We start from the raw sequence: 71424 nt of genomic DNA on the forward strand, positions 1-71424 counted from the left end.
ACTACAAAGTCTATCATCGACCTGCGACCTAGGCTGCCCTGGTACCAAGTGTACCAATGGGCATCCTTATGTTCGAACATGGTGTTCATTATGGCCAAACTGCGGCTTGCACAGAAGTCCAATAACGAAACACCACTCAAGTTCAGATCAGGCGGGCCATTCCTCCCAATCACACCCCTCCAGGTCAAGCTGTCATTGCCCACGTGAGCATTGAAGTCCCCCAGCAGGACAATGTAGTCCCCTGATGGAGCACTATCTAGCACTCGTCCCAGGGACTCCAAAAAGGGTGGGTATTCTGAACTGATATTTGGCCCATAAGCACAAACAACAGTCAGGACCCGTTCCCCGACCCGAAGGCGCAGGGAAGCTACCCTCTCGTCCCCCGGGGTAAACCCCAACACACAGGCAGAGTCTTGGGGCTAACAAAAAGCCAACCCCAGCCCTCCGCCTTTCACCCGGAGCAACTTCAGCAATCGGACCGCCAAGGCTCCTGCCACGGTCTGCCACCCGATCCACACTGCACCGGACCCTTCATGTTCCTCCTGCGGGTGGTGGGTCCACAGTTGGATGAGCCCATGTATCCGATTCGGGCTGGGCCCGGCCGGGCCCCATGGACGAAAGCCCGGCCACCAGGCGCGCGCTCACGGGCCCCAACCCCAGGCCTGGCTCCAGGGTGGGACCCTGGTAACCCTCTGGGCCAGGTACTCCGACTCTTTGTTTTTACGTCCATGAAAGATCCTCTGAACCGTTCTTTGTCTCACCCTTCACCTAAGACCCATTTGTCATGGGAGACCCTACCAGGGGCACAAAGTGCCCCAGACAACATAGCTCCTAGGATCATCAGGGCACTCAAATTCCTCCTCCACGATAAGGTGATGGTTCAAGGAGGAGATAATGCAAATGTTAAAGATGTAATTACTGACGCCATATTTCACATTAAATGTAAACGCCTCCTTTTCCTGCATCACTTTGTGCATGTTTACTTTTATACAATGAATCATGTGACACACCAAGATTATAGAGGTGGATTACCATATTTATTGCAGGATTATTTCAAGCTAAAGTAATTTTTCTTTCATTGTTTGTCTTGTTTTTGGCAACATTTTCTTTTGTATGAGTAGCTCTGAATAAGCTCTTGACTTTAGGTCATGATGGAGTAGGTAGTGGATGCATTAGCAATAATGGCCGAAACACACAGAGACACGAACCGGAGCAAACAAATTAGTGTAATAGCAAACAAACAAATGAAACCCCATAGCTTCACAATGCTATTGACAAATTATACACTTTTGTTTATTCATTAAAGTTTTTAGGAACTTCCGTAAGTTCCTGGATTTTCATTACAGATGTTTGGCTTTTGAATACTACTGCAACAAATGAACGTCAACAGCCACACTGGAGGGACTTTGTCTCCCAGCTGCCAGCCTTGGGGACTGCTGGAGGAGCTGGCCCAGTGAGCGTTCCTTCCCTGTGGAGCAGTGGGAGTGGTAAAAGAGACAAGTTTCACTGTTCTACTTAACACAATGGATCAAATCTCCAAAAGGAGAAATGGTTCTGGTTTCTTTCCTGTTTGGAGGGAAAACAAAAACATTCCCGGGAAATGCAGCCAGATGCCAGCAGTTGGGTGGGTTTGGTCGGGTCTGTCCTGGGATCAGCCTGTGCTTAGGGAGGGTCAACAGGGATGGCTGTTATCAGAGCGCTGGCAGACGCTTGTTCCGTTCCTGTTGATGAGTGGAAGTGGCATCCTGCATTTGCACATGAGGAAAACACAGGAGCGTGCACACATGAACACCCAGTGACACTTGCAAGCACACAAATACCACAGGCTTCCTCCTCCTCCTTCTTCTCAAACCCCTCCTCGTGCCCCTGAGCCTGACAGTCTGGACGTGGGAGATATGGGCACCGGCGAGAGGCCCAACACACACCGAGTGTGAGTTAGATCAGTGTGTGGCTGTGAAAGTGCATTTGTAGGTGACAAATGGCGATGTCAGAGCAGCGTGGGGCTGAGGGAGGTAAGTTTTCCTTGTCTGGCTCTGGAGAAAACTCTGTTTGCTGTTTAAATGTGCTTTATTATCTGAGTGAGGCAGATCAGGTCAGGCCTGTGAGTGTGAGCGTCTCCAGCTCCACCGTGCTTTAATCACCCCGCGTACGCGTGGATTTGTGGCTTCAGGTGTGACTGCGAAACTGTGTGTGTGTGTGTGTGTGTGTGCGCGTGCGTGCGTGCGCGTGTGTGTGTGCTTGCGCCTCTCTGCTCAGGGTGCTGGTTGAAGATAAGACCTGCCCTACGCCTGAGAGCAAAAGAGACAGTGTGTGTAAGCCCTTCAAGCCTTATCCCGACACCCCTCACACACACACACACACACACACACACACACACACACACACACACACACACACACACACACACACACACACACACACACACACACACACACACACACACACACACACAGTGGGGATTAACCCCGTCATGTACCATTTCAGTGTGTGAGCTTAGGACACACACACACACACACACACACACACACACACACACACACACACACACACACACACACACACACACACACAGGATTAACTCTTGTGAGTCCATTTCCGCGGGTGTTTCTTCGCCCCTCTCCGGTTGTGTCAGCACTGACTGCTCGAGTTGCCATGGTGACAGAGGCCAGCGAATGTAAGATAGGCAAATCCACATAAGTCACCCGCAACAGACACTTTAAGCTACTATTGACTACACCTCCCCTGGTGCTCGGCACACAAAGATGCTGCTGAAGGACCGACAGGAGACTTGTGAGCTGTGAAGAGCTGATGAAGCAAGCTTATACGGTCAGAACCGTGTAAACTCGGTCCGAGCCGCTGCTGCTGCTGGGGGGGTGATCATCCTCTCTTCATGTCTATCTTTCAGAGACGCTTTGCTTAACTTCAGTTTTCAGATATCAGAGTTTCCAAGGAGGCCCGCATTTGAGTTTCTGTGTTCATTTCTCCTTCGAGAGACTCCACTTAAGATCATATTTATGTTACATGGGATCCAGAAAAGAGACAATATATAATAATCTATAGTAAATCTCTCACGATTAGCTCTAAAATGTAAAATGTTTTCATCCATGCCTTAAGGCTATAGTTCATAATTATTCTATTCTGTAATAAAAATGCGCTTTTAGACCGTTGAAATGCAGCAGAGGCATAAAAGGACGAGGGAGGGAGGATTAAACCTGTCTCTCACAGATGAAGAAATCAGTGCAGATGTATTCTTGTGTGGATGAGACGATGTGCATCAGTGCTACGGTGCCCCTGAAGGGACATTTCATACTTCTGCAATAAACCAAGTTTTTAATTTTATTTTCTTCAGTGTCCTGTCGGGACCTCATAGATACATTTTTACAAATCAATTCACTTTTATTGTGTTTGCAACTTTTGACTTTTTATTTGTTAAGTAAATTTAATATTTCATGTTAAAAATTATTCTTTAAACAGTGTCCCCTCCAAAAGTGGCTAACAAGTAGCTAAAGTCCAAAGAAAAGGTTTGAGACTTCCAAACCAGAAAACGGTGTGCTCAATAACAACAATTCACACCAGAAAATCGTCCTGCTGGAAACAAAGCAGACGGAAATGAGGGAGTGATTAAGACTTTTGCACAACTCTGTGACATCATCTGATGCTGGAAGTTCAGCTGAAGCAAAAATGATATCATTAAACGAATAAGAAATCTTCACAAATAGTCACAGTCACTGAGGCGTTCCTCCAAAAACACGATCAAACTTCATCGTCTCTGCAGGAGTAGAGCTGTCAAACGTCACAGCAACATTCCGGTTTTCCTGCTAAAGCCGGTGAGACAGCGTGGCCACGGAGCAGCCTAAAACCCTCGGTGAAACATTTCAAACATGTCGGACGTAGAGAACAGATCACACTTCCTCCACTTTCATCTCGGAGAACCATCCAGTGTAGAATAGCTAAACAGTGTGTGTGGGTGAATGACCGTAATGTTGTAAAGCACCTTTACGGGACGACGGTGGCACAGGGGTTAAGTGCTCGCCCCGTAATCGGAAGGTTGCAGGTTCGAGTCCCGCCCAGCCTGTTTCTGTCATTGTGTCCTTGGGCAAGACACTTAACCCACCTTGCCTGCTGGTGGTGGTCGGAGGGACCAGTGGCGCCTGTGCTCGGCAGCCTCGCCTCTGTCAGTGTGCCCCAGGGCAGCTGTGGCTACATCGTAGCTCATCCCCACCAGTGTGTGAATGTGTGTGTGAATGTGTGAATGACTGATTGTGTTGTAAAGCACCTTGAGGGGTTCCATGACTCTAGAAGGCGCTATATCAAATACAGGCCATTTACCATTTACCTTGGGGGGTTCAAAGACTCAACTACAGGCCATTTCCCATAACTCAAGGGATGAACCACATGAATTACACGTATCAGGAAATGAGTTTAAATAGTCTCCTTTAGCACTTTTGACTGATTAATCCGTTAAGCAAAAGATCAAAATTAGACTTTCAGAAATGATTCGTTAACGGTTTTCTACAAGTGGAAAACGTAAAGTTGCTTTTTTTATTTTCTATGAAAATGATGCTTTAAGACTGTAAAGCTAATTACGGCCCAGGGGCCATTTGTGGCCCTCAGAGGGATTTTGAGCGGCCTCCAATTGTATTTCAAGATTAAAGCAACAATCTGGAGATTTGTGTTTGTTTTCGAAATTCATAAAAGTGGTAGCCCTACCCTGTTCTATGATATAATGTTAATGTTTTTTCCAAGCGTCCATCATGTAGGGTCCGTGCAACTTGATTGGAGCGCCTCTCAGCATTAGCCAATAGCGTTGGACATTGGCTTGAGTACAGATGTCGATCACAGAGCGTGCGTGCGCATTTGCAGATGTGCCAGACGGATGTAGAGTTGACAACATTTCTTATGGACAAGTAAGTCTTTCAAATATAGAAATATGAATAAACAGCATAACATGGGAGCAACAACGGTAAAACGATGTTTTTAGCCCAATATTTATGTCTGTGGGTTTTACAGGTGAGCGTGCATGAGTGAGAGGCGTTGCTTCCATCTGTAATGTCCAAAGTAGGGAGAGATGCTTGTAGCTGCTATAGCTAACAAGCTAGGTGTTGAACGCAAACGCGGTCATGGAACACTCCCTCCTCCCCTCCGGTACCTTCACTGGTTCTGTGTCCACCAGAACCGGAAACCCACACTGCCAGAGGAACCCAGATGGCTCTAAACACCAGTCACTTTTTTTCTAGGTCCAAACGTCTTCTGTTGTCCGTGAATTCAGATGGTGATTTTCTTTTTGGACTCTGGTAGTTTGTCCTAAAGCTGAAGCGGTAGCAGCTGGCTGTTTCTCCTCCTCTGATGTTACTGAGCGGAGAACCTCTCACACCAGTGGTGTTCTGGTGCTGAACACGTGAGTGTGTGATGAGTGGAGGACCCGGGGAAGTGCGGCGGCTCGTTGACATGACAACCGGATGGCCCAGTCGTTGGTTTGGGTCCCAGCCGTGTTATTGGTGGAGGTTTTTAGACAAATGAGAGAACCACTTTGTTTTTATTTATTTGTAATCCCACAAGAAGCTTGTTACGATACTATGTTAGAATGTTGTTAAGAGGCATGAAAATACGTTTTAAGATCATTTGGGTTCCAAACTGAAAACCAAATGATCTCCAGGTCAGGGACGAGGTCCTGCCCCAAGTGGAGGAGTTTTAAAGCCCCATTCCCACCTGTACCGGGTCGGCCCGGGCCGGGCAGCGTAGGCTGTTTACATATCTGGGTGGCCTGGAATTTTCCCGGGCCAACCAAGGCTCATTCTCGGCCCTCTTCCCGAGGGGTACTGCTTCAGGCTGACCTGGCCCAACACGCCCACTGTCCACCGATTGGTCAAGTCATGTGTTACCCTCCCCTTCAATAACATCTTCTGATTGGCCCTGCGGTGTTATTTGTAGTGATGTCACAGAATCGCGCCCAAACTCAAATCTCCAAACTCCAAACTCAATCTCCAGTTCACCAGCGTTGACATGATGGCTTCTCCCTGCTCCCAGACCTCATCTCCTAACCCCTGGAGCAATGAAGAGGTTAAAACCCTCCTCACTTTGCTCAGCGACGAGAGAATCCAGCGCGAACTGGACGGCACGGTGCGTAATGAAAAGATCTTTCAGGGGATTGCACTGGCGATGTTCACCCACGGCTTTGAACGCACCTCGAAGCAGTGCCGAGAAAAAATAAAAAAGCTCAAAGCTGAGTACAGGTCCGTCAAGGACCACAACAGCAGGAGTGGAGCAGACAGGTGAGATAAAAGTATCTCGGGGTCTTGTTCACGAGTGAGGGAAAGCTGGAGCGTGAGATCGATAGGCGGATTGGTGCTACATCTGCAGTGATGCGGGCGTTGTACCGGTCTGTCGTGGTGGAGAGAGAGCTGAGTCAGAAGGCGAAGCTTTCGATTTACCGGTCGATCTACGTTCCTACCCTCACCTATGGTCATGAGCTTTGGGTAGTGACCGAAAGAACGAGATCACTGATACAAGCGGCTGAAATTAGTTTTCTCCGCAGGGTGGCTGTGATCTCTCTTAGAGATAGGGTGAGAAGCTCGGTCATCCGGGAGGGGCTCGGAGTAGACCTGCTGCTCCTCCACATTGAGAGGAGCCAGTTGAGGTGGCTCGGGCATCTGGTCAGGATGCCTCCTGGACGTCTCCCTGGTGAGGTTTTCTGGACATGTCCAACTGGGAGAAGACCTAAAGGGACACACTGGAGGGACTATGTCTACCAGCTGGCCAGGGAATGCCTTGGGATTCCCCCGGAGGAGCTGGTCCAAGTGGCTGGAGAGAGGGAAAAGCAAACTTCTGATTTATAAGTGTTATCTCTCTGCTTAGGCTTCTTGGCACTTTCTGACATTAAAATTTCTACTAATATGCAAATTTTGAGAATTAAAAATGAAAAAATGACCCTAACAATCACATTTTTGTGGCCCACAAGGGCTATTAACTTGAAACATTTGGCCCTTGTCTAGAAAAGCGTGGGCACCCCTGCACTAAAGATTCCCAAATGCTGGAGTCGGGACCCCGCTGTGGGTCAAGAAACACAAGATCTGGGTCTTGAGATGAATTATTTTCACTATAAATACCTTCATAGCAACACAAGTTAAAGCTGATCATGTTTACTTCGTCTGTTTGGTAATTTAGCAACAATTCACCTAGTCAGCTTGCAGCCTGTTGTCGTTGTAATTTTGCGGTTTACAAGCTAAAATTTCTTTTTCAGTTGATCCATGAAGTTGCATCTAGTGTTGAAGCCTTTCTTCAGCAAAGGAAATGGATAAATGACAAATAAGTGCTAAATTACACAGGAACCGGACTACAACAAAAACAGTGAAAGTTTAGCTTTAATGTTTGTGTGCATGGAGAGGACTGGCTGGACTCTAGCCTACTTGTTCTTTTTAAAATCCAACTTTAGCCATATGGGTGTGATCTGAATATCTGATTATAAAATGAGGCGATCTAAGCAGATTTAGAGGGTCTATGGGATTCTCCTTCTGGCTTAATGCGTGCACACGATGAGGAACGGGATTTCCATCTTAATGGATTTGTTTTCCACCTCATAGACCGGTCAATGTGCAAAAGCCTGAAACACAATTAATTCTAAGCCCTCCCCTGTCTGGTTTATTCTGTGAAAGTTTAGAGGTGCTGAAATCTGCTTTTGCCTGATCAGGTTGCTGCATCAGCGGGGTGAATGACCCTCTGTGGTTTGAATATGACCCGGGTCCTTGGCTCTGTCCCAGTTCGGTTGTTTGCAAGCAAGCAGATGTGCACTAATTAGGCAAACATGGAAACCACTCTGCAGGCAGCAGGACCTTTGTTTCCACGCACATTTCCAGTCGGCTGCATTAGGCCAATTCTCATCTGTGTCAGTTATAAGGAGGAGATGGGACTCTGGCGGGAGGAGGAGGAAGGGAAAATGCTTAGCTGACAACCTTTATGTGCAGTTGTGCATTAGGAGGAGGAGAAGGGGGAGACGAGAGGGCGGCTGGCTGTGTTGGGCAGAGGAGAGAGGAGCAAATGCATTGCAGACGGAAAGGAGGAGGAGGGCCTACAGCTATTGTTCATGTCCTCCCGTGAACAAAGGGCTCATCGGGGTCCGTATGTAAACCCACAGCAGGCTTCAGCCCACTAACAAGGCCTCATGCGGGACAAAACATAAACCATCGACTCCCGCAATTTAGGCCTTATCCCGCTGCAGTCTTGCGGTTTGAGGAGCTTTTTAGTGTTGCTCCTGTTGGGAAGGACGCGTTGTGTGTACGTCGCGTCCAGCGGGCCTATCCGTTTTTACGCACGGAGCGTACACACGGTCTCACCACGGATCTGTAAACAGCTGTTTCTGGTCGGACTTCTCTGCAGGTAACGGCTCATTTTCACCCCAAACACAAAGTTTCGCCTCTCTTGTTGGCTTCGAGAGCCAGCAGGCGCGGCGCGTGCGGTGTCTCGTCCTCTTTAGGTGGTTTCTCGTTAAAAGGGATTTAATGCTAACATGCTACCAACTGACTACTGCCTCTAGTGTGCCCTGAAAAGGCCTTCGATGTAGTTTTTATTGTGGGTCGAAGACATTGCTGTTAATTATCTTGTTAGTCGTGTACTAAAACGAACGGCTGAATTGACTGAAAGTTTGTGTTTTGTTCCCATGTTTGTTCCTAAAGTCAGCCGCTTTCCGTAACCATGTAGCTTAGCTTGTGGCTAGGTGCTAGCATTAGGCTGCCTTTCTAATTGCCTTTGTCGGCTCAACAGTTACCTATGTTCGGCTGGTAAATTGTTTTAAAAGTGCTCCGAGTTTGAAACTACTTTTTGGAAGCTGTAAGAAGAAGAAGAAGGGGAATTGTGTGGAAGTGGAACCGGGTTTGGTTTGTTCCGGTGTCGTTTAGAGACACTTGTCCCTCCTGGCAACCATCATGGTGGCAGTTTGAGGTGACGAACGGAAAACAACGACAGCTCCTGCTTTCCTCATCAGCCCGAGCAGAAAGCTTCAGAACGAAGTGTGCTTCGGCACACAGCCATGTCTCCCGGACCCGTTCAGCCGTTAACGTTTAGTTTCTACAGCAGAGCTGCAACAAAAAGTGAGGAAATAGGAACCAAACATGTAGGTAAAGGTGCACCTGCTGGGCCCTTTCAGCCGTCGGTGTGAAAGGAAACGCGAGTTGACGAGTATTATGGGATGTCTTAAAAGTTTCCTTGGCATCGTGAAGTAAAAACAGTTTATTCAGGGTTGATTATTATGTACCAGAGAGGCTGGTGTCTGTGGGACAGCTGTGCTGATGTTCTTGTTGCAGAAAGTCAGATTTGCTGCTCTGTCACCCATCTGGGTAAAGTGTGTGTCCAGTGGGACGGGCTGGACTGATATCCCATTCAGAACCAGACAGCTGTAGAAGTGTCTGGTAAGGTAAAACTAGTTCAGTGGCAGGTATGTTTTCAAACGTTTGAGGAAAACATCCCGTTGAGTGCTTTTGTGCATCCATAGCACTTTCTAAGCCCTACCCAGGAGGCTGGCGTCCCCTGTGCCAGCAGGATGTGAACATGTACAGTATGTATATAATGCGTTGTTTGCTTGTGCGGGAGAGAGGAGCACGATTCCCAGTGGAGGAAGTGGAATCCAGCTGATGTGATTGTGACTGACTGTCATTAACCACTAACAGACGAGGAGAGGAGCTAATGGAGCTCTCAACAACTAATGGACACATAAGCATTGATTATTTATTTATTTATCAATCTTCTGCTGCTGCATTCAGCCTATAGCCTGGTGTTACCATCCAAACAGCTTGTTCCTGCTCAAAGGGAAGGCAGGGCCTCAAATGGATGTTTTATGGCTTTTTTGTCTGCAGAGAAGAGCTTGTTGTAAACCTCATCTTGTTTACCTTTAGGTCTGCAGCTTATTTCATGGGCTTTGTGGGCGGTGTCTCAAGATAAACGCAGTAGAGACCACCTGGGATGAAAGCGAAATGTGTTCAAGTCCTTTAGTTTTGGATAAGCTGCTGCTTGAGGATGTTTTTAAATGGGAATGAACCTGAAAGAGTTGTTGGAGGAACTTTGTTGTGTACGAAGGCTCAAAGTGAAGAGCGCCTAACATCACAATGCTGCAGTATTCACATCATCTGTATCTGTGTGAGGCATCATGTTTAATATGCAGTAACAAGACAGAGACATTAGGAGGCGGAGCCTCACCATGGGGCCGGCGGGGTCGTGACCTGCAGGCCGCCACGCCTGGATGGCCTTTATTGTAGAGTTGGGCAATTAGAGTAAAGCAGGGATTGGAGCCGTTAGTCAGAGAGGCATCAGTCTGTTCATGAGTAGTTGTAGCGTGCCTGCAGTCTGCTGGTATTTGATATTTACTGATTATTTTACAGAGGGTGGATTCGTGTTTTAGAAATAAACCTGGTCGTCTCTTTAAATACGTTCCCGGCTTCACCCGTGTTGTTGCTAACATGCAGATTTGTTTGTGAAATAATTCTGACTGAAATATCAGCCATGCTGTGTCTCACACCTCCCTTCTCCGTTTCTCCTCCTCTCTTCCAGGCTGTTCCTCCAAATCATTCAAGCTGTACTCTCCCAAGGAGCCCCCCAACGGTAGCACTTTCCCCCCTTTCCACCCCGGCACCATGCTGGACAGAGACGTGGGGTGAGTGTCATGTCTGCTAAATAGTCCAGATTGTGTCATATTCAAATCCTGGAGAAGCTGAACGTAACAATCCCGTTCCCGTCTTCTTTTCAGCCCTACTCCGATGTACCCGCCCTCGTACCTGGACCAAGGAATAGGGTAATGCTGTGCAGCTTTTCCTCTGGAGCATCTAGTATCTCCAATCATTCTGAGGTGTTTTTTTGTTTCTTTTTGTGATAAATCAGGAGGCACACGCCGTATGGCAACCAGACGGACTACAGAATATTTGAGCTCAACAAACGGCTACAGAGCTGGACAGAGGTCAGTTAGTCCACACCCTCGTGCACACAGACGACCACATACACGGACACACAAGTAGCCTAGTAATTAATGATGTGGTTGTTTTCCCCTCATCCCCCTGCAGGAGTGTGACAACATTTGGTGGGATGCGTTTACTACGGAGTTCTTTGAAGACGATGCCATGTTGACCATTACTTTCTGTCTGGAAGACGGACCCAAACGTTACAGTAAGAGCCGAGTGGAGTCGGTCCTGCTGCTGAATCAGAAACTAGAGATGAAACTCTGTCTCAGTTTCATCTCTGAAGTGAAATGACTGACCCAAGTGCCAACACCAGATTCTAGTTTTTGCTGTGTGACCGTTACTCAGCGTTGGTGCTCCTGAGGCAGTGTGAACGGATGAATGACTGATTGTGTTGTGAAGCGTCTTGGGTGGCGTTATAGATCCGTACAAGGTGCGGTACAAATGCAGGCCATTTACCGGAGTAGAGGTATGTGGGTGTAGGGTAGGGCTGGGCCATCCGTGAAATGTTTCCCACCACCAGTCGTCAGTCCTAGAGGCTGCATGACTTAATTTATTTTTAAAGTCGACCGTCAAGTTAGGAAAATCGAGTCGACTTTGACTAGTCATTGATGACGTTATACACCTGAAGTGGGGTGGTTCGCTGGAGTTTTTGACAATTGAAACTGCGCCCACATTTTCTAAGTTAAACATCTTCTAACAACGGTGGTTTCTGCATCCATACTGCTCCGCTTCAGCCCCCCCCCGCACAAACTCACTGATGCGCCTGCAGCCTCTCCGAGTTCCTGCTGCTCTAAACATTAAAATAATTATTTCATTTTCTGTTCCTCACTTCTGATACCTTTAATGGTGTCTGTTTGATGCAACCATCAGGTACAAAAACTAACTTGTTTTTATTTGACTATTTTTCTGTCCTGCCTGTTTATTATCTTCCTGCATCTCCTCTCAATCCTAAAGAGAAACTGCTACCTGGCTTCATATATATTCACCTTATGAGTTACCTTTGAACTGCAGTTCTAAAAGATCTACCGACCGCAAAAACAGCAGAGTGCGCGCCGGCCGCACTGGTGGTGCGTCACCGGAGGACAAAACGGGTGATGCGTTCTGCTCCGCAGCAGCGAAACGCATCAGGCACAAATAAAAGACAGAAAACATAAAAGGAAATGAGCCGACATGATCGATCGCGTGTTAAATTAGTTTTTGAGGTGGCGACACCTGATTAGATAATGTTACTGTGGCCGTGCTCAGGACGCAGATGTCTGGAGCGCGTCAACATTCAGAGCTTTGCCTGCGCAAGCTGGTTAAGGTTAGGACGGGGGTGAGGGGAAGGTCACATTGCAAGAGGGTAAAGGTTAGCCTAGTGAACTAGACCAAATTCTTGCTTTGCAAAGTTTAAATAATACATTTATTTAGTCTGGCTTGCCAGGCTAGGTAAAGGTCACAATTCGGTCAAATGTCCGTTTTACGGCGGGCGTGAGATACCGACGCTCTGGCACAGCGCGTCGCCTCCTGACGTGCAGGGGCTCGCCACCTGATGTCCTTTCCGAGGACTGAATCTTGTCGGTCATTATCACGTGACGGCGGCTAGTCGATGACGGGCATAAAAAGTCACTACAGAGCAGTGAAGTCGACTAGTTGATACAACCCCTAGTCAGTCCAGTCAACAACGAAGGGTGATTTATTCAAGCATGCGACTCTTTGAACAACGTCGTGATGCACGGACTGATTAGCAAACACAGAAGACCAGTCGCTGATGTTTTTATAGAAGTGCAGCACAAATGTTTGCTGGATGAGAAAACATGTTAAAGTGGTGAAAAGAAGCCTGGTGTTCGTGTCCGGTGGTGCGCACCATCTTGGTGTTCAAACCAAAGGTTTTTTTCTGAACAGGCTGCTGTTTTCCTTAGTTTAATCAGGAAATGAAATGAATCGCTGCTGCGTTTGGACGCGCTCTGAGGAGGGAGCCAGAGGTCACATGATCCCTTTATCCCCTCACTTTGTTTTTAAAATAATAATCATCCAGCGCCATTAAATTTCCATTAATATTTAGTCCACAGAAGCTGATCAGACTGCCCCAGTAACAGCAACGATTTCACTTAAAGTAGGAACATCTCGCCTGCTGCGGCCCAACGCCCGCTCCTTCTGCTCCGCGTGAACCTGAGCTGGTCGCCTGCAGCTTGCTGAGGAGGTCAGGAGGTTCTGGACTTTAAATGTTGTTCTGGATGAATCTGCACTCCGCTGACACTGAAATAACAGAAGTCTTCCTGACACTCTGAAATGTAGACGGGTTTCTGCTTTCCACATGACACTGCGCTCTCGTGTAACGTGTCGAGTGCATCACAGACGCTCACCGAGCTCCTCTTCAGCGCGCCGCCTGTGTGCACGGTCAGCAGCGGGAGGCAGGGAAACGGAGAAGATGCGCTGATGGAGATCTTTTATGATTGTTACCTCCGTGATGTTCTCTGTGCGTAACGTGGAAAATATCTGTCATTAACGGACTACCTCACGGGCACACAAGTAAACAAACAAATAAACAAATCTCCTCAGTAATAACAACCGTAACGGCTCAGCCCATCGGCCAACGCTTGTGTAAGGCTGCTCGGTTATGGCAAAGATGATAATCACGTTTAAAATTATAAATAAGAAAAAGAAACAAGATAATCCCAAAAATAACTCCTGATTGTTGGTACTAAAGAGCCAAAGCACTTATTGTTATGATCCAAAGGGTTTAGGCAGACGTTTAACTTACTTTAAGCCGGGCGAACACTGTGCAACTTTTTCACTTTTTTAAGCCAATTTTCCTCTCGTGCGAGAATCCACGACATCGGGGCGAGTTTTGCGCCGAGCGGTCGTGTAGTGTACAGGGGGTTACGAGAAGCGATTAACACCACGTGACCAGCTGCCGATCAGCAGTCGTGAGGTCGCACGGACTTGTGGCGTGTTTAAAATTTCGCTCGTCCCTCGTGAGGGTATCACACTGTTGAAGCGGCGCTGCAAGCAGCTGCGACCCAAAAAGTATCAGAACCGCTCACGGCGCATGCGCAATCCTGCATCAACGCCGCTCGCTATTTCCCTAATAACACATGCTGTTTGTTTTTGTTTCTACACGTTTTTTTAGTCACAAAGATTGTCAAGAAAGCGTGTTTGTCATGTTCATGTCAAATTAAACTGATCACAAAACACAGATTCACTTTCTTTATTTCATTTTCCTCATCCAACCCCCATAAATCCCTGTGTGTCCTCCTGCAGCACTCCCGAAGGACAACAGGCAAAACAAGACAAAAAAGTCTGACGCGTTGAGTAAAAACTGCTATTTTTAGCATATTTTTAGGGCCGACGTGTTGCTACCAGACGTACAGTGTGAGCAGTCAGGTCGCATGCGAGAACTGGGTCGTGCAGTGTGAGCACACGACTCGTGAGATCTGCTCTGCGAGGAAGTCGTACAGTTTGAGCTGAAGCTGAACGCTGCGAGTGAAAAAGTCGCACAGTGTACGCCCGGCTTTAGCCAGGGCAGACCCCAAAATACCTTAAATACTGACAGCAAATGAGTAGCAACGTGTCGCTCAGTGTGAGGAGAAATGAAACGGCCACAAAAACATTTTAAATGACAAAAACAAACTCTGCCAGTAAAATATGCTTTAACTGAACTATTAGAGCCAGTTGGACATATTTCCCCATTGCATTTTCCACCCTGTCATCCGTTAAATGTGTCCACTTCCAGGTGTCCGTTTTCACTCCTGCTCACCTTTCTAGAGCCCATCATTTAATGGAACGTCCCAGCCCTCTCCTCCGTTCACAGCGACCACCCCAGTCTCACGCAATCTGTGTGTGCGCGTGCGTGTGTGTGTGCACATGTGTGTGTGCAGTGCTCTACACGCACATATTTAGACGTGTCGTTAGCGACTCACACATCGCTACATCAGTACTTTCCAGTGTCCGGAGCACAGGCTGCGTGTTGTGCTAACCTGCTGGAATTATCGATGGCGTTATCTAGAAAGTGGCTGAGGGTTACCAGAAATGCTTCTCGGTAGTTTTTTTTTTTTATATATAAAAGTAGGTCTAAGAAGAGGGTCTGAACAGTTGTCAGAAATCGTTTGTAAAATCATCCAAATTCCCTCCAAGTACCGCAGGTTTCTGTCCAGAACTTCAGCAGCTTCGTCTCCTTCCAGTTTCAGCCTCCACTGATGTTTCCAGAGGCTTGTGTTCTGGGGTGGGGGTGTGAGTTCAGGTGTCGGTCAAAAACAGCTTTCCCAGGAATTAGACAGGTCCACCCTATCCCAAAGAAGGTTCTTACAGACGAGCTGCTGCGGTTGTTGTTTCAGATACAAGCTAAATCCTTTTAGGCACGTCTTCCCTACATGTAGAAGATATTTGAAATGAAGAAGAAGAAAACTTGCAACAGAGTATGGATCTGTTCTCAATGAGATGCTGTTAGTGGAAAATAAACGTAAACAGAATGTTTACAGATGATGATCTGAAGATGTTTCTGGTACTTTTACCATCATCCTGTGGTGGAAAGTCAGCACAAATGTTCAGTTAAAATGTTAAAAAGCTGCTTAAACCTTCGTTATTTTATAGTGGGCCTGTCTATTGGGCCATTCCCGTCTGTACCGGGTCGGCCCGGGCCGGGTAGCGTAGGTTGTTTACATATCTGGGTGGCCTGGTATTTTTCCGGGCCAACCAAGGCTCATTCTCAGCCCTCTTCTCGAGGGGGTCTGCTTCAGGCCAACCAGGGCCAACACACCCACTGCTGACAGCAAATTCACACCTTCCATTAGAGCAAGCCTCTGATTGGTGGGTAGAATCAGCCCACATGGGCTTAAGGCAAGGATGTGTGGAATCAACCGGGCCAGGCTGGGGCCGACTGGGGCTACCTGGCCCGGGCCGACCCGGTACAGATGGGAATGGCCCATAAATTTATAAAAGCAGTTGATGGTTTAAAGTAACTGTAACTAAAGTTACTCAGAGCCACAGTAGAAGGTCCAGCCTGAGTTAAGCTGTGGTAACTGAGAGGAACTTCTGCTGTTTGCTTGTTCCAGTTGAATTCAAATAGAATATATTAGACATCAGTTATATAATAACTTTATGTACATTTAACAGTCATGTTAGAGATAAAAGGCAGAACTAACTTAATCTGGTTGCGTTGAAGCTTCACGTCCCACAGTGAGGAGTTGGGATCTGCCCATCCTACTGAAGAACGATTACAGTAATCTGGAATATTTCCAGAGGTTTTTATGTTTGCTGTTCTGTGAATTAGTCTCATAATAATTCATTATTATATGATGATCCCTAATCATGATCAGTGCTGCCAGTTTATTATATTTAGCTCTCTTGAACAGTAGGACTGGTAGAAAACCGCTTGCATTTTGCAAAAACATCACATTAAATAAATTTTTTTAATTATTCTCAATAAAATAAAGTATGTAAAGGTCAGAGGTCACTGCAAACCCCTGTACAATAGATGCACATCTGCAGCACGTGAGGACCTTGATTGGGGGGGGTTAATTTAGTTGTCTCTTTTTTCACAGCCGCTTGAGTTCGCAGGTATGCGAAACAGATGCATGTAAACTAATACAATTATTTTTGTTATTCTATGTGTGCGGTTTGCGTTTTTGTACCACGTGGCTTTCCGTATTATTGCTACAGTCTCGCTGTCCCGGATGTGACGTAACCCGACATGAAGTGGAAAACGAAGCGATGCAGTATTTAAAAACAACATGAGTTGATTAGTTCTTTGCAATAAAGTCTTAGTTTTATTTTTAGAAAGTCTTAAAAAGTGTTGCATGTCATTTTGAGATCCGTGCATTTACCCTGAAAATATATATGCAGCTTGCAGGTTTTCTTGGTTTACCAGGGCGGTATTCCAGAAAGCAAGATTTTCCCAAACCCAGGTTTTCTTGTGAGATTCCCGGTGTAACCTCCCTTAAATATGGCCTGAAGCCCCTCCCAGTAACCATGGTAACACATGCTGGAGAACAAACCTGCTCATTGGCAGGCTAGCAGCTAGGCTAACAGATGCTTTGTAAATATGATTGGACGAGGTGAGTGACATCGCCTTTTTCTCGTGGGTGGCTGGCAGCTACGAGGTGGTGAATTATCACCACCGCTGGCCCACAGCTGTAGCAGCAGCTGCTCAGCAGAAACAAAGTCCTCCAGTCTCTAAACACCCAGACTCTGGAGCAGAACATGAAAACCAAATAAATGATGAAACTTTTCTAGAATGTGTGGGGAAACGGGAGCTGAAGCATCTTCCAGCGTTGCCATGGAAACATGTCAACTCTGCGCGTTCTAACTAAGCAGCTCTAGCTACACAGCTTTATTCAAGCAGCTCATGGTCTGTCTTAGCTCTGATATCTCTACAGTCCTCGTAGGCATGAATAATTATTGCTCCGTCTGGATGAAGAACCAGGCTCTGTCCTTTCATTCTCATTTATCTGGCATCGATTAACAGGGTCTGCCTGTGGACTAGGGCTGGGCAATAAATAAAAAAATTTTCGTTATCGAAATTCTGACTCATCGAATTTTTCCCGTGTCAATAATTTGAAAATAAAAAATGAATAGATGTGTGTAGGTCGGCAGCGTTCCTGTCCCTTTAAGCTGTACCACCTTGGGTCATGTGACTCAGTGTCATACATGAGACATCTAGTGGACAACTGTTGTTTCTGCGCATACCTGTAGTTATCGTCCACTTATTATCCAGGTGAAATCCTCAATATATCTTGATACTGATTTCAGGCCATATCGCCCGGCGCTACTATGGACGCACGTGAGCTGTGATTTCCCATCCTCGCTTGGGCTAGAGGGGATTGAATCCACCTGAGAATTGTTCGTGGAGCCAGCGAAACCTGGAGGGGAGGGGAGCGCCAGGCCAATCAGGGACTTATCTGGAGATCCTGATGTTCTAAACCCACTTTCTGGAACACCGCCCTGCAAGCTAAAATGTTGCTGCATACCTCTAAAGCACCTCCCCTGTTTGTTTGTTTACCTTTTTCAGCAATTGGCCGAACGCTAATTCCGAGATACTTCCGGAGTATATTTGAAGGCGGTGCCACTGAGCTCTACTACGTGCTGAAACACCCCAAGGAGTCCTTCCACAATAATTTTGTCTCCCTCGATTGTGATCAGTGCACCATGGTGACCCAGAACGGAAAGCCCATGTTCACACAGGTGTGTTTTTATCTATAAAGCATCCAGGTAAACTTTGCACTTAGGCAGCCATGTAACGATCTGCAAACACTGCTCCTGTGCTGACTCCGCCCTTCCTGTTGTAGGTGTGTGTAGAAGGACGCTTGTACTTGGAGTTCATGTTTGATGACATGATGCGGATAAAGACATGGCACTTCAGCATCAGACAACACCGTGAACTCATCCCACGCAGCATACTGGCCATGCATGTGAGTCGCTGCTCCAGATGTTTGTAGATGAGGGGCGTTGCCATGGTTTTCTTGTAATCTGACCGTCCGTTGGTGTTTCAGGCCCAAGACCCACAGATGCTGGACCAGCTTTCCAAAAACATAACAAGATGTGGCCTGTCGAACTCCACCCTCAACTACCTCCGAGTAAGTGAGACTGGAGCTGTCGTGTTGTCCGCTCGCCGACACAACGCTGCTTGTAAAACTGATCACTAGTATTCGATCAGGGTGGAAACACCTCAAACACTGAATCAGGTCTGAAAGGATTCCAATCCTCTATTGTTTGTTTTTTTTTTACGGATCTGAAGCTTCATTAAATGTGCGTACCACAGTCTGAAGACATTTTACTGGTGCAGTGTTGTGATCCAGGTGCTGTGGAGGAAAATGGGTAGACCAGCAAAGACTCGTAGATCTTGTAGGGGTGGCGCAGCATCACGCCTGAGCCTATGGAGGGAAACCCTGACAGTGTGGCGTTGCTTCACTACATTTACGCTGTGGGTCCATTTCTTACGCATCATGCTTCCAGAGCACGTCAAGCTCAGCAGTTCAGATCGGGATGTGGCTGACTTTAATGACTTTTGTGGGCCATTCCCATCTGTACCGGGTCGGGCCGGGTAGCATAGGTTGTTTACATATCTGGGTGGCCTGGTATTTTTCCGGGCCAACCAAGGCTCATTCTCAGCCCTCTTCTCGAGGGGGTCTGCTTCAGGCCGACCAGGGCCAACACACCCACTGCTGACAGCAAATTCACACCTTCCATTAGAGCAAGCCTCTGATTGGTGGGTAGAATCAGCCCACATGGGCTTAAGGCAAGGATGTGTGGAATCAACCGGGCCGACTGGGGCTACCCGACCCGGTACAGATGGGAATGGCCCATTACACTTCAGCATCGGCTCCACTCCGCCTGGACCGGGTTGGAGTGTTCTCATTTAGGTAGCCTTGAATTTTCCCACGAGCAACCAGACGTCTTTTCAGCCCTCCTCGAGGAGGTCTGCCTGGAGCTGAACAGGTCCAACTGCTGACTGATTGGCTGGCTCAAAATGAGGCCTAAAGCGGGAGCCTCCCATTGGTGGATAGAATCAGCCAGCGGGGCCTTGTCATTTTGGATGCTGTGGAGTTAAACACCTCTGACTGAAGCTGTGTTAAGCCTGATTTATGCTTCTTCGTCTGCGTCAGTGCGGAGACACGCAACGCCATTATCCGTCCTTGCGGGCCTGCTGGAGAGCTCTGCAAGGACGGACAGAGTCAAGCTCTCTTTTCTAAACATCCGTCCGTCGAGACGGACCACGCAAGTTTGTGATTGGTCAGGACGCCGCGGTCGTCTACAGCACCGCCATTGCGCCCTCAAAAACAAAGAGAGCCGAGGATAACTAGAGGCAGACACGGAGAAGCTTGAAGAATACCTCGTGAAAAAAACTCTAAAAACATGAACGTTTAATTCCCCCGTGACTGGAGGAGTGAAAAGATGCGCAGCAAGCGTTTTATTTGTGGATGGAAATGACAGAAAACATGGGTTTAGAGGTGGTGAGCGCATGAAGAGGTGGAGGAGGATGAGAGACACATTTGTCCGTGTTAAAAAGTCTCTTATATACAAAAAACACAATATAAACACACGATCTTGGACAGGATACATGACAGGATACCACAGAACAGCGCTACGCCCCCTACTGTCCTGGTGGGGAATAGCTTTGCAACACTCTCCAGGAGACGGAGAAGTATGAGGGCAAAACATCTCCGTCCGTGCGTGCATGTCCGTCCCTTTTGGAGCTGACTGAGAAGCATGAATCAGGCTTTAGTCTGTCCCTCACTGCTGTATGGAGGCACACACACACGCGCGCGCGCGCACACACACGTACACACGCACTCACACACACACTCGCAGCAAAGCAGGATGCAATATCAGAATCGGTCTCCAAAAGCAAGACTACTCGGGCTGCTTTTGTTCGTTAATGGAGACACTGCAAACTTCTCTGCTATTACTTTTATATCTGCTGATATAAAAGTAGTACATACAGGCAGATGTATAAAAGTAGTATATATCAGGCTGATATATATAAGTAGTACATATCAGGCTGATATATATAAGTAGTACATATCAGGCTGATATGTATAAGTAGTACATATCAGGCTGATATGTAAAAGTAGTACATATCAGGCTGATATGTGTATATATATATATATATATATATATATATATATATATATATATATATATATATAATATATCAGCCTGATATGTACTACTTATATATAAGTAGTACATATCAGGCAGATATGTATACGTAGTACATATCAGGCTGATATGTATAAGTAGTACATATCAGGCAGTTATGTATACGTAGTACATATCAGGCTGATATGTATAAGTAGTACATATCAGGCAGTTATATGGGTGTGTCCCTAGAGGCTTTTGCTGTGGAATCAGGATAAGGACTTCTCCAGTCGTAGATCTGGTACACAGAAGAACCACTGGTGCTGACTACTGCTGTGGTGACTCAACACTAAACAGCTGGAAGGTTACTGGTTGCCTATTGACCTTAGGATGTGGTTGGGAGGACTATGTGGTCAGGGTTAGGGTTGGAGCGGTTCCGAAAAGCTTTCTGTTCTTTTCTAATTCAGTACCTCGTGTATGAATCTCTGATTTTCTGATTCATTTTACAGAGACCCCAACAGGCTTGGCTCACAGGTTGTGAATTAGTTTCAGGTCTGTTGTCCCCACTTAGTGTTAGTCTGCTGGACTCATTTCCTCCCGTGTTTTCTTTGATTTATTATTAGAGTTTCAGAGGGGAAATGAGCCACTGCACTACTTTTTACCTTAGACTTGTGATAATTAAACGTTCCTTCCAGCTGAGTGTGGGGAACGTCCGTTAGTGCTGATGTGTTCAGGGAGGGGCCGTGTGTGTCTCAGCCGGAGAAGCAGACTCATCCTGTTTAATCAGAAGATTGCAACCAAAATAACTACAGAAACGTTTTAGTTTAGAGTTTTTTCAAACTTGATAACGGAACGATGCAACGTTGGCAGATGAATTAAAACTTCCTCAGATGTCATTTTAAAACATTGGTGCTTAATAAAAATGAGTTTAACCTCTCCTTTTCCTTTTTATGAGCTCATTATGGGATGCACACCGTTCCCATCGTCTGAGATGAGTGAGAATCTCTAACTAGCATGTTTTGTTGTTCCCTCCTCCAGCTGTGTGTTATTCTGGAGCCCATGCAGGAGCTCATGTCCAGGCACAAGACATACAGCCTCAGCCCCAGAGACTGCCTCAAGACCTGCCTCTTCCAGAAGTGGCAACGGATGGTGGCACCGCCTGGTATGTGGCCACCCAGCAGCAATACACACACACACACACACACACACACACACACACACACACACACACACACACACACACACACACACACACACACACACACACACACACACACACGTGTAACTGCTCTCCCTGTCCCTGCTGTGCAGCTGAGCCATCGAGACAGGCCCCTAACAAGCGCCGGAAGCGTAAGCCATCAGGTGGCAGCACCATCAGCGGAGGGGGAGGGGCCAATAATAACAGCAACAACAAAAAGAAGAGTCCTGGTAGTGGCTTCCCGCTATCCAGCCAAGTTCCAGTGAGTACAACACCGTCATCTAGTGGCAATGCTCAGCTTCTACACCCGTCACGAGTCCATAGTGGACGTTGTCCCTAACCTGCTGACATTTAAAAGTCAGAGACAGCAGCATGCAAATGGACCAATGACTTAATATTCTCCTTCAAAAGGCAGCTGAAGACTCATCTCCTTACTCTGTTCTTATCCCGCCTTTCCCGGGATCCACAGGTTTCCCTCTGTCCTTTTCATTTTCCCTCTCCCTTTCCTTACATTTTTATTCACAAATTACATTTCTTCTCATTTTAAACATATTTTTAAAGGTTTTTTTAAAATAGTTTTTGTGAAGCACCTCATGATTTTTATCGTGAGAGGAACTTTAAATAAGATTGTTTTCTTTCTTTAGTATCGTTCTTATTTTTCACCAGTTTGCAGTCAGAACTGGACTGGCCTGCCGGACTCACCCTCTAGAAGAAGACATCTTTTATAAAGCGCCTCTTGATAAAAATCACGAGGCGCTTCACAAAAACAAACAAAAGGGAAATTAAAGGATAAAAAGATTTGAAAGGGAGTCAAAATATATTTAAAAGGAGAAAAGAACAAAAATATTTAAGGAAAGGGAGAGAGAAAATGAAAAGGAAAGATGGAAATCTGTGGATCCTGGGAAAGGCAGAACCAGGAGGGGTGGTGATGAAGGTCCCACCAAACCTGAACAGGTGAGTTTAAAGGAGACCACTGAGTCCACTGATCTCAGGCTCAGGGGGAGAGAGGTCCAAAGTCTGGGGGCCACAGCAGCAGATGATCTGTTACCTTTGGTCTTTAGCCTGGTGCTGCACAACCAGTAGGCTTTGGTCACTGGACCTCAGGGACCTGCTGGGGGTGTAGGGACTGAGAAGATCACCAATGTAAGATGGTGCTTGTCCATGTAAGGTCTCTACACAGAGGGCGAGTCTGGATACTCGGAGGCAGAGAGCACCATGAGGGGCGGGACTAGCCAGCTCAAAAACAACCAATCAGAAAAAAGGCAGAAATGATGACTGTGGTTTTTATTTATTTATTTATTTATTTATTTATTTATTTATTTTTGCTGTAGTCAAAGATGGCATCTGGCAATGACATGTCCAAATCATTTAGAACAGAGGAAAGAGCCACTCCACTTCAGACACCATCATCGTTGTTTATGAGATGCTGAGCGTCACGGTATGTGAGCAGTTATGTGTGACGCCTCAAAAAGCGTCACCTGCTCAGCTATTAAAACCACTAGCAGGGTGAAAAATATCGAAATATTGTAGCACAGACGGCTACATTCTTTGGATCATTTTTATGCAAACTGCTTTATTAATTATCTTCTGTCGAAAGATAACTTTGAGGTAAATGAGTGACTGGTATTGGTTGCTGTCACCTGTTGTGATCTGTTAAAGCAGCTCTCTACTATCTGAGGGTAGGCCCCGCCCACAACGCCGCGGCTGCTGCGGCTCCCACTGTTTTCTTTACTGTGGGAAACGGGTAATAATGGCTCTTTGATGGGAAAAGGTTGCCAACCCCTGTCCTAAACCTATCTCCTGCAGCAGCTTCTGGTAGAAGATAGTCTCCTACACCTATCTCCTGCAGCAGCTTCTGGTAGAAAACAGACGGTGAAACTCACCACATCACCTAAGACCTGGTTAGCTGGCTCGTTAAAAACTTGCTTTTGGATCCTGCCTCTTAACATATTTAGAATCGGGAAACGATGGGAATCAGAATTGAAACGAGGAATTGGAATCGTTCAAATTCAAACGATGTCTAACCCATCCCTGACCCGTAGAAGGCATTCTCCAATTTTCCGACTCCAGACCAAGGTCTCGGATTTGGAGGCGCTGATTCTCCTCCCAGCTGCTTCACACTCTGCTGTGAACCGCTCCAGCGAAAGCCCAAGATCTCGTTCTGATAGACTTTCTCTTTTGGCTTTTCCCTTCAGGTGTTGCCACGGCGAATCACCTGTCTCCATTAAGTCGTAGTTTGCCAACGATGCTCGGTTCACTGCAGCAACTTGAGCAAAAACTCAGAGCCACCCAACAGAAAGTTACGCTGATGCACAAAGAGAAATTGGCTGACGGACTGCCCATCGTTGAGTTTCTCAGGCGCTGCCGCCGGGGTTACAGGCGTTGTGCAGAGAACAGTTAACCTGCCGGCCGTGGTGCCGTGTGGCTGAAGTTGTAAACGTGGTTTTCTGCCCATGAGAAGTGGAGGGGCTGGATCCCTTTTGGCTCCGTTTAGCTCCTACTGGATTTAAAATATGTTCATGCAGGAACTGACCCTCTGGGACCAGATCTGGACTCAGCTCTGTTAAGTGTTGAACACCGCCATCAAACCAACAGTCTTTGTTGGAAATGCAGAGAAGAGTCTTGTTGTGGACAGCACTAGTTTGCTGGCTGAATGCTTAGGAGGGGATAAATGGCTTGTTGGAGGTGTGAGTGATGTGATCTAACGCTTGCCGCTGTGTTGTCACCACAGGATGTGATGGTGGTGGGAGAGCCCACTCTAATGGGCGGGGAGTTTGGTGATGAGGACGAACGTCTGATCACACGGCTGGAGAACACGCAGTTCGACGCGGCCAATGGAATCGACGACGAGGACAGCTTCAACAACTCTCCAGCGCTGGGCTCCAACTCGCCCTGGAACAACAAGGCCCCCTCCAGCCAAGAGAGCAAGAGCGATAACCCCACCTCCCAGGCATCGCAGTAGAGCCCAGAGCCCCACAACGTGTACACAACCCCGTCTCAGCCCCACCACCCCACCCTACCTCTGGAGCCATGACTGCAGCCCAGTCAGTCTGACCTTTGACCCAAACACTGCTGTAGCGCTCAAATCCACCCACAGCTAGCTCCAGTCTGCCCCCCACGGAGCCAGAGACATTTTTATTTCAGCGCTGATCCTTTCTACTTGTAGGCCCTGGCTCCCAGCGCTGCTTAGTTTCCTTTTAGCCGTTATGGAAAACGTCCCATCTGCTGTTGCTGAGTTTTCTTCTTTCATTCTCTCAGACGGCGATTGGGTTGACTAATAAGTAGCAGGAATTTATTCCACGAAAGATTTCAGTACACCAACCTGTCGGAACCGAAGGGTGCCGACGTGGAACGGATGGGGTGGAGGGGATGCTGGAGGCGGGGCTTCGCGAGGGCGGCGAGCTGCTTAGGGACTACTCACCCACTCGTTAAACAAACACGGCCCTGGATTGTGGTCTGATCTGCTGAGGCACAAGTGTGTGTGTGTGTGTGTGTGTGTGTGTGAGAGAGAGAGAGAGTTTGTGGCTTTGCTGAAGCAGATGGATCAGAATTAAACGACCGTCATTAAAACAATTGAAATGAACACACTAGTGGTCAGGTGGCACTGGGGTAATGACACACACACACACACACACACGTTCGAAGGATTTTGAGTACCCTGGTGCCTGAACCATCTAATTAGACAATTGTGAATGCAGTTTTTAAAATGGGAAGCATTTACAACACACACATACACACACACACACACACACACTTTCAGAGTTTTTATACAGTATATATATTTCCCTAGAATGTTTTTTTATTTGTATTAAAACAGCTTCATTTCAATAGTTTTTTTATTTTCTACCAATACTAAAAAGCTACAGACCAAGGAGCAACGCAGGACTTTTACACCCCCCCAATATATTGTCCTTTTCTGTTTATAAAAGAGGAATAATTTAGTGTGGATGTTTTTGTTTTGTTTGTTTTATTTGGAGAGTTTTTGTGTATTTGTGCTTGTATATTTAAGGTAGTAGCAAAGTTCTGTCTGACTGTAATAAGATGTATTCTTACTTAGATTTACCTGAAGCCATCCCGATCTAATGTAAAGAAACAATTAGGAGAAAAAACACCTGTGGCCCCGCCCCCTTTCCCCGCCCACCTGCTGTCTTTCCTTCTTCCTCCTTTTTTAAAACTTGTGTAAATGAAATTGCAAATCCCGGGGGTACAACGGCACCATGAAGAGATGATTTTTTTAATTTATTCTGGACGTTTCAGGAACTCGGTTGCAGAAATTGAGTTGAGCTTTCATCACACTTCTCTATTTGGATGTCACGTGAATGTGATCAATGAACCTGTTAACCCAACAACCTTCATGTTTCATCGCTGGCTTTTTTAAACCTAGTTTAAGGTCAAAAGTCGTCTTTAATTGTATAATCTTGTTCATAACCATCACACCAGCTTCACGTTAGGCTCCGTCTGCATATTTGGTTTCCGTGTCGATTCTGTAAAGTTGAATAGAAACCTGCTGAGGTTCTGTTGTTTGTACATTTCTATCTTTATGTTGGAGCTGATTCTGGCAACACTGATGATTACGTTTAATTGGTGACTTGTACCTTCTCCAAACCCTGTAGAGAAATCATGGTTTGATATATATTTTTTTGATTTGGTTAGTTTCTGCCCTTAATAATTAATGTATGGTACCAATAAAAAGATACATTTTCACTTTAAAAGACTTTGTGGTCAGGATTTTATGAATAATGTGACTTAATGCAGAGGTTCAGTTCATGATCACCTCTGGAGTCTTTGATGGTTTAGCTGACTGGAGGATTTACCTGTCCAACAGCTTTCCATACATTTATAGAATCACACTAATCTGAATAAATTTGCATCTATGAAACTCACCGCAACTGCTTAAATAACGCTATCCTAACATACGTTACTCGAAAGACAGGAGCCACCAAAATCCAAAACTGAATCGGGCTGAAAGCCGTCCTCGTGTCTCCAAACCAGCTGTGAAACATTTATTAGTGTAAAATCATGCATCTGACCTGAAGCATTCGGGTGACCAGGATAGAGTTTGGGCCCTCACCTCCCTGTGTTTGGATCTGCAACTAAATGCTGATGATGAAACCTACAGCTTGTGTTCAGCACCCCCTCCTCTATACAAGACCTTAAAGCCAGACGTGCAAGTAAACAGAAGTTTGAAGATGGCCGATGATGTCATCATTGAAGGTCAAACCAAGAGGAGGTTCGTCATGTGGGGTTGTGCACAGCGAGCAGCCGGTTGATGTCCATAAAAACGAGTGGATGATTGAGTAGGACAGAGCTGAGACAACTCCTGTTAGTTGGAGCAAGTGAGCAGAGGTGGGGACGAGTTTTGGAAATCTTCAATTCTAAACAGCTTCATGTCTCAATTATGTCATTCAAATATAGGAATAGGAAATAATTAGCGCAAGTTACTAATCTCAAAAAAGTATTTAATTTATCTGAGATCAAGTTAGAAGAAAAAAGTAATTAAAGGATTTCTTCAAAGTTGGTGGTCAAAATGATCGCCTAGGTTCCACCTTGAGCCTCTGAGAACTATGTTATGGTTAATGGTCACTATTTTCAACTATAATGACCTTTTTCTATTATGATTGCTTGTTTTCTTGTGTACTTCGTACCTTTGTCTTATTATTCATCTCTTTCCCGTTCCTCACATTTTTCGCAATTTTTATTTTTGCCATCGTAAAATACTTTATATATTTTTTTTGTTTTTGTGAAGCGCCTCGGGATTTGTATTTTGATTTTCTTCAGTTTTTTACGTTTATTTGTTTTCAGCGTCAGTATCTATATTTGGTCACGTGATTCCGACGCGAGCGAAGGTCGGGCGCTAGGACCCGGAAGAACCGCAAGGCGCAGAAGACAGCAGCATGCTAGCTAATTCTGCTATCACGGGGATTCCTGAACCACATTTACGCTGTACATGTTGATAATTTAATGAGGTAAGATTATGTGACATCGTACTTTTTAAACTATATAACACATTTTCATTTAGCCATTAATCATACACATGTTTCTGTCAGGTAGCTACATCGGTGTTAACATTAGCATTATGTGATGTAGCCTAGCTAGGTCGCGTTTGCTAAAAGATGTTTAAACGCGTCAGGAAGTAAACAAGTAAACGCAGAAAAGTTTTAATCAAATTGTGATAAGATTGGTCAAAAATACCTTCTGGTAACCAACTGGTTATGTGACAGTTTCATAAGACGCTATTATTTTGAGTAAGTTAATGTCAGTTAGCATAAACCATAATCAATATTTACACCATCAATATTAGCTCGAGTCAGTTGTGAATGCTCCAGATTAGGAATTAATTAAAAATGTTTATAACTCGTCTTTATTATGTTACTCTCTTGATAAATCCATCTAGAACGTATGCTTATACGTTATTTATTCGTGAATGTGTAAATTATTACCGTGTGAAATATTTACTGTAGTAAACACGAAGTAGACCCGAGGCAAACGAGACAATTTAGTGGGATGCTTGGTGAGCTAAGGACAGCGATAACTGTATATAACAATAACAACAATACTATTATTATTAATAAACAATGCAGAATCACTTAATTGCAGGTAACATTTACTGTGTGCAGGACGCCAATGGACGGATCAGTTCCTAAAACTAAGATAATTGTACAAAACTTATAGAAATGTACGTTTATAACTCATATTTCAGATTCAAATGAGTTTTATCTTGACGGTTTGTCTGTAATCTGACCTGCTTAAGGGGTTGTTGTTTATTTTGTTTTTTCCAGCAGGTGTATTTTATATAAGTGATTGGATCACAGATCAGATGTTTGATGACGTAGAAATATATTAATAGAAAGATATCAGAACTTAAAGAAGATGATACAATCCTCTTCAGACAAATAACAAACCGTTTGACATCAAAGAAATTTCTCTTTGGTCTTGATGCTCATATAGCAGTAAAGGTTTTAAATATAAACAGATATTTCAGTTTTCCTGGTAGTGTTCAATCAAAGAGCAATGTGACAAAAACAATAAGTTACTTAGATGTTAAGTACGTACATAAAGATAACCTGCAGTTGAGCCTCTTGACTTTTCTGTTTGCTAATTCAAGCCAAATGACTCTTCTATTAGCTGATGGATCCATTTTTAAATGTAAACAAGTCAAAATAGTTTGTTCACTTAATGTTATTAAAGTTATAACTTATTCACTGATGAAAAAGTGGCATTTATTTATATTTCTGTCAAACTGGTGCAGAAATAAACATCAGTCCCTTCTCCAGACACCACTACTGTACACGGCAGATAGCATGTAGGTCTAGTTACAGAAATGTACGTTTATAACTCATATTTCAGATTCAAATGAGTTTTATCTTGATCTGTAATCTGACCTGCTTAAGGGGTTGTTGTTTATTTAGTTTTTGCCAGCAGGTGTATTTTATATAAATGATAAAACCAGTTTACCTTGAGGGATGTTAAAGTCTCCCAGTAAAGCACAGGAAACACTTCAGATAAATCTGAAAGTCTGAACATGTCAGATGTTGGGCTGGGTTGTTTGTGGGTAGTTTTATTACCTGCTAGAGCTGCTCTCTGGAAGACTAAAGTCAGCAAACACAGAGACCGCAGAGAAAGGCCCTACTCACTCGAGATGGACCTTATAAGGTTCTAGCCTAAATAATAAAGATTTTAAAAGATGCACCTGAGCTGTAACTATGGTAACGCAAGATTCCATAGCTTTACCATAGTGACAGTCTATCATAGGTGACAGACAGGCTCCATAGGAAGCCTAAGTCATGCCCATCTACTTCCGGACCACGGGTCCCCAGAAAAACAAAACAATGAATGCAAATCAACGGGGCTAAAGATGCTATTTTCTAATTCTGCTTGTTATGTGCCATGGATTTCACATATGATGTCCATGAAGATGCATTTTAATACCAAGAACGCACTTATTTTCGAAAAGGGGGGGGGGGACGTTATTTTAAGTTTTGTGTAATAAGTCCAGGACTACAAATGCGCTTTATGAAAGGGACATCATCGAAGCAGACACGGAGAAAAACAGAAGGGAAAATGGCACAGATTCTGTGGTGACGTCTTATATGCAACGTGCCGATGTCGGATTTGTAGTCATGCTAACATTGAACTTTTACAAGCTGATAAATTTCAAAGTACCTGACTGGCGTGATTGAAATACTCATTGTTGGATTACGTTTAAATTGAAGTACAACATGTGTGTGATCCAGGACGTAAGGCAAAGCAGATTAGAAAATAGCGTTTTTAGCCCCGTTGACTTGCATTCATGTTTTCGTTCTTCCGGGGACCCATGAGCCGACCGGGAAGAGAGGAGACCTAGGCTCCTTATTGTAGTGAAGTAGGAAGTACAGCTAGTGGCTTTAAAAATTAGTGAAGTAAAAGTAAAAAGTAGACCTGAAGAAAATAAGTAAAGTACAAATAAAGAAATCTTTACATATTATATTATATTCAATAACTTCATTACTTTTTAAAAGATTTACTTTTTGTTTGCATTTTAAATTCTGTCATCCTGTCCCTCTAAACGCGATTTAACATAAAAGGAGCCATCATCAGGTGTACCTCTTATGCATAATAATGATCGGATCACAGACCAGATGTTTGATGACGTAGAAATATATTAATAGAAAGATATCAGAACTTAAAGAAGATGATACAATCCTCTTCAGACAAATAACAAACCGTTTGACATCAAAGAAATTTCTCTTTGGTCTTGATGCTCATATAGCAGTAAAGGTTTTAAATATAAACAGATATTTCAGTTTTCCTGGTAGTGTTCAATCAAAGAGCAATGTGACAAAAACAATAAGTTACTTAGATGTTAAATACGTACATAAAGATAACCTGCAGTTGAGCCTCTTGCCTCTTCTGTTTGCTAATTCAAGCCAATTGACTCTTCTATTAGCTGATGGATCCATTTTTAAATATAAACAAGTCAAAATAGTTTGTTCACTTAATTTTATTAAAGTTATAACTTATTCACTGATGAAAAAGTGGCATTTATTTATATTTCTGTCAAACTGGTGCAGAAATAAACATCAGTCCCTTCTCCAGACACCACTACTGTACACGGCAGATAGCATGTAGGTCTAGTTTAGGTCTGAAACGATTCCTGAGTACCTCGAATAATTCGAGTACAAAAAAAAAAAATCCTCGAGTCGAATTCTCTGTCTGGAGGCTTCGTTTAATTAAATCATGGCCTAGCAATTGCCCGGGGTCATGTTTCACCCGGACCGAAATAAGTGACGCACATACACACACTGCACTGAATGCACACGCGAGTAGCGAATGTAACTTCGCTTTCTCTTAAGCCATGGCGGACAACGTGGACCCCGGTGGAGTGCGAAAAAGACAGAAAATGTCAAAGGTGTGGGACAATTTTTCACGTCGTAAGGCAGAAAATGTAGTCCAGTGTAAATACTGTAAAATGGATTTAGCCTACCACAACAACACATCCTCCATGCTGCAACCTGACCAGGAAACATCCACATGTAAATGTCTCTTCTGCAAGCGGACTCGGAGCCTCTACAGGATAATGCATTTTAGTCTGTATTTCTATATATTCTGCGGACACTGTGCGACTTTTCGTTTGTAGTACTTGGTTTCAGCTCACGCTGTACGTCTGGTAGCAACACGTCGGACCTAAAAATGTGCTAAAAATAGCAGTTTTTACACAACACGTCAGACTTTGTATTGTGTTGTTAGTGGTGTCTGTTGTCCCTCGGGATTGCTGCAGGAGGATGCAGGTATTTATGAGGAAAACGAAAGAAAGTAAACGTTTTGTGATCAGTATAATTTGACATAACCACGGCAAACATGCTTTCTCGACAATCCTTGTTATTGTGTGGGAAAAAAGTGTAGAAATTAAAACGGACGTGTGTTAATAGGGAAACAGCTGGCGAGCCATGTTTGCGCGTGCGTCGTGAGCGGTTCTGGTGCTGTTTGGGCCGCAACCGTTCGCTGTGCTACTTCAACAGTTATCCTCCTAGTTTTTGTCTGGTTTGCAGGCTGGTAGATTCTCACACGAGGGGAAAATCGGCTCAGGTTGTGTACTTATTTTTTGCACAGGCATTTGTTTACTGTGAAGTAAAGTTGAAGTGCTGAAGTTTTGAAAACTAATTTTGAATAAAACTTGAAGAGTAACTGGCAATTGCGTGCTCATTTTAAGAGGTCTTTCATATTTTATAACGTGCTATTTGATCTAATGGTTTACAAACACAAAAGGGTAATTTATTAGAGTACTCAATTAATCGATAAAAGACTCGATAACAAAAAATATTCGATAGCTGCAGCCCTACAAAACTGTATAATATGTCAACAGTACGCAGTCAAATAATATAACATTTTTCCCGGAACTGCGCTGTTCTGGGTGGCCGCATGTTGGAGTAGCTCTGTTGACTATATGTAAGTTTTGCCTTTTCTTGGGCATTTTTTCTTCTAGTTTCTCAAGAAAAACTATTTTTTGGACACTTTACTTTTCTGTTTCTGGTGCTGTGAAGCTTGGAGGATTTTTACTGCAATGTTTTAGCTTTTTTCACTTTTTGAGCATTTGTTATGATGTGTAACCATGGCAGCAAGCTGGCTTGCAATCGGGAGCAGCTGATTAACATGGGAAAGGCTGAAATAATATCTCAACTGAAGCCACAAATCCCAAATGAGCTAAAACGCGAGGGGCATGGATGCGGAGCGGGGACGGAGAGGAAGGAGGTTCATACCATCTCTTCCATCGATCATAATGGACAATGTGAGATCACTGGCCAACAAGATGGAGGAACTCCAAGCCCTTTCAAGGACTCAGCCTGAGTTTCGGCAGTTTTGGAACCGCTGGAGGAGATAATGCAAAGAAGGATTCTCCAGAGAATCAAGAAAATTGTGGACAACCCTGAGCATTCTCTTCACAAGACTGTCCGACAACGGAAGAGTGTCTTCAGTCAGAGGCTTCTTCAGTTTCGCTGCAACACTGACCGCTACTGGAGACCCTTCCTGCCAACGACTGTGTCCGACTGGTCTCTCTATTGTGCACCCAATCCAACACAAAATTACACAATGCAGAGTCCGGGGTGTAGGGAGGCTCCTGCACGGGTTGGGTTACAGTAATATACAATAACTCTTTGATGACTTGATTATTATTATTATTCTGAGCTACTACAGCAATCAATTTCCCTCTGGGATCAATAAAGTATTTTTGAATAGAATTGAATTGAATTGAATAATATAAATTGCCAGTACCCCCATGCCAGACATCAGACACAATCACAGTTTCTTGTTTGGGGCAGCAGTAGCTCAGGTGGTAGAGCGGGTTGCCTCATGATCATCATGGGTTCGATTCCAGCTCCCGCCAGGGGTATCCTGCTGTTGTACCCTTGGGCAAGACACTTCACCCAACTTGCCTGTGTTAGTGGTGGTCAGAGGGGCCGACGGCGCCAAATGGCAGCCTCGCCTCTGTCAGACCTCCCCAGGGCGGCTGTCGCTACCAGTAGCTTACCATCACTAGCAGTGTGTGAATGTGAGTGTGTGAAAGCGTCTTTGGGTGTCTAGAAAAGCGCTATATAAGTTCAATGCATTATTATTATTATTAATAATCTTTTTTTGTCCATTTTAATTTAGACTGACTACCAATGTACTCAGTTGGTTTCAGCATTATGGATGTGCAAGACTCACCTTTTACATCCTTTTGCCACACCGTAACACACCATACCACTTTATTGCTAGGGATGGGAGTGTGTGGCCAGGTTCAGCGTGTGAGCCCTGAAAGCGGGTTTCAGTGGAAATAAAACCGAGGCTGAGTTGTTTGGGTCGAATCGTGACTTTGATAATGAAATTCCTACCTGAGTGTTTCTGCAGTGGATCTTGTTGTAAAGATGGACAGTGCCTTCTGCTTTGATGCTCATGTTAGTGCTGTGGTGTCTTCCTTTTCTCACCTTCTCACCGCTTGGCTAAAGTAAAACCTTTCCTGACTTGACGGGATCTTCAGACGGTGGTTCATGCCTTCATTACCTCACACCTAGACAACTGTAACCGTCTTATTTGGTGTAGGGCAGAGTACTGTAGCTCGCTTCCAGCTCGTTCTGAATGCTGCAGCGAGAGTCTTGGAAGGCAAGCGAAAACTCCGCATTGGCTACCTGTCAGTTTTAGAGTTAGTTTTAAACTTCGTTTATCGGTGTTTAATGCGCTGAATGGGTTGGCTCCAGCCTGTTGGACTGAGATGTTTCAGGCATACGTTCCTGATCTGGCACTCTGCTCCGAGGACCCGCTGCTGCTTTTGGCCCCCAGAGCTTGGCTGAAGGGGAATAGGGCGTTCTCCGTAGTGGTCTAAAACGTCCCTCATTAGGCTCTCCTCATCAGTGGTGGCTTTTAAAACGAGGCGGAAGACCTACTTTTACCTTTGGTTAGCTGTTACTGATATTTTATATCATCTTACCTTGTTGTTTTAGTTTCCTCTGTTCATGTAATCATTTTCATCCTGTTTCACAGGCAAATATACATTTTTCTGCATGTGACTTTTATTTTGAAAGTTTCTGTATGTTTTACACATCCCACTGCTTTTGTGTTTGACTTCCTGTCTGGACTGATCTAAACTGCAGAGTTTGACGTGCTTTGGGAGTGTAGTCCTAGCATCCCTTTGCTTCTGGGAGGCCGGTGGAAAGGAACCCGTCCACCAAAACCGCAGCTAATCACCCCGATGTAGGAAAGGAGGGGTTAACCCGCTGAAATAGTTTATGTGAGAGAGATTTAGTACAAAGGACTCCATAAACGTGTTTTTTATAGACCACAGGACTATTATTTCTTTTTAAAACAGTTAAAAGTGCTTTAAAATTTTCTACGTTTTATCCACAGCATCTCCTTCTGCAGACTCAGTCATGTCTCAAGTGGAGAAGAAAGCGGGCCTGCTGAGGAGGACGTCCTCATCCAAAAAACCTTTGAAGGAGAAGGTTGTTCTTATGTACGATGAGATTTTTGCGGTGAGAATCACATTGGAAATAAGTCTTTTCTACAAAGAAAAGAAGATTTTAATGCTAATAACCAAGTACTTCCTGCTTTTGATTCAGAAAGAAGACCCAGGCAAGAACAACCCTCGCTTCTGGGATGAGTTGTTTCTCATGAAGGTGCTTCTTTAGGAATGTGTCCGGACTTTGCTGTAACTTGGTGTTTGTTTGCTGAGTGTCTGAGGGCCGGCACAGTGCGTAATTATAAATCTGAATAAAAGATAAACTACTCATTTCACATTTCAGACAAAGGCCAGAAAAAGGTTGCACTGCTTGGTGTTGAGCTGTTGGCTCATCTCTTCTAACAGAATTAGCTTAGCTTAGCTTAGGGTAAAGTAGTGAAATAGATGCATCTTGTTTCCTTCCTTCTCACTTCTTGTGGGTCTGTTTCGATGTTTGCTCCAGGTGAACCTAGAGTACCTAGAGTCCAAGTTAGAGAGCATCGATGGAGAGGAAGTGCAGCGTATCCAAGACAACATCAACTCTTTGTTTCATCACTGCGTCCAGGCGCTTGGAGAGGAGCATCAGATCAAAGTGGTCAACGCCCTTCAGGTGACTAAGTCAGCTGTTCTGCTACCAGTTAGCTCTATTCAGTAAACGCTGTAGACTACTCGGGGACCTCTGTGCTCTCTGCTCTTCTCTCCAGACTCTCTGTGCACTTTTCCGAGGAGTTCACCATAAGAACAAATCGGCGTCTGGCTTTGATATCATCAACATGCTGATGGGCTTCGACAAGGCTGAACAGAGAATGAAGGTAAATGAGAAAACTGCTTTCTTTGAGGTCAAAAATTCGTTGTATAAATGGAGCCAAAGGACGGGGACTGCTGGAGAGTAATCTTGCATCCCTTCATAGGTTTTTGGTGTTTGTGTCCCCGTTAGGACCTGATGGAGAGACTGGACAGCCTTCTTTGTGGAGACGGCTCAGAGAGTCTTAAAAGCCTCTGTCTAAAGTTGTTACTCTGCTTGGTGACGGTGAGAAGAAATCCTGGAAAACAGCAACTTTTTCTGAAGCTACAGAGGTTGTTTGTTGGGCTGATGAAACCTTTTTTTCTGCAGGTCACTGACAACATCAGCCAGAACACTCTACTGGAATACGTGATGATCAATAGCATCTTTGAAGCCATTCTCCAAGTACAGAAATTAAATTCTGGGGTGTTTGTTTCATTAGCAAACCACTGTTGCCGGTTGGTTATCCGTGTCTGTCCTCTCCGTCCTGCTCAGGTTCTCTCTGATGTGTCCAGTAGGGGGCAGCATGGTTATGATGCTGTTGTTCTTCTTGCTCTTCTGGTCAACTATAGAAAATACGAGGTGTGTATTATGTCCATTTCTCACCGCTGAAACTGTTCCCAGGTGTGAAGTCTCTTGTTGTGAAACACTTTCCTGCAGAACCAAACTTTTTAGCTACAAATTTTAAACTTGATGCCTTCCTGCTGCATATAAAGAAAAAGAAAAGACGATTCCACAAGCGAAGAATAAGCTGGCATTAGCAGTGTTAGAGAATCTAATCCTAACCTCAGCAGACAGACCCAGACCGTCCTCTCCACAGCAACTTTAACCTTCTGCACCCGTTGGTTCTATCAGCGTGTCCCGGGTCCACCCAGGGGCCTCCTGACAGCCGAACATGCCCAAAAACCTCCTGTAGGAGGCGTCCAGGAGGCGTTGTGATCAGTTGGTCAGGTCACCGCCCAGTGTGGTGGAGCAATGGCCCTACTCAGATTCCCTCCTGGATGTATGAGCTCCTCACCCTATCTCTATGAGTATAAAATAAGCACCCAACCCAGAGAGTTACTGGTGTCCCTCCCAGAGCCAGGCCTGGGGTCGGGGTCCCTGTACGAGCTTTTACCTACAAGGCACTGCCCGAACAAGTTGCTAGAGCAGTTCAAACTCCGACTGCTAGGTGGCAGCAGTTTTTTACTGCCTTCGTGGTGGAACTGCAGAGTCTTGTGATAACAGAATGTGTTTGGAATCATCTGGCCCGAGTTTCCATTAAATCCATTTAAAAACTTTTAAATATCATCTGTAGTCGCCTGCTGGTGGTGGAGCTCGGCAGCCTCTGTCAGCGCGCCCCAGGGCAGCTGTGGCTACACCGTAGCTCATCCCCACCAGCGTGTGAATGGATGAATGACTGATTGTGCTGTATAGCACCTTGGGGGGTTTCAGGACTCTAGAAGGCACTGTATCAAATACAGGCCATTTACCATATCTAGCTTTTAGGATCAGGATGGAGAGTATCTAGAGATGACAGTTAACTGCATAACTAGCGTACAGGTCGTAACCGGTTAATTGCTGTTCACGTCCTTCAGCTGCGCTTGTATGTAATATTGTAGCAGTTAAACACACAGTCTGTGATGTCATCGGTGTTGAACAGCAGAACAGTTCTCATCAGCTTTCAGGAGTCCGGTCAAGGACAGACACACTCCTCTCTCACGGCTCAAACAGGCCACACCCACATGCCGCTAAGCACACTGGGAAACAGGAAGTAAATTCCCCCAGCAACTGCTGCAATATACTTTGTGCCACTAGAGGGTGTGAGAGCACTGTTGGCTGAAAACCCACAGTAGAGGAGAACTTGTCATTCACACGAGTCGAACACATTTACTCAAAGATGAAGCAATCCAGAACGAGCGCAGTGTGGGAGGATTTTATTCTGGGTAGTGAACAGAACGAGGCCCACGTCTGGAGCGACGACTCTGGCAGGATGTGGAACCGAGACCAGCAGCAGGTCAGTCTGCCATGACGCCGCTGCTTCTCATTGGTTTAGTGAAATAAAGAATTGTCTGTGTCCCATCATCTCCCCTGTACTGTAGACTCACTGGCCACTTTATTGGGTACACCTGTTCAACTGCTCGTTAATGTCGATTGCTAATCAGCCAATCACGTGGTGGCAACTCAGTGCATTTAGGCAGGTTGAAATGATCGAGGCGATCCGCTGCAGTTCAAACCAAGCTTCAGAATGAAGAAGAAAGGTGACTCAAGTGTTTTTGAACGTGGCATGGTTGTTGGTACCTGACGGGCTGGTCTGAGTATTGCAGAAACTGCTGATCTTCTGAGATTGTCACACACAACCAACTCTAGGGTTCACAGAGAGTGGTCCGAAAAAAGGGAAAACGTCCTTGTTGATGCCAGAGGTCAGAGGAGAAGGGCCAGACTGGGTGGAGCTGACATCAAGGCAACAATAACTCCAGTAACCACTTGTTACAACCAAGGCATGCAGAAGAGCATCTCTGAATGCACAACATGTTGAACCTTGCAGCAGATGGGCTAGAGCAGCAGAAGACCACACCGGGTCCCACTCCTGTCGGCTAAGAACGGGAAACTGAGGCTACAGTTCACACAGGCTCACCAAAACTGGACAGTAGAAGACTGGAAAACTGTTGCCTGGTGGGATGAGTCTGGATTTCTGCTGCAACATTCAGATGGTAGGGTCAGAATTTATCATCAATATGGAGGCATGGATCCATCCTGCCTTGCATCTACGGTTCAGGCTGGTGGTGTGGGTGTAATGGTGTGGGGGACATTTTCTTGGTACACTTTGGGCCCCTTAGTACTGATTGATCACCGTTGCAACGCCACAGCCTACCTGAGTGTTGTTGCTGACCACGTCCGTCCCTTTAAGACAACAGTGTACCATCTTCTGATGCTACTTCCAGCAGGATAAGGCTCCATGTCATAAAGCTGGAATCCTCTCAGACTGCTTTCTTGATCGTAACAATGAGTTCACTGTACTCAGACGGCCTCTACAGTCACCAGGTCTCAGTCCATCAGAGCACCTTTGGGATGTGGTGCAAAGGGAGCTTCACATCATGGATGTGCAGCCAACACATCTGCAGCACCTGTGTGATGCTGTCATGTCAACATGGACCAGAGTCTCTGAGGAGTGTTTCCAGTACCTTGTTGAATCTATGCTACGGAGGATCAGGGCAGTTCTGAAGGCAAAAGGGGTCCGACCCGGTACTAGCAAGGTGTACCCAGTAAAGTGGCCAGTGAGTGTGTATCGTATCGTCTCCCTGCACTGTGATGTGCATCTCTGCCAAGACACAGCCATAATAATAACTGCTGCTCTCTGGTTGGCAGTCAGTAAACCCGTACATCGTGAAGCTGTCCATCGTGGATGACGAGCCAACGCTAGATGTGAGTACGCTGCTGATGAATAAAAGCACATCTGATGTAGGCAGTGTTCTCATTAGATGGATTAATAAAGGTTTGACTGAAACATTGGATGTTTTCCTCCCACCTCAGGGCATGGGTATGGTCGTCCACTCAGCTCTGGCAGAGTACAACAGGTAACCTCTTCATATCTCCTTGTGCGAGTCTTTTGCTCTGTTTCTCTTCACAGCGTTGGCTATTTATGTCTGGCAGCTTTTCTCTTGAGACCAAATTCAAGAGTCTGGTGTGTCTGAAGTCCTAAAAGCATCAAAGTGAGGGATGACGGCTCTGCAGCAAAGAGAGTTATTTGTTTTTGTGTTTGAACTGTAAAGCAAAGCGATGATTAACTGGACGACTCTGCTTTCCTGTCCCTCTCGTCTCCTCCTAGGCAGTACAAAGACAAAGAAGAGGAAAACCAAGGAGGATTCTTCTCCACCCTCACCAGCATGGTAAGCTGGGTTCGTTTATCCTACTTTGTGAGTTTTATTTAGTTTACAGCGTTTTTCTCTTTCCTCACAGGTGGGCAGCATGTTTATTGCAGATGCAGACGAGAAACTCTCTGTACAGTAAGTGGAAATCCTGTTTGGTTTTTGGATCGTTCGTTCCCGTTTCTCAGACGGCAGCACCCAGCTCTGGTGGGCTGTAGCGTTTTTAATGTTTTATTTCTGCTGATGAATTCACCGTAGGAGTCTTCTAATCAGCCGTTCTTAGTCAGTTTTCATGGCGGACTGGCGCCTTCAGACAGCTCACTTTATGGTTATGGAAGCCCAGCATGTCCAAAGTGTGGCTCAGGAGCCCTTTTGGGCCTTCAGAGGGATTCTGTGTGCTTGATGTGCATTTTATTAATTTGACTTTATTAAAAGATGAGTTGATTTCCTTTTCACATAACCCCGGTTCTGACCTATCTCCACTGGCTTCCTGTCTCTTACAGGATCCATTTCATAGTCTTACTTTTTGTTTTTAAATCCCTTCATGGCCTGCCCCATTTTACATCTCTGAGCTGCTGTCCGCTTACATCCCTGCCAGAACCGCGCAGAACCATGAGGTCCAGCTCCCAAGCTCTTTTAACAGTTCCAAAAACCCGCCTTAAGACTCGCGGCGACAGAGCTTTCTCTGTGGTTGGTCCCACTGTGGAACAAGCTACCTCTCAACATCAGGACCACACAGAATCTACAGGGAGTGCAGAATTATTAGGCAAGTTGTATTTTTGTGGAACAATTTTATTATTGAACAACAACCATGTTCTCAATGAACCCAAACAACTCATTAATATCAAAGCTGAATGTTTTTGGAAGTAGTTTTTAGTTTGTTTGTAGTTTTAGCTATTTTAGGGGGATATCTTTGAGTGCAGGTGACTATTACTGTGCATAATTATTAGGCAACTTAACTTAAAAACAAATATATACCCATTTCAATTATTTATTTTTACCAGTGAAACCAATATAACATCTCCACATTCCCAAATATACATTTCTGACATTCAAAAACAATACAAAAACAAATCAGCGACCAATATAGCCACCTTTCTTTGCAAGGACACTCAAAAGCCGGCCATCCATGGATTCTGTCAGTGTTTTGATCTGTTCACCATCAACATTGCGTGCAGCAGCAACCACAGCCTCCCAGACACTGTTCAGAGAGGTGTACCGTTTTCTCTCCTTGTAAATCTCATATTTGATGATGGACCACAGGTTCTCAATGGGGTTCAGATCAGGTGAACAAGGAGGCCATGTCATTAGTTTCTCTTCTTTTATACCCTTTCTTGCCAGCCACACTGGAGTACTTGGACGCGTGTGATGGAGCATTGTCCTGCATGAAAATCATGTTTTTCTTGAAGGATGCAGACTTCTTCCTGTACCACTGCTTGAAGAAGGTGTCTTCCAGAAACTGGCAGTAGGACTGGGAGTTGAGCTTGACTCCATCCTCAACCCGAAAAGGCCCCACAAGCTCATCTTTGATGATACCAGCCCAGACCAGTACTCCACCTCCACCTTGCTGGCATCTGAGTCGGACCGGAGCTCTCTGGCCTTTACCAATCCAGCCACGGGCCCATCCATCTGGCCCATCAAGACTCGCTCTCATTTCATCAGTCCATAAATCCTTAGAAAAATCAGTCTTGAGATATTTCTTGGCCCAGTCTTGACGTTTCAGCTTGTGTGTCTTGCTCAGTGGTGGTCGTCTTTCAGCCTTTCTTACCTTGGCCATGTCTCTGAGTATTGCCCACCTTGTGCTTTTGGGCACTCCAGTGATGTTGCAGCTCTGAAATGTGGCCAAACTGGTGGCAAGTGGCATCTTGCCAGCTGCATGCTTGACTTTTGTCAGTTCATGGGCAGTTATTTTGCGCCTTGGTTTGTCCACACGCTTCTTGCGACCCTGTTGACTATTTTGAATGAAACGCTTGATTGTTCAATGATCACGCTTCAGAAGCTTTGCAATTTTAAGGCCCTGTCCACACGTAGCCGGGGATCTGCCAAAACGTAGATATTTTTCTACGGTTTGGCCTGTCATCCACACAAAAACGGAGTTTTTTTCACACAAAAACTGATCTTTTTAAAAACTCCGGTCAAAGTGAAGGTCTGCGTTTTCTCCGTTTTGGGTGTCTGCGTGTGGACGGACAAAACCGGAGTTTTAAGGTCCGCAACGTCACTTTCCGCGACAAAAAAATGCTGACATCACGTGTGCGACCTGTGTTTACACTAGCCGACAGCATGGATGCCCTCAGAGCTGCGCTCGCTTTATCAATTGTCCAAGCGCTTTTTGCTTGTTTGTTTTTGCAAGCGGAATTACTGCTCCTTGCGGAAGACCACAGACGAAGGACGAACGGGGGAAGTACTGCCGCCTACAGGTCTGGCATGTCCTTAACAACGTATTTATCTGGGTACGTGTGGACAGTTTCTTTTTAAAACGAGGTGGTGTGGATGCAAGTTTTTGGAGGGGCGGATATTCGTTTTTAAAAAAAACGGCTACGTGTGGACTAGGCCTGATACTGCTGCATCCCTCTGCAAAATATCTCACTATTTTTGACTTTTCTGAGCCTGTCAAGTCCTTTTGACCCATTTTGCCAAAGGAAAGGAAGTTGCCTAATAATTATGCACACCTGATATAGGGTGTTGATGTCATTAGACCACACCCCTTCTCATTACAGAGATGCACATCACCTGATATGCTTAACTGGTAGTAGGCTTTCGAGCCTATACAGCTTGGAGTAAGACAACATGCATGAAGAGGATGATGTGGACAAAATACTCATTTGCCTAATAATTCTGCACTCCCTGTAGAGCATTTTAAATCCCTTCTTAAGACGCATTTTTTTGATTTGGCTTTTAATGCAGGCTGACTTATGCATCTTAACAGTTTTTATTATAGATTGTGACTGTTGTGTCCTCATCTTATTTTAGGTTTTTATTGTTTTGTTGTACCTTGTACAGCACTTTGGGTGCAGCTTTGCTGCTGTAAATGCGCTCTATAAATAAAATTGACCTTGACCTTTTCATAAACAGCTTCTGACCCAGACTGACCTTTTTTTATCATCACAAGGACGAATGAGGCGATTCTGCTGGCTCTGTATGAGGCTGTGCACCTCAACAGGAACTTCATCACCGTGTTGGCGCAGGTTAGAGACGTTACTGTTCCGTCTACCTGAGCTGCTTTTAGATGTTTTTGCTTCTGACTCGAGCCAGCACTAACCGTTGTTGTTGTTGCTATTAGTGGTTAAACTGGGGATTCTGGTGTTTCAACAGAGTCATCCTGAAATGGACATCGCAGCCACGCCCCCCACCCCTACTCCAACCACACCCACAACACCACTTGGCACCACGCCGCCCTCCCTGGACAGTAAGCATCACAGTTTCAGTCTCATGGAGGGCTCCATCTTTGTTTTATCATGGGTTGGTGTAACCCAGCGGTCTGGGGCCACATGTTTCCTGTCTTCTCATGGGATAACTGCACGGCACTTCCAAAACAGGACACTGTTAGTACCAGCAATACAGGTGGAACTCTTAAAAACTAATCTGGTGCAAAAGTTCATTTATGACAGCGATCCAACATGAAAGCTGAAACTCCGGCTCATTCCAAGCAAATCCAGATGTTTCAGTCTTTATCTGGTATGGTTACAGCTTACAGCTAATGACAATCCCTCATTCAAAACCCCAGACAGTATTCTAGACTCAGTGTCTCACTCTAATCAGCTGATGATACCAGAACCCCTGCAGAAGGTTCCTGAGCCTTTAGATGGTCTCTCAGTCTGTTGAGATGCACACCAGGAAACCAAACTATTGCCCGAAATCAGCAGATGTTTTTTAAATGCATGTAACACGTTAGTCTTGTTTAAGGCGGACTGGTTCTTATCGAGCTGAAGCACCCAGATGATGTTAGGAAACCAACTTAGTCTGCTCTGTCAAGGTGCTACCGGTAACTTCCAGATGTGACGAGGTTGTGGAGGCGGTCTTCTGATAGTGTCATCACCACAAAGTAGCGTGTGACGCCATCAAAAGCAAAAATCTTGTACTTCGTGTGCGTTTCATCAGCGGTTGGTGGACTGATGAAGCTAGCTGCTATGCTTTATATTACAAACCTGCAAACTTGCAGCTTTTTGGCCAAAATCACAATTTTTGTAGCCAAATGTGGCGTTCAAGGAAAGTGTCAATCTGAAGAGTTTGTATTTGGAGGGGAGGGGTTCACCACAGCAGTTAACTTAGTTTCTGCATCCCCACCCGCTCGCCGTCTGGTTAGTTCTCGCTTCTTAACGAGGTTCTGCTGCTGTTCATCCACCCTGTTCTTCTGATGATGAGCCATGGTGTGTGTGTGTGTGTGTGTGTGTGTGTGTGTGTGTGTGTGTGTGTGTGTGTGTGTGTCAGTGTGTGTATGCATTTGTGTGTGTGTGCGTGTGTGTCTGTGTGCGTATGCATTTGTGTGTCTGTGTGTGTGTGTGTGTCTGCGTGCATGTGTGTGTGTGTGTGTGTGCATGTGTGTTTGTGTGTGTGTGCATGTGTGTTTGTGTGTGTTTGTGTGTGTGTCCTGGATCTGTTTGCTAATTCTTCCTGACAGCATGTTTGTGAAAAGCACAATTCTGCGAGGATTGGACCATCCAGCCATTATTTCATTAATCTGTTGTTGAACGTTAATGGTGTTAATACACTACACCTTAATGGTGTTAATACACTACACCACTACTTAGTTGTGTAATTAAGGTAACGGCTAAAAAAAAAGAGTTCGCTGACCTGAATCGACACACCGGATCAAATCAAATCGCGATAATCGATTCTACTTCTGGAGAATCGGAATTGAATCGATTCTAGGGCTGTAGCGAAGCCTCGACGAAGTCGACGGCTCGATTCTAAAAATTTGTCGACGTCAGATCCGGAAGTCGACGCACCGCGCCCACTTGTTGCATCCCCAGGAGTTTGTAAATAGAGGAGGAATCTGCCTGTTTTTCCTCTAGTTCGCTCTCTTCTCCGCCTTCACTAACATCTCCGCCAAATACCGAAGACCCGGAACAATGTCCGTCCACTACTAGATTATTTTCCTGTTTTGCCCGCCTTCGTCTCCCAGCAACGGACAACAACTTCCGGGGTCAGATGCGCTGCTTCGTCTCTACCGCAGATGTAGAACATCACCGGGAGCGTTTCTCCCTTCATTAAGGAGCTTCTTTCAGACAGTAGGAGAGCTGTTTAGTGGTAGCAGTCTCTCCTCCGTGCTGGTCTGTTTGCTGCTGGGTGTTTTTGGTTTATTTAAACTTGGTAACTTGAACTTAACGTTGGTAAAGCTACTGTTAGCATCTTCGCTAACAGCTTCTTGCGTTGGGATAAGCTGTTACGTTTTGGTTTAGAGTTCATCTTTTTTGTGGTGTAGATCTCCCTTTTATTACATTTAGAGTGTTGTGGGTTTTCGGTTTAGTGTAAAATATCACCTGAGTTTGGTTTAACCCGTAAGACCACTCGCCTCACGCACATAAGTGACCAAAACAAAGCAGCATGGAGACACTCCATCTTCTACCACCTCTCAGGCAGCAGCCTGCACTCCCAAGTTCTACATGTCACCAGAACATAACCAACCAACACAATAAACGCAGTGTTATACAAAATGGAAGGCCTGTAGTGTTTATTCTCTTACAGTAACAATTTATCAATTTTTTTGAGGAATTTATTTGAGATTTTCTGGTTTTTGTTAATTGTGCAATAGAAAAATAATCATTAGATTAATTTTCTAAATAGTCATTAGAATAGTCGACTATTCGATAAAATAATCGTCAGAATAATCGTTTTAAAAATAATCGTTTACCCCCAGCCCTAATCGATTCTTGAAAATGGAATCGATACCCAGCTCTAGTTGTCGCCATCTCCAGACGCCATCTTTGGCTACTTTTAAAAAAACTACAGTGTCACGAGATCCACTCGTCATTTCTGCCTTTTTTCTGATTGGTTATGTTTTAGCTGGTTAGTCACGCCCCTCATGGTGCTCTCTGCTTCTGAGTATCTTGTCTCCGTGTGGAGCAGACGCAGGAGGAGTCTGTCAGTCCAGGTTACCTACCTGCTCCACTAAGAGCTGTCCTTTGTAAACTAGGTTCCTCTTCAAGATGGGCTGAAACCAGTTTGAGAGCAATAGCTTAAAGCAGGGGTGTTCAGTTCTGGTCCTGGAGGGCCGGTGCCCAGCACGTTTTCTTTAACCTGCTTCAACACACCTGGTTTCAGTCAGCTGGTGACTAACAGCCTTCTGCAGGGCCTGATGAGCTGCTGCAGGTGATTCAACCACTGAATCGGGTGTGTTGGAGCAGAGAAACCACTAAAACATGCTGGACACCGACCTTCCAGACCAGAATTGAAAAGCCCTGACTTGCAGTGTTAAAGTCTTTCTGTGTTGCTTGACCTGAGATGTTTTTTTTCAGTGGCCCTATTCCTCTTCCGTAGAATTTCTCATAAACAAGTCGTCCTTTTCAGAAGGTCTCTCCCCCCCCCCCCCCCCCCCCCCCCCCCCAACCCAAAGAGATTTACTTTCACCTGACAACGTCTGAGTCCGAAACATCATCATTACATAATCAGAGCTGGGGCTGCTGGGTGGGACGTTTGTCTGAGCGGTAACGTTACATCATACCAAAGAGCTTTTCCTTCATAAACGGTTTATTTACAGCTTTAGGCACATGCAGCAACAGCTCCTCCTGCCTTCACTCTGACTGTTGCAGACAGACGTTCTCACAAATGTTCTGTTCATCTTTGCCGCCCTCTGGCTCCTGCAGACCAGAGTAACTGTAGGTCTGTTAGGTAGACGACTATCTGTTGTGGATGGAGACGTTTTATACCGACAGTAAAAAGTCTGACTAATCGATTTTCTCATCCTTGTTTAGAGGAGCTCCATTTTTATGTTTGCTTGTGAGTTTTGAGATCATTTCCAGTATAACAGCTGAAAAGTAGAATGAACTTTTTATGTTTGTGTCAGACTTAAGCAACCCAACAAAGACATATAGTTTCTCCACTTGTGTGTAGTGATGAACAACCCAGAACTGCCGTTGGATCCCAACCTGCAGACCAGCAACCTTCTCATCACCTTCCTTAAGTACGCCTCCATTGTGATGCAGGACACTAAAGGTAGGCACAAAGTCTCTCGTGTCTTTTTTTTGTTTCTTATTTTGAAGTCCTCGTGCAGTGTTTAGTAGTGACTCCTGCAGGGTCAGTACCAGACCTTCACCAGAAAACCAGTGCTACCATTAAGGCTGCAACAACCAGTCGATAAAATTGATAAAAATCCAATAAGAAAAGCGTCGGCAACGCATTTCTTATTGGATTAGTTGCGTTGTGCAACTTTATTTTAGTGTCGTGCAACCTTTCTTTAACATCATCTGTAGGCAGCAGCAGAGAAGACTGAAGCAGATCAGAACGAGAGAGAAAGCCGGGGTTTTGATGAGGATCGACACACTTGGAACATGGCAGAAGCAGGAAGACTTAAAGAGCAAGTCACCCCCGAATCAACTATTTTTTTCTGATAAACTATATAAATGTGTGTCTAATCGTGCCGCAGACACGTGTAGTCAATAGTTTTGCACTTTAGTGCATTTTAGTTCAAATTTAAATTTTCTGCCTAAAACTGTCAGTGTTGTGCCGTTGTCAGGTAAAAACTCTGCACTGCATTTGAATTTAAATCTGCCACCGCTATTGGCTAAGAGGTATGCTATGATGTAAACTGGTACATTATGATGTCACAATGTCGTGAGTGTGTGTATTTGTTAGTGGCTCCACCCTCTCGGTCTGCTAGGCAACAGCATTTGTTGCATTTTTCAAACAACATGCATGAAGAGGATGATGTAGGGGGTGACTTGCTCTTTAAGAAAGTCTGGGAGAAGTTCATGTTAAACAGCTTAAAGACTTGTCTCCTACAACATATGCAAATCAAACACGGCACGGCAGTACCACGGTGATGATGCAGCATCTTAAACACAAGCATGTCACAGCCATCAACGAGGAAGGAGAGCTCAGGGTCCGGGCCAGTTGTGAAAAACATAAATTTTACAGAGTAATTCACCCCTAGGCCCGGATTAAAGTCATAAGCCAGGGCTGTACGATGAAACAACTCTCTGTGCGATAAATTATTTTTCGATGCAGCACTCGTGCGACGTCTTTTTGAACAAAGGTAAGTTGCCTGTTATTGTGTAAGGAAGATGCTGTTTACTGGCGTAAAATGATTTCATGTAGGTGCTAGGGGTTGTATGAACTAGTCGACTAGTCAACTTCACGGCTCTGTAGTGACTTTTTATGCCTGTCATCGACTAGTCGCTGTCACATGATAATGACTGACAAGATGCAGTCCTCCAGCAGGTGATGAGCCCCTGCGTCAGGAGGCGGAGGCGACGCGCTGTGCCAGAGCGTCGGTACTGACACCGGCGGTAAAACGGACATTTAACCAAACTGTGACCTTTTCCCTCTTGTAATTTTACCTTCCCCTCACCCCCATCCTAATCTTAACCAGTTTGCGCATGCAAAGCTCTGATCGTTGATGCGCTGCAGACATCTGCATCCTGAGCACCGCCAAATCAGGTGTCACCACCTCAAAAACAAATTAAACACGCGATCGTTGATGTCGGCTCATTTCCTTTCACGTTTTCTGTCTGTTATTTGTGCCTGATGTGTTTCGCTGCTGCGGAGCGAGGCTCTTCACCTGTTTCGTTCTCCGGTGACGCACCCCCAAGATTCCACTATCTCCGCTCCGCTTCGGCACGAACTCCGCAGCAAAAACGGTCCCGTTGTAGTCGGCCGGCGAGCAGCGGCACTCCGCTGTTTTTGTGGTCGGTAGATCTTTTAGAACTGCAGTTCAAAGGTAACTCATGAGGTGAATATGAAGGCAGGTAGCAGTTTCTCTTTAGGGATTGAGAGGAGATGCAGGAAGATAATAAACAGACAGGACAGAAAAATAGTCAAATAAAAACAAGTTAGTTTTTGTACCTGCTGGTTGCAACAGACAGACACCATTGAAGGTAATCAGAAGTGAGGAACAGAAAATGAAATAATTATTTTAATGTTTAGAGCAGCAGGAACTCTGAGAGGCTGCAGGTGCATCAGTTTGCTGCTGCTGCGCAGGGGGAGGGGGGAGAGGACTGAAGTAGGATGCAGAAACTACCGTTGTTAAAGAGATGTGTTTAACTTAGAAAATTCTTTCTTTCTTTCGATTTGGGCGCGATTTTAATTGTCAAAAACTCCAGCGAACCTACCGACACCCCGCCGCTTCAGGTGTATGACGTCATCAACGACTAGTCGAAGTCGACTCGATTTTCATTACTTGACTGTCAACTTTTAAAAAAATTAACTCTGGCAACCCCTAGTAGGTGCTGTGGAGGAAACGGGGAAACAGCACAGACACAAAGGCAGAAAGATTCCCATCTTTTCTGTTTTTTACAGACGAGCATCGGCTCAACAGCGCCAGACTGTGCCTGATCATCCTCACCTGCATAGCCGAGGTGGAAACTGCTCCATTACCTTTGGATCTGTGCTGCTTTTCTCCACCAGTCTGAATATCTGTGTGTTTGTGACAGGACCAGTACGCCGATGCCTTTCTTCACGACGACAACATGAACTTTAGAGTCACTCTGCACAGAATGGTGAGTTTCTGGTGGTGAGGTGATCTTTAGATCCTATTTCCTGTGTTGGTTTGGCTCAAAGAGTTCATATATGTCCATTCTCACACACGGCATACGCACACACACACACGCAAGCACACACACACACAGACGCACACACACGCAAGCACACGCACACACACACACACACACACGCAAGCATACACACACACACAAGCACACACGTGCGCACAGACGCACAGACACACACACACACGCACAGACACATGCACGCACACACAAACACACACACATACATATACACACACCCACACACGCGCACAGACACGCACACGCACACGCACACACACACACATGCACACGCACACACACACACACACGCACAGACGCACACACACGCAAGCACACACACACACACACACGCACAGACACACGCACGCACACACAAACACACACACACACACATACATATACACACACACACACACACACACACACACAGAGAGTTTAATTTATTTCCCTGTTTTTCAGCCCATGAGACACAGGAAGAAGACGGTGGGGAAAAACATTCCATCGCGCCCGCTGGTTTGTGCTGTTTTAGGTATAAAACATTTACAACTGTTACTTAAATCCCAGTTTGTGAGCAGTTCGGCGTACAAGACCAAGCTAGACTGATGCAGAGTTGGAGACATTTCTTATGGACAGAGACTCTTTAACTCACTTCAGCTTATTTCTCTACTGCGCATGTGCCTGGAGCAGAAGGTCAATGTATAGTCGATTGTTTGTCGACGTCATCGTGACGAACGGACTGATCGAGGCAGCACTATTGTACGTGTGCCTCACCGTTTAAACCTCAGAGAGTTACTATTCCTTTTGCAACAGTTAATTAATGATTAATTTTTCACCTGATTTATCATTTACCTCATTTCTGGGTAGAAACACGTATTCATATTAGAATTTTCATCACTTTTAGACTTTTTTATAAAGCTAACCCTAAAATAATATTTCATAAAATCTGAGGTTGAATCATTTTTCTCTGCTTGCAGACCTGATGGTGGAGTTTGTCGTCACCCACATGATGAAGGACTTCCCCATGGATTTATACTTGTAAGAACACACTTTTAAAGGAGTGGTTCACTGAGAAACCACGTTTTACTGGTTATGTCTGACTCCCAACGGGTCTCTGAGCGTTTCATGCTGGCTGAACATGAAAATAGTCTCCTACACCTACCTCCTGCAGTAGCTTCTGGTAGAAAACAGACGGTGAAACTCTTGGATAGAAAATCCTGACAGATCTACGTCACACTGTCACTAACATTCATGGAGTCACCCATCTGGACTCACGACGGGGAAGCTGTTGTAGGTTTAGTCCAGGAAACTGCAGAGAACATCTCAGTTAGTAGAAGCTAACTGTTAGCATTAGCAACTGCACCACACAGCAGAACTCCTCCAGGCTTGTGTTATTGGTGGAGATAAAACAGCAACGTTGCAGAGCAAACAGAGTCAGTGGTAGAGCCGTGTTGCCGTTAGCGAATCAGAGGAGAGAAGCCCAGATATCAGGAAGTAAGACTCCAGATCCTGTTGTCTGAAGCTCAGGGATGTGGGTCACTGCCAGTTCCTGGAAACAACTTACAAGGCATCCATTCCTGTAGAGACCACTGCAGATGTGTTGATTAAATGAGTGAACCACTCCTTTAACAAAAGTGCACCATCGTGACTTACCCACTGTCCGTCCACGTTGATCACAGAGGTGTGTGTTTACTTCCTGTTCAGACGCTGTGTGCAAATCATCCACAAACTCCTGTGCTACCAGAAGAAATGCAGAATCCGATTACACTACACCTGGAGGGAGCTTTGGTCAGGTAAACACACTGATCTGGTCTCGGTCGGTGCGCCCCGGGACAGCCGTGGCTGCATCACCATCAGTGTGTGAATGGATGAATGATACTCTGTAGTGTGAAGCGCTTTGGAGTCCTCTCACTCTGAAAGGTGCTGTACAAGTGCGGCTCATTTATCTGTGGTCTGTGTTCGGCCTTAGAGCTGAAAGCTTGATCTCTTCTTTTTTAGCTAAACTCTTATTGACCTGTTCTTCTAAACTGATCAACCTTTTATATTTAGTTGCTTCACAATAATCTCTGCTAGATAAAATGAGTTTAATAACAATAAAATAAGACAAACTTCTGACATAATGGCTGTTTTTCTGAGTAGGACTTAAAAGTTAACTTCCTCTGTGAAACTAAGCCAATTTCTCAGAAAGTCACTGAGCTTGTTGTTTTTTAAACATGTTGCATCATTGCGATTGGATAATGACCCACTTAAGAGAAAGCCATCCATTCTGAAGGAGTCTTCTTATTTAGCTCGGTCAACACCCAGCAGGGGGTCCCACTGGGTCTGGTTGGGAGACGGATTCCTCTAATCAGACCAATAATCACATTAATTCCCTCAATAATGCAGACTTCCTTCTCTCACTGGTGGTGATGGCACAACATCAGCCTGCAGACTGGAACCAAGAAGCCAATCTAAAGCCGCAGATGTGTTTATCTTCCGTGGTGCTAACTTTAGTTGTTTGTTAAGTGTGATGTTTTCCTTTCCACAGTAAAAGCTGGAGTTGGTGCTGAAAGGTTTCCCTCCTCCTGAGTTTCATTATCTACCCTGATGAAGATGCCCACAGAGAACAGCCTTTAATGCTCTCTCTCTCTCTCTCTCTGTAGCACTCATCAACCTGCTGAAGTTCCTGCTGTCAAATGAAACCTCGCTGCTGGCCAAGCACAACATCTTTCACCTGGCGTTGCTGGTGAGAAGTGCACATCTGCATTAGCTCCACTGTCGTGTCTTCCTCATCAGCGAGTTTACCACAATGTGTGCCGCTTTCTCCAGATAGTGAACCTGTTCAACATGTTCATAACGTACGGCGACACGTTTCTGCCCACCTCCAACAGCTACGACGAGCTTTACTACGAGGTCGTTCGAATGCACCAAGTCTTCGACAACCTGTACTGTATGGGTGCGTGAACTGACGGCAGTGTTGTCGGTGAATTGTTGGGAGTCAGCTGTGAGTCAGACATGGGTTCTGTTTGTTTCTATCGTTCTCAGTTTTGAGGGTGTCCACCAACGCAGGCCAGTGGAAGGAGCCCGCCAGCAAAGTCACGCATGCCCTCGTCAATATTCGGTAAAAACCCGCTTTGTGCCAACAGTGTAGAAAAGATAAAACACCACGGCATGTAGGGTTCAAGGGAAAAGGTTAGGTTTATATTTATAATTAACTCTTTGTGAATAGCTTCCTGAGAAACATCTGGGCCGAGGTACAGAGTTTACGTTCTCCAAGACTGATGGGCTAACGGCTAGTCTAGTTATGTCCACATAAATATTATGGACTTCCTGCTTTTTGGTGATTTTCTACCCTTTATGAAAAATAACCAGGTAAAAAGGAATTTAATTGCAGCATAAAGGTTCATAAATAAAATGTGCATAAGCTATATTCATTAATATTCATCATATGCAAACAGCTCGCCTATGATTGGCTAACAGCAACTCTTCTACTTTTGTTCACTTTTCTTTCTTTGGTAAAAAAAAATTGCTGCATTGATGTTTTATCTCCACAAATAACCCAAGCCTGAAAATGTTCCGCCATGTTGTGGGGTTGCTAATGCTAACAGTTAGCTTCTACAAGCTGAGATGTGCTCTGTTCTCTACTTCCTGTGGGTGGACACAAGCCAAGGTGGGTGGGGCCATGAATGCTACTTTTCCCTCTGATGTAGAAGAGACTGTCCTTTAGGTTTTTTTCTCTCTGCAACTGATGCAGGCGATGGGGGTTGAAGGAAATGTTCTCGTTCTGCATGCGTGTGAACAAGTCCTGAGAGGAAGTAGGAATACACATTGGTTTAGGCTCTTCTTGGACTAGCTGTTAGCCCATCAGTCTTGTTTGCCTGATGGGCTAACAGCTGGGTAGGCCTATCAGGATCTTTTCTGGAGTGGTTCTCCTCTTATCTTTCTGAGTGCTCCTTTTCTGTGGCCGTCTCCAAGTTTAGGTCCTCCACCACCTCCCTTACCCAGGGTGTCCCACAAGGTTCTGTGCTGTTGATGGTTTTGGTTACAACCACAGTCTCTAGTGGGCGGATGCACTCTCTAGCAGCGAGGGACGTGTTCTTCCTGTAACATTTCATAATCACTAATTTATTTTATTGTCTTTCAGGGCCATCGTCAACCACTTTAATCCCAAAATCGAGTCGTACGCAGCTGTGAACCACATCTCCCAGCTCTCAGAGGAGCAGGTAAACGCTTGACGTGGCATTTAAATAAAGAGACAGCAGTTTGGGTTGAACTCAGAGAAACCCTGCTTAAAGCCGATAAAACACCTCAAAAGGGTCTGGAATGAGATTTTCTGCATTTGGTTTTCAAAGAAACCGTTAACCGAAGGGCTCTGATACTCTCTGATAGGACAGTAATGGATGTGGTCATTACTTTCTCCAATGAGCTGCTTGCTCTTATCTACCAGATTAATTCACAACAAGGAGGAGTGGCAGAAGTTGGCTTTATTTTCTGAGCTTTTATATCCACTTCCTACTGGATTCATTTCTACTGTAAAAGTGATCTGACTTCACTATAAATGGATTCTGCTGTGAACAACTGAACTAGTTTGGTGCCATAAAGAAGCTTGATTCAGGCCCAGTTTTAGGGTCGTGGAACGTCGCAGCTCAGAACCTTGACGTCTGACTTTGCTCCTTACACATATCTAGGATACCGAGTCCTGATGTGATACTTTAGAAATGCATTAAGAACACTAGAATCGACTGAAAACCTGACGTTTGCAGCTCGTCCAGTGTGGTAAATATGCTGCTATCTTGGCATTTTTGCCGTCCGTAGACTATTTCTTGGTTTCTTCATGTATCTTTAGTGTCAGCTGGCCTAGCAGATTGTTGCAGCGAACTGAGCGAGGTCAGTTTATTTAAGGTGGTGCACCAGTGTTGAACGCAGCACTGCCTTTTCCACCATGTTAAACGCCCAGTTGTCCGTTTAAAAATGCATCCAAATGACACATGTTTTCACTCTGTTGAGGTGACAACTGTGCTCTATAGGGAGCCTAAGTCACTTCTGCATCACGGGTCCCCGGAAGAACGAAAACATGAACGCAAGTCAACGGGGCTAAAGACGCTATTTTCTAACCCGCTCTGCCTTACGCCCTGGATCATGCATGTTGTACTTATTTAAATGAAAACTAATGATGGGTGTTTCAACCACGCCAATAACATACTTTGAGATTTATCTGCTTGTAAAAGTTTGTAATTAGCATGACAACACACCAGAAATCAGTACGTCGCATATGTGACATCACCACTTAAGCTCCTCCCCCTAGTGTAACTGCTACTCGCCACATGACCAGATTTATGGTGGTTCTTTCCTCCTGTGGGAAGTTTGCTGAATTTACAGCCATTTTCCCTCAGTTTTCTCCGTGTCTGTTCCGATGACATCACTTTTGCGAAGCGCATTTGTAGTTCTGGACTTATTTCACACATAACCTAAAATATCGTTCCCCCGTTAGAAAATAAGCGCTTTCTTGGTATCAAAATATGTCTTTAAAATTCACGGACATCATACGTGAAATCCTTGTCACAAAACAAGCAGATCAGAAAATAGCGTTTTTAGCCCCGTTGACTTGCGTTCATTTTTTCGTTCTTCTGGGGACCCGTGGTCCGGAAGTAGGTGGGTGTGGCTTAGGCTCTCTATGTTAGCTACCAGCTACAGGTTATGGTGCGTGAATTCCCGGACTAGCTTAAATTGTGGGACTTATGGTTTTGTCTGGGAAACAAAGAATACTGATGTAGAGGAACTTGTTAAATGTAAAACTAAGTCATTGTTCTGTTAGAAAATCTCTTTCTTAGATGAATTTAAAAAGTCGTGTTTGTTGTTTTATGGTTAAATCCATTTTCCCACTGATTTCAATATCCTGAAAATCACATGATCTTCATTTATCCAGATAGTCGATAGAGAAATCATTCTCATTTACGAGGATCTGGCCAAGAGGCAGCAGCAGCGGACACATAGTTCGCTTTACACCAAAGAACAACAGACAAGATAAAAATAAGATAAACTTTTAAGCCTAGTTTATGCTTCTGCATCGGTACGAAGACACGCAACGCCATTATGCATCCTTGTGAGGGATCTCCAGCAGGCTCGCAAGGACGGACGGAGTCGAGCTCTCTTTTCTAAACATCTGTCTAACGGGACGGAGAACGCAAGCTTGTGATTGGTCAGGAAGGCGCTTTTGTCAACAGCACTGCCATTTTGCCCTTAAAAACAAAGATGTCTAGCGGCAGACACTGAGCAGCTTGAATACCTCACAGAAAAACTAAAAATATGAACGTTTATTCAGCCGTGACTGGAGAAGAAAAAAGATGCTCCGCAAGCGTTTTATTGGTTAATGGAAACGACTGTAAACGTGGGTCTAGAGGTGGTGAGTGCATGAAGAGGTGGAGGAGGATGAGGGACAAATGTGTTCGTGTTAAAAAGTCTGAAATACAAAAACACAGTAATAAACACACTATCTTGGACCGGATCCATGACAGGATACCCCAGAACAGCGCTATGCCCTCTGGTGTCCTGGCGGGGAATAGCTTTGCAGTCCGTGCGTGTCTCTCCCTCATGGAGCTGACGCAGAAGCATAAACATAGCTGCTCTGGTCCGATCACGTGTTTTTTAAAGGATCGGAATCGGGAGGAAAACATCGGATTTAACCTTTTGAAACAACAAACACGACTTTTTAAATTCATCGTGAGATAGAGATCTTCTAACTGAATAAAAATGGCTAAGTTTTTATTTCAATAACTCCCTCTACATCAATAATATTTGTTTCTTGTATGAAAACAACACAGTGATGTCACACAAGTTACGGCAGGCAAGGACTCAGACGCTGCTGTTAGCAAGCCTGCTAACACTGAGCTAACGTGTCTCCTCAGGAGAGCTAACGTATCTGCAGCTTGGTGGTATTTTAACGCTTTTCCCTTCGGGCATCAACAAAGCAAATCACCGGTCTCCATTAATCTCCAGTTTACCTCCCAACAGTCCCAGTTCACAGTGAAGTCAGACAAAAACGTGGAGCTAGCCGACAGAGGAAGTTATGCTAATGAACAAAGAGACATTTCCAACAGCCTGTAAAACATCTGAGTTTGTAGTTCTCCTGCAGCAGCGGTGCTCAATACGCCCAGCGGCGGTCTGGACCCTGAACCTGGAGCTGGAACTACAGGTGTTAAGCAGAGAAAAGCCACCCTGCCTGCCTGCTCCACCACGTAAACACGGCTCACAGCTGCACGTTGAGGGAGTAAACAACTTGAAATAAGAGCAACGCTGCTACTTTTAAGTACATTCACAATATAAACAAGTTTTTAATCGTGTACTTCCTAAAAAATGAAATTGGAACTTAAAGGACAATTTGGATTTATTTTCTTATTTTAATGCTTTACTGAAAAGTATCGGATCGGGACTCGGTATCGGCAGATACTCAAAATCAAATGACTGTGAATCGGATCAGGAGCAAAAAAACCGTGATCGGAACATCCTTTGTTTAGACAAAAAGACAAAGGACAGTTCTCATATATAATATGTATGTGGACGGGATCGTATATAATATGTAGCGTATATAATACGTGCGCGGAAGGGAGCGTATATAATACGTATGTTAGAGGGGAGCGTATATAATATGTATGTTAGAGGGGAGCATATATAATACGTATGTTAGAGGGGAGCGTGTATAATACGTATGTTAAAGGGGAGCGTATATAATATGTATGTTAGAGGTGAGCGTATATAACACGTATGTTAAGAGGGGAGTGTATATAATATGTATGTTAAGAGGGGAGCGTATATAATATGTATGTTAGAGGGGAGCGTATATAATATGTATGTTAGAGGGGAGCGTATATAATATGTATGTTAGAGGGGAGCGTATATAATATGTATGTTAGAGGGGAGCGTATATAATATGTATGTTAGAGGGGAGCGTATATAATATGTATGTTAGAGGGGAGCGTATATAATATGTATGTTAAGAGGGGAGCGTATATAATATGTATGTTAAGAGGGGAGCGTATATAATATGTATGTTAGAGGGGAGCGTATATAATATGTATGTTAGAGGGGAGCGTATATAATATGTATGTTAAGAGGGGAGCGTATATAATATGTATGTTAAGAGGGGAGCGTATATAATATGTATGTTAAGAGGGGAGCGTATATAATATGTATGTTAAGAGGGGAGCGTATATAATATGTATGTTAGAGGGGAGCGTATATAATATGTATGTTAGAGGGGAGCGTATATAATATGTATGTTAAGAGGGGAGCGTATATAATATGTATGTTAAGAGGGGAGCGTATATAATATGTATGTTAGAGGGGAGCGTATATAATATGTATGTTAAGAGGGGAGCGTATATAATATGTATGTTAGAGGGGAGCGTATATAACACGTATGTTAGAGGGGAGCGTATATAACACGTATGTTAAGAGGGGAGCGTATATAACACGTATGTTAAGAGGGGAGCGTATATAATACGTATGTTAGAGGGGAGCGTATATAATACGTATGTTAAGAGGGGAGCGTATATAATACGTATGTTAAGAGGGGAGCGTATATAATACGTATGTTAAGAGGGGAGCGTATATAATACGTATGTTAAGAGGGGAGCATATATAATACGTATGTTAGAGGGGAGCGTATATAATATGTAAGAGGGGAGCGTATATAATATGTATGTTAGAGGGGAGCATCCTAAAACACAACGCTGCAGTCGTGTGTCAGATAAACAGTTATCTGAGTGGATGCTTCCAGGATCAAAGTCAAAATAAAAGCTGAAATTTCCTCAGAAACACTCAGTCATCAGACCTCCATCCATTAGGGGCTCTGAGGGGAAGTGGATGTGGTTCCAAAGCATTACAGCTCTCCATGTGATCCTCATCTATTAAATAACTCCCTAAATCATCTAAAACTCATCAATAATTGACTCCTGTTTCTCTATTCCAGTCTTCTCCCTTAGAAACTAGAATATGTCAGAAATGTAAAGGATGACAGCTTTGCTTTATTTTTTCCTCCCCACCTGTGCAGGTGTTGGAGGTGGTGCGGTCCAACTACGACACTCTGACCCTCAAACTGCAGGATGGTCTGGACCAGTTTGAGAGATACTCGGAGCAGCCAAAGGAAGCTGCTTTCTTCAAGGATCTGGTGAGAGACGGAGTCCTATCCCAGTCAGGAGAGTTGGTCCTAACCTAGTTTTTAATCAATCAATCAATCAATCAATCAATCAATCAATCAATCAATCAATCAATCAATCAATTTTATTTGTAGAGCACCTTCCACAACGTTACCAGAAGCCCATGGTGATGAACAGCATCATCATAAAACATTCCCAGTACCTGGGCATAAAAGCAAGATAAAAACATAAAATCATAAAATAACAAGCAAGCAATATTACAGATACAGAGAGATAATGGAATGAGACTAATCAATTAAAAACAAATGGTGGACAAAATAAGATCAAGCATCCTGATCAAAAAGAAGAAGTATTAAAAACCATAATGTCAGGGCAATTCAAAGAACCCTAGCGGTGAAAATCAATCAAATAAAAATGAGTCTTTAGATGAGAATTAAAGACTTGAAGGGACGGTGCCTGCCTAATGCTCAATGGCAATTCATTCCACAGAGTGGGAGCCAAAACAGAAAATGCACGATAACCCCTCGATCGATATTTCGATCGGGGGACCACCAGACGTCCCTGCTCGGCTGAGCGAAGAGACAGAGATGGAGCATACTTGTGCAAAAGTGCAGTAATTTAAGAGGGGGCACTGCCCTGGAGGGCCTTATAAACAAGAGTTAAGATCTTAAATTTAGCTCGATATTGCACCGGGAGCCAGTGCAGAGCAGTCAGCACTGGGGTAATGTGATCTCGACATCTAGTACCTGTCAGGAACCTTGCCACTGAGTTCTGTACAAATTGGAGCCGTGCAACCGTGCACTGGGCCAGACCGGCATACAGAGCATTACAGTAGTCTAGACGGGACAGGACGAAAGCATGCAACACAGACTCCAGATGAGCTCTGGACAGCAGAGGCCTGATCCTGGATAGTCGTTTCAGATAAAAAAAACAAAACAAAAACAGGACCTCACCACTGTATTATGTGTCAAGATTAAGTGAGGAGTCAATTTTTATACCCAAATTACTATTTTTTTAAGATTTGACCAAAACGAGTTAAACATCTTTTCCCTACATGAACCCATGCAGGGTTAGGGGGTCTTCAAGGCCTTTAAAGCAGCAATAGCAAATCTAGAGAACAAGCTAGCTTTTAAACATGGTCATCTCTAGGCCACGCCCCCCGATTCCAGAATCCACACTGCCAGAGGAAACGAGACCGGGCTAAACACCAGTCGCTGTTTTCTAGGTCCAAACGTCTTCTGGTGTCCGTGACTTCAGACGGTGTTTTTCTTTTTGGGACTCTGGTAGTTTGTCCTAAAGCTGAAGCGGTAGCAGCCGGCTGTTTTTCCTTTTCTGATGTTGAGCGGAGAACCTCTCACACCAGTGGTGTTCTGCTGCTGAATGCTTGAGTGTGTGATGAGTGGAGGACCCGGGGAAGTGTGGCGGTTCTGTGAGGCAGCCGGATGGTCCGATGGTCGGTGTAGGTCCGAGATTTTTAGACAAATGAGAGAACCACTTTATTTATTTTTTTCCACAAAACATGTAAATGATGCTAGGCTGATGTTCAGAGGCATGAAAAATGTTTTAAGCTAATTTGTTTTCAGATTTGCCGTTGCAACTTTAACCGTTTAGTATAACAATAATTTTGTTTTACTTTGAAATAATTCATGGACTAAAGTTGTTTTGCAACCAAGAACTAAGTAAAAATGACATTAACCTTTATACCCCCCACCCCCACCCCAGGTGCGGTCCATAAGTCTGAATGTGAGGAAGAACGTCTCTCTGAACACTCTGAGTCAAGACGTTCTGCTCAAAGAGTTCTCCACTATCTCCTGAATCAAGCACACACTCACGGCTCCCTTCAGGACCTCCTTCCTGTGCACGTGAACGTCGACACAAGTGTCCTCTCCTCTGATCACCTCTGAGCTGAAACCATGGAAACGGGTTTTATTGGATGTCAGACTCAGACTCACCTTACAGGAACAATCTGTCACTTCCAGGATCGTCCTCCTCGACGGGTCATAACAACTCTAGACTCTCTCCAGACTTCCATCTGTTGGCGGTCGTACGCGCGCGCTAAGGAAGCTCCCATGATGCACTGCTCACTCAGCAGTTTTGGCTGGACTGTTAACTGACATGTAAATGTTTGATTCATCTGATTTTTTTTAGTAGAACAAGTGAATTTGGTGTCGCACTAACCACAGCTGATGATTAAAACCTTCCTGTTAACAGTTTGACTTCCTGACCTACTCGTCTGACGTCTGGATGCTCGCCGAGTCAGAATATGTGTGTTTGCTAAGACATAGGACATTTTAGGCGTTAGGCTGAGGAGGTTTTGACGTGTTTGGTAGTTTTAAACGTCCCGACACACAGCATAAAAAGTCCCCAGTGTTCAAGTTAGTTCTCTTTATTTTAGCCAATGAAATAAGTGGAGCTGAAGCTGCAGGAGTGTCTCCGGCACAAACGCAGCCAGGTGTTAGTCTCCTCCTCATGTAAACTCTTCATTTTCTGGTGGAAGCTGTTCTGAATTATGCAAAGTTATCACGTGTTAATGATTTCTGTCCTCTAACTCATGTTGGTGTATTTGTTATTTTTAGTAAAGTTTTTTTCCTGCTGTATTTGTGGCCTGTTTAACCACACATTAGACGGGTCCAGCCCTGTTTAACCACACATTAGACGGGTCCAGCCCTGTTTAACCACACATTAGACGGGTCCAGCCCTGTTTAACCACACATTAGACAGGTACAACGCTGTTTAACCACACATTAGACGGGTCCAGCCCTGTTTAACCACACATTAGACAGGTACAGCCACCACACTAATTTACTTTTAAATAGGCTTTTCATTGTCCACAAAAGGCTTGGGGGTAAAACAAAAAAAGCATAACCACTGGTGCCACCCATGCACAAAGCTGTGCCTCACCTGGGCCACCCCATTTTAAAAGATCTGAACACGCCACTGATCAGTCTCCCATCAGTCTTTCTGACAGTACACATAATCCCTCACTCGCCTGCCCGCTCTCGATCGCCCTCTGGGCAGTATTTAGTTTTTCCTGGAAAGGGGATTTCTCGCCCCCCTTGGCCACACACACACTTATCTGGATAACATTTTCATTTGAAGGAGAGCTGATAATCCTGTTTATGCTGGCTTTGTTTCATCTTGAGTCAGCAGTAAGAGTTTGAAAGCTCCTAAAGAATTGTTTTAAATGAACATGTGTGTAAAACGCTCTAATGTTCAGAACCTGGAACCGAGGAGGATCATTTAAACATCATGTTCAGGTCTGAGCTCCTGGATCTCAGCTGCTAAACGGAAAGGAACATCCTGTTGGATTGGGGGGGGGGCAAAGCGCTCTGTTTCCTGGTTCGATCCTGAGATCTGGATGGCCTGTAGCTCTATAGCATCTTCTTAGGGTTCTGCAACCTCCCAAGGCGCTTCACAACACAATCAGGCATTCACACGATGGTGGGGATGAGCTACGCTACAACAAAATGTGGCAGCAGTAGCTCAAGTGGTTGAGCAGGTTGTCCAGTAATCGTAAGGTTGCAGGTTTGATCCCAGCTCTGGCTGTTGTGTCCTTGGGCAAGACACTTTACACGTTGCCTGCTGGTAGAGGTCGGAGGGACTGGTGGCACCTGAGCCTCACCTCTGCCAGAGCAGCTGTGGCTACTTTGTAGCTCATCACCACCAGTGAGTGAATGGATGAATGGTAGTGTAAAGCGCTTTGGAGTCCTCTGGCTTTGAAAGGTGTCAGAAAGTGTAGGTCAAGGTGATGCCAGACCTCCTCCTCCATAAAGTGTCCTGGCTCAGGCCTCGAGACAGGTGGAGATGCTCCTTCTCAGCAAAAGAAGGAAGCCGAGGTGTTTCTAGTATCTGATTGGCTCCAGGTCACCTGAGTGCTGTAAGGACACGCAGATTATAAATCCTCTCTGGTTTGGGAACACCTTGAGATCCAACAAAACGAAGATGTGAGGCATGTCTGGGTTTCCCAGCTGGAAACAGCTCCACCACACCTTGGAAGGATGGGTGTAGACAGACTACCAGGCCTGTCCATGGGACGTTGTGAACACTGCAGCTGTCCTCCACTCTAGCAGGCAGCATGGCGTTTGGGACACGTCACAATATCACAGAAGGCAAGGGAAGTGTCCCATACAAGTCTAATTTTAACCTTTCAGAACTCATCAAGGACTTTCAGAATAAAAGTCACGTGCAGATTTCCAGTTGCTTAACTGGTTAAAAAAGGAATTTCCTGTAAGGTAAACAGAAATTCAAATAAGCCCTTCTGGATTCATCCTTCATCTTTGCTTGTTATGAATCAGGCCTGGTCTTGTTGATGAACTCCACCTGTCACACTGTCCTTCAGTCCTGTCCGTGTTAATTGCTCCCACCTGCCTCTCCTCACCCAATCACCCAAGGTCCCACCTCCTCCTGTATTCAAACCCTGTCAGTCTTTGTTGTCTTGTCGGATCATTGATAGCATGTCTCGTGTGTTTGTCATTAAAATCCCTCCAAAACGTTCCTGTCCGCCTGCCTTCTTCCCCGCATTTGGATCCTCACCTCCGCTTCACTCACCTTCGCACCCCTGACACCACCAGCTGAAGGACGGATGCCTAAGTTAGATAAGCTTCAGTATCCCTCCTCCTCCTCCTCCTCCTCCTTCATCACTCCTCTCAGCTGGAGCCCCTCCCTTCCTCCGATACCGCCACGCACGAACGCAACGCTCCAGCTGAGCAGTCAGACTTCATCTGAGGTCCCAAAAGTCCCTCGTCATCGTCATCTTCACCATCAGCTGATCTGCAAAGACCGGGTAGAGAAGAGAGCGGACTTTTTTCACCCACTGATGACAGATGCTTGCAGAAAAGTGACGCAAACCGGACTGCGGGCGCAGTGGACTTTAAGGAACCAAGTCCCGAACGCACGCGCGGATTCAGACACCAAACATGAACTCCAGGAGTCAGACCCAGAGTCTGTCAGACTCCAGAGAGCTGGACAGGTCCTATGACCCGCTCACAGGTACCGTTTTCATTCCTCTGTGGTGGTCTGGATGCGGCTTACTGGTCTGGTTAGTGCGAAACCGCTGTGAGTCGGAGAATTTGGCGCCCATTCCGCAACAGAACACCGCTGCTCCAAAAACGCGTTTCCCGCGTGTGTTTTTTTTTAAAGCTGTTGTATCACATTGTGACAACGTCCACGAAGAGAGATGAGCTTTTCTTTATTCTTTCTGTTTTCCGGGGTCTGATCTGGTGGAGCTGCAGCAAAAACAAACAAATTCATTCATACATTAGATTTTTTGGCTCGTGGGTTCATTTTATTTTCCAACGCCCACATTTGTCAGACCTGAAGTTTCCAAAACTTACAACCCAGGGGCAGATCTACAACAGGGCAAGGGAGGGCAACTGCCCCCCAGCTGTAGCACCACCTTCCACCCCCCTACTTTAATGTCAAAACCTTAAGCGCTCTAAAAATGATGCTAGTTATTTAAGTTATTTATTTTAAGTAATCCATCTATATTTTATACAAACAAATCTAGTTGTTTTCTTAAAAGAAATAATGATACAATAAATAGTTTAACAGTGTTTTTTGTGTGTATTATGTTGACTCTACGTACGTATACAAGATTTTCACAAACTCAAATCCAGCTTTGGCTCCCTGCATAGAGCAGATCTATTGTTGTCATAACACACACACACACACACACACACACACACACACACACACACACACACACACACACACACACACACACACACACACGCACACACACCCCTCTGTGCTTTTTGAAGCGGTTATATCACAATCGTGACAACTTCCACAAATAGCGTTTTCTTTGAAGGAAAACAAAGAAAAGTGTAAAAATAGCCGACTGTAAGATTTCAGAACACTTTCATGTTCATTCGACAGTTTGATGGAGACCAAGTGGCTTCTTCTGAGGTAATGGACATAATCTGGTGTCAGTTCAGCTGCAGGTGAACCAACACTGAACAGGTGTGTGAACTCTGAGGGTTTAGAACAGGATACACACATAGCTCATAGGTATCCATGCAGAAACCAATAATATAAATGTGAATATAAAAGACTCATCAGTGATACTCCTGCTGAAAACATCGTGTTTACTTTGTTTAATGAATTATAGATTCAGCAAATGTTTACAAAGTTATCTTCCAGTTATGTTCTGAGGTGAAAAGAATGACATCAAGTGAAGTTGCTTATTTTTAGATTTACCTTTAAAGCCAGACACGGCTCTTCTGCACAAGGAGATGTTTCATGACTTTAAACGTTAAATATGAATTATAGCAGCCTGGAGCTAGCTTAGCACAGATGGGGCCGGTGAAAAGGTGGGGTGGCCCACCACAGGGTGGTAACTCTGGGAGAGTTAGCTAACTGTGCTCCTTCATTCTTTGTTATCTATTCAACACATTAAGCTCAAATTAGAGAAACAAACATTTAAAAAAGACAAACGTTCAAAACTTTGTTTCAGTTCATTTTCAAAATATGGTTTTAGAAAATTTAAACAGTTAAGTTGGTTGTTTCAACTAAAATATCTACAAAACCACTAGTTTCAAGCCTCAGTGGTACACACATATACTCAAATTGTGGTTTAATACATCCATTATTTATTCAAATGAAAAAGGCTGTGGGTTGGTCAACAGTTTTCCAGGTGTGACCATGCCCCCCCCCTGGCCACCCTTTGGAGGCACCTCTGGCTTAGCTGGGAGAGTGGTCCAAAACAAACTGAATCTGCATCACTAATGATCTCCATGACAACTCAAAGGATCACTTCAGATATAGGGTTAGGAGGTAGAAGTGAGGGACCCAGACCCTGTTCTCCAGCTGCTCCTGGGGATCACAAGGCAGAGTGACAAGGATGGAGTTGGGATTCAAACTGCCAACCCCACCCGACATCTCATGACCCTAGCTGAAGGGTGGGGTCTAGATGGTGAGATAAGTCCACTCCTCCCCTACAACAACACATCAGAGCAAAGTCTCGATCATCTCTGGATCTGTCCCGGTGTCGCCGGCAGCGAGAAGATGTGTTCCGCCATTTTTCCGGTTGGAAACATGACCTCACCTGAATCTATCCTCTTTGATGATGTCGGATAAATGAGCTGCTCTTGTTTAGCGCCTTTCAGAGTCAGAGGACTCCCAAGTACAGTGAGTCATTTATTCACACACTGATGGTGATGAGCTATGTCATAGCCACAGCTGCCCTGGGTGCACTCACAGAGACCAGGCTGCTGCACAGACACTGCCAGGTGGACAGGAGGGTGACGTGTCTTTCCCAAGGACAACTGACATGACTGACAGCCTGGTTTCAAACCTGCAACCCACTGGTAGAGCTCCTCGCCCTTGAGCCACCTCTTTGAGAGGGACTTTACATAAAAGCCTAAATACGATTGGTCGATGGGTAGTGAAAACTGTCTTCAACCCCCGTGTCCAGCGTTAGCCGCAGAAAGGGAAAGGACGGGGACGCTCGGATGAGAAGAAGCCAGACCGTGTGCCCAGCAGAAAGCATCAGCAGCTCCACGGCACAGAAGAACCAGGCAGGCTTGTCGGGATGAAACAGCACCGTTGTACTTTTTACCCAACAGAGAAGAGCGATCAAAGCCAGCGGAAGAGTCGCATCACTGTCAGCCAATCAAACGTGAGCTGCTCACAAATCATGAATAATAACGAGTAGGACTTCTGCACACCCCCCCCCCCCCCACACACACACACACACACATCCCACAGAACGTTCTGAAACAGAAGAGCAGCTGAAAATGACTCACAAGGCTTTCGTTCCATCTAGAGCAGGACAGCAGCAGCTCTGGAGGTGGAGTCATCGGAAGGTTGCAGGTTCGATCCCACAGAGAATGCTGCCCTTGGGCAAGACACTTAACCTGCTTTGGCTGCTGGCGGTGGTGGGAGGGGCCTGTGTTCATCAGCCTCGCCTCTGCCAGTGCGTCCCAGGCAGCTGTAGCTACATTGTAGCTCATCCCCACCAGCGTGTGACTGCGTGAATGACTGATAGTGAAGCGCCTTGGGGTTGTAGAACCTTAAGAAGGTGCTATACAAATACCATTCACCATTTAGAGACCAAAGCAAGTCCAGTGAAAAACCGAGTATTTCCTGAATACCACTCATGTTTTAGTGTTTGAAGTTGAATTTCTTTAAATACCTCACGTTGAATAAATCAATTAAAGGTGGAATATGGAACAGGAGCTCCACAGCGACATCTAGTGTTGGAGGTTGTAGTTGCACCAATAGAACAAGGCTTCCAGCCGTCAGGATACCAGGTTTGAAATGTTTTCCCTCATCTGTTGTAGGGTTAGGGTTAAACTCACTCTGGTTTTAGATCTTTTATGGTCGCTTCTCTTTGAGAAGGAGGTCCACATCTTCTGGCCACAGAAGCAGCTGCTTGACTTACCGAGTCCGCCATTTTCCACAGGGCCAGCCCCGCTGTGCCAAGCAATGGTGCCCTCTACTGGCTGGTAGATGTACACATAAACCCAGAGTCAAAACAAATGTTTGATTGTTTTTTAATTAAAATATAGGAAATACGATACCTTCGTTCTGCACACCTCTGAACGCCCGGGAGATGGTATCTCATCAAAGATAGATTTTTATTTAACTTTAAAGAAAATTAACCCTGGAGCTGTTGTGTTTCTTCAGAGGTTGAATCTTCCTCAGTCTTATCTCCATGTTCACCTGAAACGTTTTCCTGAGAAATTCATCAACAGCTTCAGAAATCTAATTAGTGGAATTCTTTCTCCATAACTTCATTTACAACCACGATGTCATCCTCTTGCCTTTGTTAGAAAGGATCTACTCTAATCCAGCACAGGCGACCAGACTGTTTTCACAGTTCTTCTGTAATCTGGACTACATTTGTCCTTCTGAAGGGATTATTGTAAATGCTTAGGCTGTTGCCATGACAACTTCAGCTGCGTGACCCTGCCTAAGCTGTCGTGACCTCCAGATGTAAACGACCATCCCAAAACAGATGAAGCAAAAGGAGACTCGTTGGAAAATAGTTTATTTATAACGATGAAAACTAAATGTATGTATTTATGCTTCTGTCCAGGTGTGTGTGTGTCTATGTGTGAGTGTGTGTGTGTATATGTGTGTGTGAGTGTGTGTCTATATGTGTGAGTGCAAGTGTGTGTGTCTATATGTGTGAGTGTTTGTGTGTGTGTATATATGTGCGTGTGTATATTAGGGGTTGTATGAACTAGTCGACTTCACGGCTCTGTAGTGACTTTTTATGCCTGTCATCGACTAGTCGCTGTCACGTGATAATGACTGACAAGATGCAGTCCTCCAGCAGGTGATGAGCCCCTGCGTCAGGAGGCGGAGGCGACGCGCTGTGCCAGAGCGTCGGTACTGACACCGGCGGTAAAACGGACATTTAACCAAACTGTGACCTTTTCCCTCTTGTAATTTAACCTTCCCCTCACCCCCATCCTAATCTTAACCAGTTTGCGCATGCAAAGCTCTGATCGTTAACGCGCTCCAGACATCTGCGTCCTGAGCACCGCCAAATCAGGTGTCACCACCTCAAAAACAAATAAACACGCGATCGTTGATGTCGGCTCATTTCCTTTCATGTTTTTTTTCTGTTATTTGTGCCTGATGCGTTTCGTTGCTGCGGAGCGAGGCGCATCACCTGTTTTGTTCTCCGGTGACGCACCCCCAAGATTCCACTATCTCTGCTCCGCTCCGCTCCGGCATGAACTCCGCAGCAAAAACGGTCCCGTTGTAGTCGGCCGGCGAGCATCGGCACTCCGCTGTTTTTGTGGTCGGTAGATCTTTTAGAACTGCAGTTCAAAGGTAACTCATGAGGTGAATATGAAGGCAGGTAGCAGTTTCTCTTTAGGATTGCGAGGAGATGCAGGAAGATAATAAACAGACAGGACAGAAAAATAGTCAAATAAAAACAAGTTAGTTTTTGTACCTGCTGGTTGCAACAAACAGACACCATTGAAGGTAATCAGAAGTGAGGAACAGAAAATGAAATAATTATTTTAATGTTTAGAGCAGCAGGAACTCCGAGAGGCTGCAGGAGCATCAGTTTGCTGCTGCTGCGCAGGGGGAGGGGGGAGAGGACTGAAGTAGGATGCAGAAACTACCGTTGTTAAAGAGATGTGTTTAACTTAGAAAATTCTTTCTTTCTTTTGATTTGGGCGCGATTTTAATTGTCAAAAACTCCAGCGAACCTACCGACCCCCCCCCCCCCCCGCTTCAGGTGTATGACGTCATCAACAACTAGTCAAAGTCGACTCGATTTTAATTACTTGACTGTCGACTTTAAAAAATTAAGTCATGCAGCCCCTAGTGTATGTATGTGTGTGTGTTTGTGTGTGTGTATGTGTGTGTGTATATATGTGTGTGTGTGTGTGTGTGTATATATGTGTGTGTGTGTGTGTGTGTGTGTATATATGTGTGTGTGTGTGCGTGTATATGTGTGCGTGTGTGTATATGTGTGTGTGTGTGTGTGTGTGTGTGTGTGTGTGTATATATATGTGTGTGTGTGTATGTGTGTGTGTGTGTATATGTATGTGTGTGTTAGTGTGTGTGTATATATATATATGTGTGTGTGTTTGTGTATGTGGATATGTATGTTTGTGTGTGTGTGTGTGTGTGTGTGTTTGTGTGTGTGTGTGTGGATATGTATGTTTGTGTGTGTGTGTGTGTGTGTGTGTATGTGAATGTGTGTGTGTGTGTGTGCGTGCGTGTGTGTTTGTATGCGTATATGTGTGTGTGTGTGTGTGTGAGAGCGCCACCCTAACCCTTGGTAGCAGAGAAATTCCTGCTGTTATTGATGTTGGCATAAAGTAAGTGTTTGAAAAGCAAAGAGATAATTATTTAAAACGTAAACAACTTTATTAAATGAACCAGATTAAAATATCCTCGGAGAGTTTTAATTAGTTTAATTGGTGGGTAAATACGGTTTAAACTAAATAGGATGAATAAAAATCTGCTGTGTTGATACATCTTTAAACAGAAACTTGCACTTGTTTTTATTTTTGATGTGAGAATGTTTTATACTTTGATAAACCGTTCTTTACATCCATTAAATTCAATTTAAATTTTGTGTTTTTATATTCTGGTTTTATTTGCTTTTACTGTTAATAGTCTGTTGTTTCATTTCTTTTGCTCCTTTTTACATTTTCCATCTACCTGACTATTTTAGCTTGTGTTTTCTTGCTTGTTTTTTGTGCAGCGCTTTGTATGGTTGTAATGCCGTGTTGAAAGCGCTATATAAATAAAGTGGTATGGTATGGTATCCATGGTCAGTCAGTATCAGTCATAAAGAAAGACAGGACTTCCACCCAGCAGACAGATCAAGACAAAACTCTTTCAAAGTACAACCAGACAAAATAAAGTTTATGGGGCTAAAAAATCACAGAATCAGGAAATATTTCTATGAGTTAAAAATGATCACCTATAATAAAAGACTTGAGGTGTGTTCTAGAAGGTCCTACAGGTGAGCTCTGGGTCATCAGCTGAAGAATCAGGACGGGTCGTCTCTGTCTGACGACAAAAACACCAGATACAGAGCAGTAGAGATTATTCTTCTGTTCAACATCTAGAGCAGGGGTGTCAAATATGCGGCCCGCGGGCCGAATCCGGCCCGCAAGCGGGTTAAATCCGGCCCGCGAGATGGTTGTGTAAACTTTATTTTCATACTTTACAATGTAGAGTGAAAATAAACTTATCTTTGTGAGAAATTTTTCTCTGTAATGAGTATAAATACAACAAAGCTGTGCTCAAGGCTCACACAAGAACTTGAATCACATCCTGAAGTTGGCCGCCACTCAGGATGTGACTTCTGATATTGATGTGATGGTGAAAACTAAAAGATGTAAAGTAAAATGAGTCAAATATACTTTAAGTGTTGCATGAAAATGATCTTGCCATGTGATCTGTAAGCTCTTTGAATCACTAAGAAATGTTTTTTTTTATTTGTCGATTTTATTTTTATTTTTTTCAAATTTTCAAGTACACTTCAGGTGTTGTACTATTTTGGATACACTGTCCTCAGGCTCCAGCCTTGTTTTATATTGATTGTATTAAAACAAAGAAAACAATCTGAAGTTGTTTTTAATTTACCGGTCCGGCCCACTTGAGACTAGATTTCCCTCAATGTGGCCCCTGAGCTTAAATGAGTTTGACACCCCTGATCTAGAGTCACGGGCTTTGTTCTCACTCCACAGATGTTTGACTCTAGCTCAACACCGCCACCTAGTGACCACATACTAACACTGACTCCAGTTTTCATGAAGTTATTTTATTTTATTTTTGATTAAAAACAAATAAAATGTCTCAGCTTCATCTTCAGATTTCAGCTAAATTATCATTCAAACAGTAGCAAACTCTCCACTAACAGGTCCTTCACGGCAGCGGCCCCTCCATTTAAGAATCCTCTTCCAGGGACTCTGAAGGTCCACAATCCGTCGCGGTTTTCACACGACGACTCAAGACCTTTCTGTTTAATAAGGCTTTCTGTGGCCATTTGTTATGGCCTACTGTGTGTTTTACTGTATTATGTTGTTTTGACCTATAGTTTGTGTTTACTGTAAGAACTTCTTAGATTGGTCGTGTTGATTCTTGGAGACTGTTGTTATTCCGTACTTGGTAGCATGTTGAGATTGTAATGTAAGGTGCATTATAAATAAAATGTATTAATATTATTATAAAATAACTAAAAAAGTCACAACATTGACTCTGAAGCTATATAAAGAATTTAAAAATCATAATTATGACTTTAAAACTAAAACATGACTTAATTCATAATGATGACTAAAATCTCTTCTTTAGAACTTATAATTATAATTTCTAAATCCATAAAACTGACTTATAATATTGGACGCCTCCCTGGTGAGGTTTTCCGGGCACGTCTAACCGGGAGGAGACCTAAAGGTAGACCCAGGACACGCTGGAGGGACTATGTCTCTCACCTGGCCAGGGACTACCTCAGGATTCCCCCGGAGGAGCTGGCCCGAGTGGCCGGGGAGAGGGAAGTCTGGGCTTAGGCTGCTGCCCCTGGGACCTGACTCCGGATAAGTGGCTGAAAATGGATGGATGGATATCATATTTTTATGTTTGAATCTCTGAGTTTTTGGAATCTTTGAAGTATTTCTGAATTACGTTTTCTTATTTACTTTTTGATTTTGCTCTTTATTGTTTAGTTTTTTACGCTCCTGATTTGAATAAAGTTGCTCCTGACACCAGAATGTCCCCCGAGGGTCGATAAAATGATTTTGTATTATATTAAACATCGTAACTTGGTTTGTGACTATAAAACATGTCAAACGTGTAGAACGTAGCAAAACCTCTTGTATACGCGTGTAAA

At 44.7% G+C, this 71424-nt stretch overlaps 3 protein-coding genes across 4 annotated transcripts in view; all 3 read left to right on the forward strand.

Annotated features, from left to right (window-relative positions):
• Positions 1 to 1874: 1874 nt before the first annotated feature.
• On the forward strand, positions 1875 to 24856 carry ldb1b (LIM-domain binding 1b). 2 transcript variants are annotated; one of them, XM_015970241.3, is made up of 11 exons: positions 1875 to 2012; positions 10537 to 10639; positions 10733 to 10777; positions 10864 to 10939; positions 11043 to 11145; positions 17929 to 18101; positions 18206 to 18328; positions 18410 to 18493; positions 21537 to 21660; positions 21810 to 21958; positions 24428 to 24856. In XM_015970241.3, the coding sequence occupies exons 1-11, from the start codon at positions 1979 to 1981 to the stop codon at positions 24656 to 24658; spliced, it is 1245 nt and encodes a 414-aa protein (XP_015825727.3). In that variant the 5' UTR covers positions 1875 to 1978; the 3' UTR covers positions 24659 to 24856. The 2 variants fall into 2 exon arrangements, with proteins under 2 accessions (XP_015825727.3, XP_015825744.3); XM_015970258.3 differs by lacking the exon at positions 1875 to 2012 and adding an exon at positions 8222 to 8373.
• A 2674-nt stretch (positions 24857 to 27530) lies between these two features.
• armh3 (armadillo like helical domain containing 3) lies at positions 27531 to 60130 on the forward strand. The gene is made up of 26 exons (XM_015970229.3): positions 27531 to 27662; positions 34555 to 34679; positions 34767 to 34823; positions 35109 to 35255; positions 35350 to 35457; positions 35583 to 35675; positions 35760 to 35834; positions 35925 to 36011; positions 38778 to 38834; positions 38943 to 38986; positions 39238 to 39298; positions 39369 to 39415; positions 42387 to 42462; positions 42590 to 42683; positions 46328 to 46429; positions 48731 to 48789; positions 48865 to 48930; positions 49441 to 49510; positions 49956 to 50016; positions 50683 to 50771; positions 51621 to 51703; positions 51787 to 51913; positions 52003 to 52078; positions 53102 to 53180; positions 58007 to 58123; positions 59835 to 60130. Exons 2-26 carry the CDS (start codon positions 34578 to 34580, stop codon positions 59925 to 59927), a joined length of 2070 nt encoding a protein of 689 aa, XP_015825715.1. The 5' UTR covers positions 27531 to 27662; positions 34555 to 34577; the 3' UTR covers positions 59928 to 60130.
• A 2758-nt stretch (positions 60131 to 62888) lies between these two features.
• The window catches only part of LOC107392467 (A-type potassium channel modulatory protein KCNIP2), a 12110-nt gene continuing 3574 nt past the window's right edge, over positions 62889 to 71424 (forward strand). The window contains exon 1 of the mRNA XM_015970296.3: positions 62889 to 63101. Coding sequence (XP_015825782.3) covers positions 63029 to 63101 — 73 coding nt within the window. The 5' untranslated portion in view covers positions 62889 to 63028. The remainder of the gene's footprint in view (positions 63102 to 71424) is intronic.

This window comes from Nothobranchius furzeri, chromosome 6 (genome assembly GCF_043380555.1).
Source record: "Nothobranchius furzeri strain GRZ-AD chromosome 6, NfurGRZ-RIMD1, whole genome shotgun sequence".
NCBI lineage: Eukaryota > Metazoa > Chordata > Actinopteri > Cyprinodontiformes > Nothobranchiidae > Nothobranchius > Nothobranchius furzeri.

What these genes read in the sequence shown, in the direction of transcription:
- armh3 (XM_015970229.3), top strand. Translation starts at nt 34,578, where the DNA reads ATGTCTCAAGTGGAGAAGAAAGCGGGCCTGCTGAGGAGGACGTCCTCA. An exon ending in TCATCACCGTGTTGGCGCAG is followed by an intron (nt 42,463 to 42,589) that starts GTTAGAGACGTT and finishes GTGTTTCAACAG; the next exon opens with AGTCATCCTGAAATGGACAT. An exon ending in TTCCCCATGGATTTATACTT is followed by an intron (nt 50,017 to 50,682) that starts GTAAGAACACAC and finishes CTTCCTGTTCAG; the next exon opens with ACGCTGTGTGCAAATCATCC.
- ldb1b (XM_015970241.3), top strand. Translation starts at nt 1,979, where the DNA reads ATGGCGATGTCAGAGCAGCGTGGGGCTGAGGGAG. An exon ending in GGCTACAGAGCTGGACAGAG is followed by an intron (nt 10,940 to 11,042) that starts GTCAGTTAGTCC and finishes ATCCCCCTGCAG; the next exon opens with GAGTGTGACAACATTTGGTG. An exon ending in AGACGGACCCAAACGTTACA is followed by an intron (nt 11,146 to 17,928) that starts GTAAGAGCCGAG and finishes TACCTTTTTCAG; the next exon opens with CAATTGGCCGAACGCTAATT.